We start from the raw sequence: 72,089 nt of genomic DNA on the forward strand, positions 1-72,089 counted from the left end.
GATAAGAGCTTGGAGGAAGAAGGAGATGAATGAAGGGAGAGGGAGAGAAGAGCACGAAATTTAGTGCTCAAAAGGAGCTCTGAAATCTGAAGTTAATATTCAAATGATCAAAGTTCAAAAAAATGCACACACATGACCTCTATTTATAGCCTAAGTGTCACACAAAATTGGAGGGAAATTCAAATTTCACTTGAATTTGAAATTGAATTTGTGGAGCCAAACTTTGGAGCCAAAATTTCACTAATTATGATTAGTGAATTTTAGTTATGGTTCAGCCCACTAATCCAAGATCAATTCCAAGATTCTCCACTAAGTGTGCTTAGGTGTCATGAGGCATGAAAAGCATGAAGGACATGCACAAAGTGTGACTATATGATGTGGCAATGGGGTGTAGTAAGCAAATGCTCACCTCCCCCTCTAAAATTTAATTGGATTGGGCTTCTACCAATTCAATTAAATTTATTTCCAACCACACACATCAAATATCCACTTAGTGCATGTGAAATTACAAAACTACCCCTAATACAAAAACTAGTCTAGGTGCCCTAAAATACAAGGGCTGAAAAATCCTATATTTCTAGGGTACCCTACCTACATTATGGAGCCCTAAATACAAGGCCCAAAAATAATGAAACCTTAATCTAATATTTACAAAGATAAGTGGGCTCATACTTAGCCCATGGGCCCGAAATCTACCCTAAGGCTCATAAGAACCCTAGGGCCTTCTCTTGCATCTTTGGCCCAATCTACTTGGAGTTTTCTATCCAATGCCCTTGCGGGGTAGGATTGCATCACAAACGGTCCAACGGTTGGGATATGTCTTAGGAACCTACCTTCATAATTTTAAGATGATCCAATGCTTAACGAATCTATGATGATGATTTTACTAGAATAGGTTTAGGTAAAATTTGAAATCTCATAATTTCAATTTAGGTCAACAAAACTCCACATAACTCAACATCCACATCAAGAAAAACACACATCACTAATTCACACCATACCTAAACTCATTCAAGTCAATCATATAATCAAATAACACAATAAATACAATTAAACATCGATTTATGATTAGGGATATTTTAGGGTGTTATATGTAACGACCCGCCTCGTCGCTACGATATCAACACTCTAATATGCGATAATTTCAATTTTTATAAAAAAGGACTCCCTTAATTTGCTTATGAAAATAGAAGTAATTTTGTCACAACATACATTCACCCAACAACACGCCATTACTTAAGTGAATATACATAATTACATAGGAACAGTAACTCGGTACACGTCATACACATAATGGAAATTAAATCTGTTCATAAATATAATTAAAATCCAAGTTTTACATCTTTAACTCAACAAAGTAAAACTTGAAAGCCAACTACGGAGGAGTTGATTACAAAACACAACTCTCTCCCAAAATAATGCCAACGTCATCACGTCGGCTCCTCACCAAAATCTTACACCCTGCACCCTGCTACTGTCATTCTGCTCCCACGAACAATGTTCGCGATCATCACAGGTATCAACCACACGATACAAAATTGCAAGGGTGAGTTCATTATAAAAAGAACTAATACCAAATCCAAATAACCACAATTAGCAAGAAACATAGGCAAACATTATGAGCTTACACAACATTCATTATTCAACACTCACATCCAACAATTATTCGTCATCCATATTCAACAATTACTCATCATCCATATTCAACAATTTCTCATCATCCATATTCAATAATTTCTCATCATCCATCCATGGATCCAATGAAGACTGCACAGAATGATGCATGCACCTGACTCAACTCTCAGATGCAATGTGGTACGTACCAACAACCAAATCCCAGGAAATAGCCTAAGTGTGTCCACACGACACTCTCACTTAGGAAACCATGCAAAGTTTGTCGAGACCACCCGATTGTGCACGTAACTGCCCCCCCCCCCCCCACCATAGGTGATCAGTTTGGGGCCCAAAGGAGTTCCCTACCAGGTGACGCGCCCCCTCAATACAAAGTACACTCTGCCACAGTTATTCTATTTCCTGTGTCGTATGAGGTATGAACGTGGCCAAAAGCAAGTGCCAAAAACCATGGACAAATTAAAGCGCCTAAGCATCCCCTCAGGAATGCTTAGATTCTTTAACCACGCTTGTCCCCCACGAATGGGCCATCCGACAAGGTCAGTGCACTTCCCCCCCCCCATGAACATACACTACATACGACGTATGAATGTGGCCCAAAGCAAGTGCCAAAGACCATGGACCAATTAAAGCGCCTAAGCATCCCCTCAGAAATGCTTAGATTCTTTAACCATGTTTGTCCCCCACGAATGGGTCATCCGACAAGGTCAATGCACTTTGCCCCCCACGAACATACACAACATCCAACGTATCAAACATGGGCACCATCAAGTGCAATGACCATGGACAAATTAAAGCGCCTAAGCATCCCCGCAGCGAATGCTTAGATTCTTTAACCACTCTAGTCCCCCATGAATGGGTCGTCCGACAAGGTCAATGCACCCCCCATGAACATACACAACATGCACATGCCAATGCATTTCCAACATAAATCAACATTCCATTTTCATATCATTCTCAACATAGACATCATCTCGTCTGAATGACGTTATCAACAACAACAACAACCTCATTTCATATTCACATAATCGTCAACAATAACATCAATTTGTGTTGACATGGTCTTTATTAACAACGTCATCTCAAATCAATATCATCATAATTATCAATATCACCATATATCAATTAAAATCCTCAATAGTGACATCAATAATAAATCGCATTCCACACATATATATTTCTTTCATGTCTGAGATTTACACTCCCCGGGTCTTCAAACAACACAAATCAAATAAAGACATCAATTTCATTAATTTCATTCATCACAATATATATATATATATATATATATATATATATATATATATATATATATCGCATCCCATTTGTCAAAACATAGTTTTTCCTAAAAACCAGCATGCAACATCAACATCAAATGTATCGCATCCCATTAGTTAAAAACATTATTTCTCTTGGAAAAACCCGCATGCACATCAAGGACAATTATATTGCATCTCATTAGTTAAAAACATCATTTTCTATAAAGGAAAAATCAGCATGCAATAGGGACAGGCAGTTATTCTCATAGCTAAGTTCCTTGACCTTAACTATGGTGCTAAAATGGTAAATTTTATAATAAACTCCTCTAACCTATTGTGAGCTACCTGCGGGTCCCTCATCACGTCACTTGGAGATTTCTTTTATGTCCCTACTCGTCGGTTCCATGCAAGCCTCTACCATACCAAAACGAAGGAGACTTAATATGGATTTTAGAAAACAAAGCTAATAACAATGCTCTAGGTCAAACACCCACATCACTACATGAAAGGGCTGAGAGCATTTTGGGTTTTACAAAGGGACATCATTTTGAAATTCCAATCACGCCAATGTGACCGGGGTTCAGTGTAGGTCACGAAAATAACACCCATTTCATGAAGAAATAGCATTTTACAAAGTCTCTTTGCTCTAGGGTTTTTCAAAAAATGCGTAAAACATGCAATGGCAGTTTCCAAACTCAGAAATGATGCAAAGGTAAGATGAAACTAACAAGAAACAAGCGTAGAACCATGGTTTCCTCGAAGGAAAACGAATGGTCAAATTAGGACTTCGTTCTCTATCGAAACCGCGAGGCAACTTGGAAGATTCCGCTTCAGTTGAAGGGTTCCTCTAGGTGTGGGGTTTCAACGGAGAACAATGGCGGTTTGTGGTGGTTACTGGTGGCTGTGGGTGATGGAGAAAGTTCTTGGGACGTTGGAAATGGTTTTGGAAGAAAGAAGGAGAAGAAATGACGTTTTTCCAAAGCTACTTGGACTACAAAGCTCAAAACGCACAAGTGACTAATGTTCTCGAAAACGGAAACGTGGCACACACTCCAGACATCTTGTCACAGATCCCAACGGTCAGATCGTGGACAAGTGTTCTGTGAAGCTCCAGACCAAATTTTGAGAAGATCCGACGGTTAACGAAGGCTAGGAAGTGTTTTTACCGAGACAACTTCGTGTAGCTTCCTTGAGAAGCTTCATTAAGAGGCTTCCTCGAGAAGCTTCCTCGTGGCTTCCTTGAGAAACTAGATTCTTATCTACCCACACCCCCCTATTAACTAAATTAACCTCCTTAAAAATAGTTACGGATAAAATAGCACAACAAATATAATCAAACATCAAACATAATTACTAATAATATATAGATATATATTAGGGTGTTACATTATAAGAGTGACCAAGTTGGATATTCCTGGAGGCAGAAATAAAGCGGTTAAAGAATTTTAAGCATCCCTAGAGATTTCTTAGAATCTTTATTTATCCACGATTAATGCATTGATGGTGTCCATGTTTCATACTTTATATTGCATGGAAATAGTATAAACTTTGTTAGTAGTTTTTCATGAGGAAAAATATTTGTACTTGGGGGCATGCCACTCGGTTTGAAACTTCCTTGAGACTCAAGCTAATCACCATAGGGGGGGAAGTTGCCTATTGATGTGTCATTATTTTCTCCTATTTCTTACCCCTTTCTGTCACCATTTTAATTACTGATTAACCTTAATTGTCAAATTAATTATGCAGTTTTATCATTTGGACCTACTTGACTAATTTTGTGTTTTAATTTAATTTCAAGAGAATTATAAGCAATTGGGCTTGGATCCAGAATTGGGCTGAACCGGCTTGGACTTGAAAAGAGCAAACAATTTTATTTGTCGTCCAGTTTTATTTTATTTTATTTTTGGGTTGTATTTGTAAATCATGAAGATTTTGATGATGTCAAGAAGAATTAAGAATTTTCTTGAGAAAGGGGGAGAATGTAAATCATGCAAGCTTTGATGGTGTTGAGAAGAAATCACATGTTTGTCATCATCAAAAAGGGAGAGAATGTGAATGTATGTATACATGATTTTGATGATGTCAAAGAAGAATCTAACAAGGCTGCTTCAAATGATAAGCATTTGCTTCAAGAATAATTCAAGATTGCTTCAACAAACAAAGCCTTGTTTCAAGATTCACTAAAGACCAAGCCTTGCCTTAAAACAAAGTGCTTTCAAGACATGCAAGGCTCTGGTAATCGATTACCAGGAAGTGTAATCGATTACCCGAAGACAGGGTTGAGAAATAGCTGTTGAAAAAGGTTTTGAATTTGAATTTTCAACATGTAATCGATTACCATATGTCTATAATCGATTACCAGCAACGAAACTTTGGAAATTCAAATTCAAAAGTCATAACCCTTCAAATTATAACTGTGTAATCGATTACACAAACATTGTAATCGATTACAAGTGGAAAGTTTTCAGAAAATCTGCCAACAGTCACATCTTTTCATTAGATTTGTGAATGGTCATCAAAGGCCTATAAATAGGTGACTTGGGCACGAATTTTAGACAGAGAGTTTTGCTTAGCAAAAATGTCTTATCCTCTCAAAAGACAATGAGAGAGATTCCAAAAGAACTTCATTGTCAAATGCTCTCTCAAGAAATCCTTGATCAAACACTTGCAAAATCTATAAGGATTCTTACATGATCTTCATTGTAATATTCTTCTCTTGAAGAGAGAATTCTTCTTTCATTCTTCTTATTCAATGAGATTGGTTAAGAGACTGTGAGTCTCTTGTTGTAAAGGATTCCTGAACACAAGGGATGGGTTGTCCCTGTGTGGTTCAGACTTTGTAATGGATTTTACAAAGATAGTGGAAATCTCAAGTGGGTTGCTTGAGTACTGGACGTAGGTACGGGTTGTGGCCGAACCAGTATAAAACTGTGTTTGCATTCTCTCTTCCCTTATCTCATTTATGTTATTGCAATCAATTTTGCCTTGCATGTTTATAGAACATTATTAAATTGATTATTGTTGCTTCTTCTGCATTCTAAGCCTATCCCTCTTAAGATTATTGAGGCCACAAGGTCTAACAGTATTTTTGTAATTGGGCCACCAGACCTTATTGGGCCCAATAATCAGATTTTTAAGCTTTGGGGCCTAGTGACCTTGAGGGAGCCAGCTGCTAGGGTTTTAGATGGCCGGTTACTGTTCACGTAGGGGGAGATATTGTAGGGTTTCATTTTTCAATTTTTGTTGGTGTTACTATTCACATAGCAAATTCCTGTTTCATTTTCTGTTTTAAATTCTAGTTTCGTTTTCTGCTTTTAATTCCAGTTTCGTTTTCATTTCTGTCTTCTAATTTCAGTTCATTTTCTACCTTTGATTACCTATTCATTTCTGCATTTCGTTTCCAATTGCAATTTCATTTTCGGTTTCTGTTTGTAGATTCATTTTCGTTTCTGTGTTGCAATTAGTTTCCCGTTGTTGTATTTCGTTTCTATTTCCAGTTTTGTTTCTGCTGTTAATGGAAGGCTGAATCTCTAGTGTTGTTTTCTCTTGAGGATTAAGCATAGCTCTCTTTGAGGTTTTGTTATTAATATTAAATTTTGATCAGTTTTTCCCCTTCACCAATTATTTTGTATTTGTTGCTGATATTAATCCATGCATGGTTAATGCTTGATTAATTGTCTCTTGCTTAATTAACGTTCATGCTTAGTGGACATGTGAGAGGAATTAATTGGTGTATGTGTTGCTTAATCACATGATGATAGCCTTGTGTTAATTTTCGCTTAGTAAATTAATTTCGGGTTGGATTAAGTGGTTGAATTGATTAAGGATAAGTTCTCGTAACCTAGGATAAGAGACTTGCTTTTGAATCAACGGTAAACAACATGTTTTAGTTATGTTATCTTTTTAATTCAAGTTTGCTTGCCGTTTAAATTACAAAAACAAACAACCCCTCCCCCCTATTTCATTACTGTTTTATTATTTTATGTTATGAACATTTGTTTGATCATTGCTCACTGGGAGACGACCTAGGATCACTTCCTAGATACTGCATTTTAATGTTTATTTGATTCGGGTACGGCCCCGATCACCTGTGCACGATAGGGTGACCTCGATACTTGTTTTCTGGTTTTCCTAAGTAAGAGTATTGCGTGGACTTGCTTAGGCTATTTCCTGACGAATGGTACCATATTACATTTAAGAGTTAAGTCAGATGCATGCATCATTCTGAGCATGATTAATTTAAATTGTGGAAACGTTGATGACTAGTTTGTTAAGTGTATGTTAAACTGATGGATTGTTGAGAATGATTATGGTTATTGTTATTGTTTTCTTGCTAATCGTTGTCATCTGATGCTTGTTGATTGTTTTTATAATAAACTCATCCTTGCAATTTTGTACCATGTGGTTGGTACCTGTGATGATCGCAAACCTTCATTTGTGGGAGCAGATGAATAGTAGTAGATGATGTGGAGGGGGATTCTTTTGTTGGAGCCGCCAAGCTGACGTGATGACGTTGGGATTATTTTGGGAGAGAGTTGTCTTTTGTTATCAACTCCTTCGTAGCTAGTTCCTTGATTCTTTTTGATTTGATCATATAAATCTCAGGATTAGATACACATATAAATTAAATTACTTTTTGTCATGTGAATGAGGTATAATGGTTTAATATATATGTGTCTGTGTGTGTGTGTGTGTGTGAATTTATTTAATTATTTGTGTGTTGTTTGGTGAATGTATATCGCGAAAAAAATTTACCCCCGATTTTCATAATCAAATTAATGGAGTTTTCACTTAAAAACTGAAATGTCACGTTTGAGTTAGTGATATCATAACAATGAGGCAGGTCATTACAATTATCCATAAACATTATTTAGTAACATAATCTGTTCAAAATATATAAGTTGATTTTTCAAATATAACTAATAGGATTTTTCGTAAAAAAGAAAACATATATAGCAATTTTTTTATAAATTCATGAACATTCTTGGTGACATGAAATTGAGGATTGTCATTTATAACTTTGGGTTTTTAAAAAAATGTTTAATATCTTCTATGTATATGGATTTTCTATTATATGTTCTTAGATCATTTTAAAAACACATAACTAATTTATATGACTTTTAATGTTTATATATTTATTGGATTTTGGTTCTCCAGTAATTAAATCTTGGGCCTACTTCTATAAATAGGTGCTACTTTGTTTCAACCCTAGGAGGATCCCAAAAGAGTGGAAAAAGCCTCAAAATAGATGAAATCATACTTTAAAGCTTGAACACACGTCCATGCTTAAAGAAGCACACTCATGCTTTAAGAGTCAATTTTTGTCAAACTTAGGTTCGAAGCATCACCATTACCTTTGCGGCACTAGAGACCCAACTTAGTTAGAAAGCCCATCAAGCATATAAATAGAAAAATAACATGTTTTATCCTTGATTTTTGTGGACAAGTTCATATCTATGTCTTTTGTGTACAATCCCAATTTTTGTGTTGAGGTTTTGTTATGTCGGTGAGATTCTACTCGGACAATTTGTGTATGTGCAATAGTTGTTCAAAAGTTGCACTTTGACAAAATAAGGGAACAAGGACAAGTTGTGTTTGGGAGAAACGAGGCATGGTGTCTGAATAAAGTGGAGCACCATTGTAAGTAACAATGGATGATAAAAAAAATGAGGGATAAAGATAAATTGATAAAGAGAAATCAAGAAATAGAAAAGAAAAAATCACATTATCTAATTTAAAATTAGGATAAATAGTCACTTTTGCCCCTAAATGTATAATTCGTTGACAAATGCGTCCTTGAAAGATGAAAATACAAAATTTAGTCTCCAAAAATGTAAAAAGTGCAATCAATATATCTGGTCGTTAACTTCCGTTGGTCGTCATTAATAAAATAATCTACGTGACACAGAGCGACAAATTTGTCACTGAAATGATTGTCAACATGATCATCTCTAATTATCAACATAGGGGTATATTTGTCATATAATATTTTCCTAACCTCGTCTTCCCACTCCACTAACAAATGCGTCCCTGAAAGATGAAAATACAAAATTTAGTTATCGAAAGTGCGGCAAATATATCCGAACATTAACTTTCATCTGTCACCATTAATAAAATAGACAAGATTCGAAAAAGCGAAACATGAGATATATATATCTTTTATAATAATTGGTACAGTGTTACAATGTTTATTTTGGTAAATTGGTACAATGTATATTTTCGATAATTTCTATTGTGACAAATAAATTATGATTGATAATCAATATTATCATTATTATTATGTTTGTTTTAAATTATGTTTGCCAATATATTTTTTTAAGTGATTATTGTAATGTTATGTTTGTAACAATAAAAATGGCAAAAATTTACCCTTAAGTGAAATGAAAATTTGGGTCTAACAAATTACTCCAATAGAAACATACTAATATTTAGGTTCAATAAAAAATTACTGACATTTTCATCCAATAATGGTAACTTATTGACATTTTGATCCAATGGAATGTATTAACATTTAGGTTCAAAATAAATTATTGACATTTTTCTCTAATAAAAAATATTGACATTTTTCGTCCAACAAAAAATAACTGGCATTTACGTCCAAAAATGGTATCTCAGTGACATTTTCATGCAATCTAGTTAACATGATCATATTAGCAATTATTTCAATAACAAATTCGTCCCTCTGTGCCATGTAGGATATTTTATTAATAGTGACAAACGAAAGTTAATGACCTCATATATTTATCGTACCTTTTACGCTTTCGGAGATTAAATTTTATATTTTTATCTTTTAGAAATATATTTATAAAAAATTACACATTTAAGAACAAAAAAAATTATTATTTATCCTTAAAACTAATATATTATAGGATTGGTGTCACTTTCATACTTTACGTTTGCTTCGCACTTTGAGACCATTGAAAAAAAAAAAGACACTCACCTACTCTAGGTCTATTTTAAGTATGTTTTATTATTGATTCGATGCTCAAAAATTGAATTAATTCACTTGCTTTATTTATTTTAAAGGTTTTTAAAATTTGGATTCATGATTGAACCGATAAAGGCAGTTTAAAGTTTACTAGTTTAACCATGTTTAATTGCGGAAATTAGTTATAATTAAATGAAATTATTTTAATTTTTTTTCTTCTGAAAATCCATGTTGGGTGCTCCACCTCAGCTTAGACTTTCTAATATTCACAGCACAACAGTCCTAGCCCACTGTGGCTGTCATGACTCATGTGGCCGCAAGTGGCGACAAGCTCAATTATTCCACAACAAACCACAATCTTATCCGATATAATATAATATAATATAATTATTTTATATGATATATTTTCGTACATGCTCAATTATGAATGATCCCATGGACCTGGGAAACCAAACCACAATTTTCATCTTTATTCGATACATATATAATATAATTAGACGAGAAAAAATATAGAATAATTTTATATTATCCCATTATAGAATAAATCTATTCCTTTTATAATAATTATTTTAAAAATTACATAATAATAAATTTTTATGTAAATGATACTAAAATAATTGTATACTATCATTATAATTATTAAATTATAGTTGAGGAGAATTACTGTCACATTTTTTAAAACACTCATCCTTTTGAATATATTTTATTATTAATTAAAATGTATAAAAAGTTATAAATCAATTAAGAGAGTCATTAAATTAAATATTATGTAAGATTTAAATTTTGTGATTTTTAATAAATTTTAAATCCCACAAAAGAGTATAAGGATAATATTGGACGCAAGTGATAACAGATAGGTTTAGGTCGTCTAATCATTTAGAATTTAAATCTTAATTAATCAAACTTATAAATTAAATCGTGTTAAAATGAAAATATTTATTTTATTTGTGGGTGAACGATATTAGACAAATTATATATTATAGAGGGGTCATTGCTAGCTGATTGCGCGACTCTTCTTCCACTGACGAACACAAGAAGCACATGTGTGAATCTCTTTCCCATATAGACCCCGTAGGCGATTGTCATGACATCTCTGCCACTGCTTCAACCTGGTTCGTTCGTTCTCGACCATTTCTTTGTAAATTTCACTTTTAATTTATTACCAGTCTTAACAGTCACTTGAAGAGTTCTTTTAATTTATTACCATTTCTTTCTAACCACTCAGAAATAATATGCAGATGCAGAAATGAGTTCCTGTTGTTGCATTATAAGAGGCTTCATTATCAAACTAGGATGAAAATTGGTAGACATCTTCACTCTAGTTGACACTTAGAGAGATCAAGATAGAAAAAATGATAAGTGATGTGATATGATAGAAAGAAAGAAATCCAAAGAAATTACAAGTGCAAATGAAGTGTTTAGAAGAAAGGACAAAACATAGATAAAGTTTCTTGAGTGTACTGTTGTTGGTGGTGTTGTTTTTTTAATCAGAATTGTAGTTTTACTTCAATAATCTGCATAATAAAGGTATACAAGGGATTACGAAGATAAAACTCCAATTCTGATTAGAGAGCAACACCAATAACACTTAAAGAATTATCTCACCTCTTGGTTTTAGTTTTGTTTTTGGGAAAATGGAGTATTCACAAATCACTGCCCTTCAAACTATCTCACCTTTTGTTTTTTTTTCCTTTAGCCAGATTAGGGGTTGTTATTGGGACATCAATGCACATTCTCTATTTTATCCCTACTCACCCTAACAATTAGTATGCCCTGCTGGTTCACTTCTGATATATTTCCTTATCAATGTGATTTTAGATTTTCCTTCATTTTTAATTAGTACATGTTTGATAATCCCAGGAAGTTAAAAAATGTAGATTATAATTTGCTTTAAGCTTTTACTCAGTCAAGTTTTTTGTTTACTACATCAAAGGGTCAGAAAAAAAAATCTGCTGATTTGGTTTTGATGTCAAGGAGTGATGCTCAAGAGGTTAAGGCTAGATAATCCTGTGTGAGCAGGAAAACTGCACACAGCTGTTGGTTAATTGCTCAATCCTCAACAGTATTGGTCTGAACTATTGAATCTTAAGTTATCTCATTTAGATATTCAACTAATTGTTCCATGGATGAAACTTATGTCTATCTGTAACTTAGAAAGAATTGCTTATTTCCAAAGTATGACAACTTTAAGCCACTGGTGAGAGATTTAGGTTGTTACCATTACAGCAAAAAAGCACCTCAGATGTTCTGAGAGCAATTAGGCAATGTTTGATTTTCAGTTAGGTCCGATCGTAAACTGAGTTTTGCCTCAATTTTGCCTTGAAACTTAATTTGAAAAGGAAGTAAAAGGAGAGTCGTTTTTGCCAACTCAAATTGCAAAATGAAGTTCATTCAAACTTACGTTAGCAAACTTTAATCACTGAGTTCTTTTTGATGATATTGTAGAAATTATGGAGGCAGAACCATCAATTCCCTCAGATTCGCTCCGGAGTCAGATTTCCAAATTTTCTACCATGCTCACTAAAGCATACAAAAGAAAGTCAATCCATTATTGGATTCTTCTTGCTCTCAGCATCTTGGCAATGCTTGTGGCATTTCCTGCTTCCAGCATTCTGTCTCGTGTTTATTATGATAACGGTGGCCAGAGCAAGTGGATCATTTCATGGGTAGCTGTTGCTGGATGGCCCCTAACTGCCTTAATATTGTTTCCTGTATACTTCATCAGTAAAACCTTTCCCACCTCTCTGAACTTAAAACTGAGTCTGTCTTATATTGTTTTGGGTTTCCTAAGTGCTGCTGATAACCTCATGTATGCTTATGCCTATGCTTACCTCCCTGCATCCACCGCCTCACTCGTGGCTTCATCATCCCTTGTGTTTTCTGCACTCTTTGGATACTTTCTTGTGAAAAACAAAGTGAATGCTTCGATAGTGAATTCCGTTTTCATCATAACCATTGCATTGACCATCATTGCACTGGACTCGAGTTCAGACAGATATGCCAACATCAGTGACAGTGAGTACATCATGGGATTTGTGTGGGATGTTTTAGGATCTGCTCTTCACGGGCTTATATTCGCTCTCTCGGAGCTTGTCTTTGTGAAGTTGCTTGAAAGAAGATCCTTCATCGTTGTTCTGGAGCAGCAAGTCATGGTTTCTCTGTTTGCATTTCTGTTTACCACTGTAGGGATGATTATGAGTGGTGATTTCCAAGGGATGGCACATGAGGCTACCACTTTCAAAGGTGGTAGAAGTGCTTATTATCTTGTTATCATTTGGGGTGCAATCACTTTTCAGCTGGGGGTTCTGGGGGGCACTGCTGTAATTTTCTTGGGCTCTACTGTGCTAGCAGGTGTGCTTAATGCAGTAAGAACACCCATAACAAGCATTGCAGCTGTTATACTGCTAAAGGACCCTATGAGTGGTTTCAAGATCCTCTCCCTAGTGATCACCTTTTGGGGATTTGGCTCATATATTTATGGAAGTTCTAAAATATGGCCATAGACTCCAGTTCTTAAGATGCTCTCTTTAGAAATTCTAAGGAGGTGATTGTTGTAAGATGTATGATTAAATATCCGTACATAAATATTGGTAATGTTGTTGTTTGGTAAATCACAAATATGATTCTTTATATTTAATGCTTTAAAAATATACTTTTTGTCATAAATTGCACATTGTCTGTCTTGATAGTTTGATGCAAAACTTGTTAGATAACTTTATTTTATACTATGATTTTAAGATGGAATGTAACATGATGATGTCAAAATTTGGCATAAATTTTCAAATTCCTTCTTGAAAGTGTGGAAAATATAAATTTAGTCTCTGAATGTGCAAAAAGTATGACAAATTAATCTTGCAAACAATTTAATGATACATTGGTTTCTAAACTTTGCAACTTATTGTTAAATTGGTCTTGGACATTATAACTTAATGACAAAATGATCTCTCAAATTTAATGATAGGACTAAGTTGTCACATTTTTAACACATTCAATAATTAAATTTGTATTTTTCATTTTTCAGGACTAATTTGTTAACACATCAAACTTTCATGAATAAATTTGACTATTTACCTAGATTCTATGTAAGTCAATTTCCATTGTTTTTGTGGTTTGTGGAGATCGGATGGGATCTCCATCAATTTTGTAGTTTCAGTTGTCTATTGCCTAGTGCGACAAGTGGTTTGTGGAGGCGATCTTCATTGTGACTACCTGAATTATGATCTAACATCTTAAAATTTATTTAGTTTAAGAATTAAAAAAACCTATGGATGAAAAATGTGGTAGCAATTAATGATTGGTTAATTTGGAGAATAACCTTGTCATGAAAGAGATAGTTGTTGCATCATACTTTTTAAAATAGTTTTTGATAATATACTCTCAAATAGTCAGTGAAAAACTTATGTGGCTATTCGGATTTAATCATTTCACTCTCATATAAAATATTTTTTCTTATAAGATATATCATCTCTCTACATTATTTAATTATTTATAATTTTAAAAATATAAGTTAATTTGTTTAATTGTTGATTAATTTTAATTATAGTAATCATTAAATAACTAACTTAAGAGTATACATTTAATTTAAAAATATAACCTTTTTGTTATTTATTATTTTTACAGATTGTTTGAATTAAAATATAATTAATAATTTAATTTATAACTTATTTAAAAATGTATAAGTAAATTAAAATTATAAAAAATAGTGAAACGGATTATATGTAAAAAAAAAATTAATCAGATAAAATCAAACATGGATAAGGGTCTTTTGCAAGGATGGGATAGGTCATCCCATTGTCATGCCTGGATTATTAAATATTACTTCCTTTGTTTATGATCTTTGGTTATTTTGGCATTTTTTTATTTTTGTTTCAATATATACTTTTATAATTTCAATATGTAACTATGTATGTTTTTTTTTCTCAATTATATTCTCGCTTACAGTAGAATAATTAGAATTATTAGTTAGTGGAGTATTAATAATTAACTTATTTTTTCAAATACTTACAGTGGAGCATTAATACTTTTCCTAAGTGGAATTTGCAACGAAAAGGAATGATATTTTATCAAAGGGGTGTATAGAAATATTATTTATAGAAATTTATAAAATAATAAATAAGAATATTTTAATCTAAATTTTATATAAATTAAATATTTCAGTGTGTAAAAATCATAAATAACCAAAGAATATAAATTAGAAATGAAGTATGTGAGACACATCATTTAGTTAGATTTAACTAATTTTACCCTATCAAAAAAAATTTAGGGTAAATAGTCACTTGTCCCAAAATATGTAATTCGCTCACAAATGCAACCCTGAAGAATGAAAATATAAAATTTAATCTCTGAAAGTATAAAAAGTGCAATAAATATATCTGATCGCTAATTTCCCTCCATCACCGTTAATAAGATATCCTACATGACACAGAGGCATGAATTTGTTACTGAAATGATTGGTAACGTGACTATATTTACTAGATTGGATGAAAATGTCAATAAGATATTATTTTTGGACGTAAATGTCACTAATTTTTCGTTGGACGAAAAATGTCAATATTTTTTATGGGAGAAAAATGTCAGTAATTTATTTTGAACCTAAATGTCAGTATGTTTCATTAGACCAAAATGTCAATAAGTTATCATTATTGGACGACGAAAATGTTAGCAATTTTTTGTTGGACATAAATATTAATATGTTTCTATTGGACTAATTTGTTAGACTTGAAATTTCATTTCATTTAAGGGTAAAATATAATATTAGGGTAAATTTTTGTCTTTTTTTATCATTACAAACATAATATTACAATAATCAATTAAAAAAATATATTGACAAACATAATTTAAAACAAACATAATTTAAAATAAACTTAATAATAACAATAATATTAATCATCAACCATAATTTGTTTGTCACAGTAGAAATTATCCAAAATAAACATTGTATCAATTTACCAAAATTTCAAATTATAATAATTAGTCACAATCTACTATAAATAAAAGATAAATATATCTCATATTTCACTTCTTCGAATCTTGATTATTTTATTAACGGCGACGGATGAAAGTTAATGTCCGAATATATTTATCGCGCTTTCAGGGACTAAATTATATATTTTCATCTTTCAGGTCATTTGTCAACAGAGTGGGAAGACAAGAAGTCAATAAAATATTATATAATAAATGCGTCCCTATGTTGACAATTAAAGATGATGTTGATAATAATTTCAGTGACAAATTTGTTCCTTAATGTCGTATAGACTATTTTATTAACGACGACGAACTTAAATTAACACGGTCAGATATATTCATCGCATTTTTTATATTTTTAGAAACTAAATTTTAAATTAGACAAATAAAAGTGACTATTTATCCAAAAATTTATTTGAGAATGTGTAGATCTTTTCATAGAGGTAAAAGCAAGCGAAACATATATTCCTTTCTCGTAAAGCAACATACTTAAGAAAGCTTCTACTAACTACCAAGTATCAGAACGTCATCAATTGACATTTCTATATATATATATATATATATATATATATATATATATATATATATATATATATATATATAAGCATGCCACACCTTTAAGAAATACTATTCATCAAAATCAACGTGTAGGTATTCACGTTTCTCAGTAAGAGATTACTGAGGTTGGAAATTTCATTAAGAGTAGTTATAATTTGTTAGAAATAAACTCTAAAAAGAGCATTTCTAAAAAAATAAAAAACCTCTAAAAAGAACACTTGCAGTCTTTCATTGCATTTTTTTTATCCTTTTGAATAATTACAATATTGTGTGATCACATAAAATAATATCATTTATAGACTTGCATCTCCTGCCAAAAATCTAATAATGCTCACATAATACTGGAAAAAATTTACATCATAACAATATTCAACGCTTACAAAGTCATCATTTATAGAGGATTAAAATCAGCTCTAAGGATTAATGTTAATATTTTTCATGTTTGTAGCATTATTACACTACCGAAGTTAATATTTTACTTCTTTAAAAGAAAGTTAATATTTTACTTTATTTACTGTATGTTTTTTAATAAAAACAAAAAGGTGAAAGTTCATATATATGCTGGCCAGCATATGTAGGCACCTCTTGTCTGCAACTTTTAAATTTCTTTAGTGATACAAAGGAGACTATTCTAGATTGAAATTTGCAACCATCATTCTTCGCGTGGTAAAATTATATCATTTGTGCGTGACACTATGATGAGGTGAGATGGCTTCTTTGAAGTATTGTGCACTACACTTTCAAATCTTTATTCAATATTTAATTATTTTTTTTAAAAAATAATCTGCGACTGCAATCTCCATAAAGGTTTTTGGAAACTCCTCAATCTGGACCGCAATTGGGGTTAGATAGACCACATTTGTCCACGTACAATTTTGCTAGTATCAAATATCACAACGTAATAGTAATCACATTTGTTTGCAATTTCCCTAGAATCAAAGATCACAACAAAATAGCAACCAGATTTTAAAACGTACCATGTCTAACCAAAGGGTTGGTATAGCGGTGTAAGATCCCACTATGTTCACATGTTATAAGAATAATCTATTTAGTGAGAGAATTCATGTTTGATTCTTATTGTATGCAAAAATTTCTTATACCAAATGTAACCACGAATTGCGAGTGAAATTAGTCTTTAATTCAGTGAGTTGAGGGACACAAGTAATTTCTAACCCAGGAAAAAAACAAACCTAGTATGTCCCCCTCTAACCCTATTAGCAATCACAAAAGCAATTGGTTGAGTCCCGTCAATCTTTTACTTGCAGACATTTTTGTTACCTTACAATTTGTATGTTTTTTACACCCACCAGCTTAATGCTACTTGAATGATGAAGAATCACTGAATCAGTACTATTTTTGTTCTTATGAAAACATTCATATGGAAATAATGCAACAACAGTTCTTAATGTTGCTCATAGTGCAGCCTTTCCAATTACATCACAACTTCTATTGCCTCAAGAAAGCTTCAAAACTCAATCATTTCTCAAGGGACACCACAAAGGTCTTAAAGGAAACAAAGAATGTAGAGGCTGAAGACCACATTCTACCGACCTCATTAGGAGCACAAGCTTTACAGACTCAATTCCCGTGGCATGCTTTTGTTTGTCATAAATGAAATGATCAAAATTCAAAAGGAAAGGAAAGTGGATCAAAGAGAAAGAGCCTTACTAGTATAACATGTTAGTTCAAAAGATCAAATTCTGGTGAATATATATTCAACAAAAAAAAATCACCTACTAGAGATTGAGAGTAGAATGATAAGACATCATGATAAAACATGAAAAACAGACTTTTAGTAATTCAACTGCTTTACATTTGCTTCATGGTTGCATGGGAGCCTCATCCAGTGGCAAGAAAAAAAGGTGATAAATATAAAAGAAACAACAACATTTCGTTATCATCATGCTAATTAGCAGAAGGTTTAATATCTTTAAGAAGTCCAACTATTTGCTGCATGCTCGGTCGCTTGGAAGGAAGGTCAGCAGTGCAAAGATAACCAATTTTAAGGGCCTCCTCCATCTGCACTTCTGCTCCAGTATCGCGAATTTTTGGATCGATAGCCCTTGAAGCTTTGTTCTTTCTCACTAGTCCTCTGACCCAACTAACCAAAGAGGCTTCTTTCTCATCAGGATAATCATCTCCAACCGGCTTCTTCCCGGTTAGTAGCTCAAAGAGAACAACCCCAAAACAGTACACATCGGATTTTGGAACTGAGGCATCGAATTCTGGTTGAGAAAACTCTGGTGGAGCATAACCAGGTGAACAAAGTGCAATCTCCTCATCCAAGCCACTCCCGAAAATCTTAGCCAGTCCAAAATCTGACAATCTTGGCTCCAAGTTATAATCCAAATAAACACTGCTGGCCTTAACATCTCTGTGAATGATCGGTGGGGAGCATCCATGATGCAGAAATGCCAATGCTCGGGCAGTCCCGAGTGCGATTTTATGGCGAAATCTCCAAGTTGTGAGCACTCTTTCCGATCCTGCATTCCGAATCCCGTTACTGTCATCTTCTTCTTCCCATGTATCTGTGCTCCAATCATCTGGCCTTTGTAGTACTCCAAGTGGCAAGTCATAAAGCAAATTTTGCAAGTTTCCATTCTCCATGTAGTCATATATGGCAATCCTCTGATCCCCAGCTACACAGTATCCAGTTAGAGGAACAAGATTGGGGTGCTTGATTCTACCAAGATACTCAAGCTCTCTTGCAGCTTCTTTATCTGTCAGAGTAGATCCAACTACCAGAACTTTAACTGCTACTTGAATACCACCAGGTAGAAAACCTCTATAAACAGGCCCAAATTTTCCTTCAGCCAAAAGGGTACCCCTATCAAAATTTGAAGTTGCAGCCAATAGATCTGCGAATGTAATATTTAACAGTGGCTTGTCGAAGATTACTACTGGGACAGATGTCGCTTGCTTAACGTCAGCCACCCAAGTGGTTGAATCAGTGTGGAATGAAAATGGACCTGACATGTTGTGTTCTTCTTTGTATGAAGTTTGCTTAACAGGCCACGGTTTTGTCTTCTTAAGGCAACCAAATGCTAGAAGCAAAAGCCCAGCAACCAAGCATATCATTGAGAGGGTCAACGCCAGAGCTAGCTTCATTCCCTTATCTTGAGTGGCTCTTTTTTTGAGAAGACTTGGGTTTGCAGCAATTGGGCAACTGTTCACTGATCCATGGAATGCTGTTAGGAGGATAGCTGGTTTGATTTCCAAAGCACAGAAGGTTAAGTTATTATAAGAGAAGTTGTATTTCTCCATTAAAGGAAGTTTTTCTATGACTGATGAAGGGACATCTCCACTCAAATTGTTGTTTGAAAGGTCAAGAACTTGGAGGTTTTTATTGCTTAGTAAAGGGATTTTCCCTATAAGATGATTCATAGAAACATCAAGTGCACTCAAATTACTAAGTTTTGAGATTTCAGCAGGAATGTAACCAATCAGACTAGTTTTGGACAAGTTCAGATATTCCAATCTCGAGAGCATTTCAATCTTGGGGAATTTCTGTCTGCTAAATCTATTGTGAGCAAGATTAAGGTGCTTTAGATTCTTGGATTCATTCAAATTTTGGAAAATCTCCCCAACCAGCTGATTCTCTGACAAATCCAAATAAACTAAATGAGACCAATTGTAGTTAGAGATGGAGTGTACCTGAGAAATGTGACCTTCAAATTGGTTTCTGCTAAGGTCCATGACCTCAAGCCTTCCATGAAACATACTCATCACAGAACCATTAAAGGAATTGCCTGATATGTTGAGACTCACAATGGACTTCAACCCAGAAACATCTAAATCACTGCCATTAATACTATTCCCAGAAAGGTTCAAGGAAATGAGATTAGGAAAAGCATCACCAAAACCATCTGGAACTGCCCCACTTAGTTGATTTGAAGAAAGGTCAATGGAAACTAGAGAGTGACACTTGAGAATCCCAGAAGGTATTCTTTGCTGGAACCTGTTGTGGTCAAGTTTGAGGACTTTCAGACTCATCAGTGAACTAATAGCTTCAGGAATTTGCCCAGAGAAATTGTTGCTGGACAAGTCAAACACTTGTAGCAAACCAAAGTTTCCAATGTTGTTAGTCAATGAACCAGAAATCTGATTGGAGGAGAGGTTAAGGCTCTTGAGCAAGCCAAAACTCCAGAAATCAGAAGGCAAGTCCGTGATTTTGTTGTGGCTAAGGTCCAAAGCTTGAAGCTTGCTGAGCTTTCCTATGGTAGTATCTGGAACAGGACCAGAAATTCCCATGCCAGAAAAGACTAACCCAACAACATGTTCTCTCTTGGCATCACATGAAACCCCATGCCATGAACAAACAGAAGCTGAAGAAAAGTTGTAGACCTGGGAGGATGCTAAATCCATCTTCTTCAAGAACTCTGACACAAAGAAATCATCAGTGTTTGGTTGCTGAGATGCCAAGTGCTTCAAGAAGAGTGTCAGAACTAGAACAGAACCAAACACTTCCAAACCCATCAGTGAGTGACTGAGTGATATCAAAAACTGAGAAAAATGTTGCAAAAAACTATACCACCTTGAAAAATGCTCTTCTCAGAACTTTAACACCACAACTTGAAGAGAAACCAATGCTTTTCTACCTTCCAAATTTATCTCGCACGATCTTTTGTATCCAAAGGAAAATACTGATAAAAAAAGAGAAAACGAAAGAAAGAAACCATGCACTGCAAAAAGGAAACTATTAGTGTCTTTGTCTTGATCTCAAAGCTAAGGTGCATTATCTATATAACAGAACCCTTTAGTAGGGGCTCAGCTAGATCTCTATGAATCAAAAACAAAAGAAAAAAAAAAGTTATCCTTGTATAACACTCAAAATCTAATTCATGAGTTTAAGAAAAATAATTAATTTAATAGATAAAAATAAATTTATTTTAAATTTATAATTTTTTTAAAAATTATTATTGTCATTAATATTTCTCTCATCCAATAATTTATTAATTTTTTGTTTGTTTTAGTAAGGAATATTTTTAATATAAAAATAATTAATACAAAAATATTATATATTAAGTGTTATAAAAATAAATAAATATAATTTTAAATTTAAATCTTATAAATAAGAAGAAAAGAATATATTTTTTTTCACTGAGTGAATGAATTTGGCTGAGACTGTAATAATATGCAGGCCAGTATGAACCAGTAAGGGAAAAAAGTAAAGAGCAAGGTGGGGTCTGGTTGGGTTGAGCTTCATAAATGAGAGGGAATTGAATGGGAATGGCGTTGAGGATGTGGTTGGTGAATGTATGAAGGAATTGTTGGTGGGAATTCAATGATTCTTCATTGGGTGTATTTATCACCTTTTTTGGGTCCATTTAGCTGTTACTTTTTCTTTTATGGTTCAAAGTAAGATAATTAAAAAGTTATAAAGGAAGCCCTTCCTCTTGAAGAAAGGCCATAATAGCAATTTATTTTCCTATGAAAGCTCAAGGAAAAGAAAATTTAAGAAGTTAAAAATTAAAAATAAAATACAATAGATTGTCTCTATCAAATTTAACATTATTAATGTACAGCAATTACAATATTCAAAACTATTAAAATACCAGATATGAGTAATACAGCCGAATTATTTCTGATATTAGATGGGAGAACTTTTATTCAGAAAAAGAAAAAGATGGGAGAACTCTTAAAAGAAATTAAGACACATAAGTTGATTGTGTCGTATAATTTTTTTTATTCATTTTAGGTTTTATTTTATTTTCTTATATTTTTTTATTCAAATTAAACTAAATTGTTGTGTACATTGACTTTTTGGTTAAAAAATATTTGTAGTTTTTTTATTCAATTTTGCTTTTCTATTCCCGCAACCCTCTTTCAAACACCAGTAACAGTGCAAAAATCTGTACATTGTCACAACCCACGTCACCATGGACAAAAATATTTAAAATGAATTGTCATTAATATTTTTATCTTAAGGAAAAATATGGAAAAATATTTTTTTAATAAACCAAAAAATAGGTTCCATAATCAATTAGAAGTAGGAAAGATATTAGTATGCTATATAATATTCATTAAAAAATGGTATCTATAATTAATTGCCATCACGTAATTTTATAAATATTTACTTTATTTTAAGAAAATATTTTTTTATTTTTATTATTTTATAAAAAGAACACTCTTATTTATTTATTTTTATCAAAAAATAAGTTTCATGCACAAAAGTTTTAGATAACACATTATTATTCTATGAACTTTTATAGTTTAAGTTACATTAAACATAAAATTACAATTAATAATTAATGTGACAAACCATTACATGAGTTAAAAGAATTATTTTTATTTGAAACAACAATATGAATGAGTTAAACTCATGAAACAATTTTTTTTTGACCTTTTTCATTATTATTTTTATTTAAAAAAAAACTATAAATAGTTCTATATATTGATTAGGCAACCTATTGTCTCAAATTTTATTCTAAAATAAGAAGAAACGGGAGATACAAGAAAAACAAATATTCACATTTTTATTGAATCTAAAGCCACTCCTTTTTTATTTTCCTTATTATTATTAGAAAAAACAAACAGGCTAAAAAAACTGAATATTAAAAGCTGTTTTTTTCTTCAAGGATCCTAATTTTCTAATCCTATGTAAAAACACGTTGGCATCTATCTCATAAAACAAAAACAAAAAGGCTAGAAAATGTAATGAAAGAAAAAAAAAGTAACTCATGAAGATGTCAAAGATGTGACTGATGACTTGGCTTTAGAATATACTCGTAAACCCTTCTCGTTAGCCATAATACAGGAGCACGAATGCCACTCACTCAGCAGTCGTTCGGTTGGGCAAATAAGTTGTTAATATATTTGAATTTTAATGATAATATTGTTATCATCTTTTCAATTTGTAGATACTCTGCTTATCTAGTAGCCACAAATTATCTATAGTGATGTTACGCTACTGTAACAATCCCGACAATCAAGGACCCGAGGCTCACATCCAACTTTATAAATACTAGGTTGTACCTTCCCTTTCCATTCATTCCTAACTCACTCACTCACTCACTTACTTACTTGAGCGTTAGAGTCCCTTTTGCAGGTACTCTCTCTCTCTCTCTCTCTCTCTCTCGTTCAGAGGATGCCTGCGACTTCGACGTGGGAGATCTTGGAGTTCACCTTGATACAGGTCAGCCTTGACATCAGTAAACTCTAGATTTGGGTAAGTACATTTGGTGCTCATCTTGGGACCGCGACAAAACTCTCCCCATGGCCACCTGTACAATGGTTAGTATGCGATCCGGTCTCAAGCGAGAGCCACCTCCAAAAAGTTCCAATCTCCTCCTAACTACCATGACAAACAATGACACTCTCTGCCAACTCCAACCCATATTGCAGAGATGGAGTGTAACGACCCGCCTCGTCGCTACGATATCACTTACTATAAAATGTGACATTTCAATTTTTAAGTGAAAGCTCCATTAATTTGATTGTGAAAACGATGGTAAATTTTTCGCGATGTACATTCATCAAACAAACTCACAAACACATGAACAAATACATACTTTTATATATATATATATATATATATATATATATATATATATATATATATATATATATGATGGAAGCTTGCTTGTGGGGCTTCTATGGAGGCTGGATCTTTGAGCTTCAATGGGGGTCCTTTAATGGTGATTTTCCACCATGGAGATGCAGCGGAAGACAAAGGAAAGGAGGTGAGAGGAGGCACCATCCATTAAGGAATAAGCCATGGAAGAAGGAGCTTCACCACCAAGATGAGCCTTGGATAAGAAGCTTGGAGAGGATGCTTCAATGGAGGAAAAGAAAGAGGGAGAGAAAGAGGGAGGGGGGAGCACGAAATTGAAGGAAGAAAAAGGGAGAGAAGTTGAACTTTGAGTTGTGTCTCACAAGACTCTCATTCATCAAAGTTACAACAAGTATTACACATGCTTCTATTTATAGAATAGGTAGCTTCCTTGAGAAGCTTTCTTGAGAAAACTTCCTTGAGAAGCTTCTTTGAGAAAACTTCCTTGAGAAGCTAGAGCTTAGCTACACACACCCCTCTCATAACTAAGCTCACTTCCTTGAGAAGCTTCCTTAAGAAGATTCCTGAAGAAGCTAGAGCTTAGCTACACATACCTCTCTAATAGCTAAGCTCACCTCCTTGAGATGAGAAGCTAGAGCTTAGCTACACACCCCCTATAATAGCTAAGCTCACCCCCATGACAAAAAACATGAAAATAACAAAAAAAAAGTCCTTATTACAAAGACAACTCAAAATGCCCCGAAATACAAGGCTAAAACCCTATACTACAAGAATGGCCAAAATACAAGGCCTAGACGAAGGAATAACCTATTCTAATATTTACAAAGATAAGCAGGCTCATACTTAGCCCATGGGCTCGAAATCTACCCTAAGGCTCATGAGAACCCTAGGGTCTTTCCTTGGATCTCTAGCCCAATCTACTTGGAGTCTTCTAGCCAATGCCCTTGCGGGGTAGGATTGCATCATTCCCTCCACCTTGGAAAGGATTTGACCTCAAATCCCGAGTTTCATCATACTCTGGGCTCCTTCCCTCAACACCTGTAAAAAGAACAAAAACACATGTATTAGTTGTGTTTGGTATGTTGAAGTAAGGTAAGGTCTGAAAACCCATTTCCTGGGCATCTTCCCATGAAGGAACATGGTTTCTCACCAACTCAATGAGTGGTGCTACAAGTATAGAAAAATATGGGACAAACCTTTTGTAAAAGTTTGTTAAGTCATGGAAGCCCCAAATTTTTCTTATACTTGGTGGAGTGAGCCACTCAGGAATGACCTTTATTCTCTTAGGGTTCATGGGAACCCGTTGATCACTATTTGAAAAATTAAGAAAAGTAACGGAATAAAACATACCTTTTTATGTATTTTCATATTGATTATTCCTACCAAAAAGTATGACAAACCTAAGGTGTCCCATATGAGTACCTAAGTTTGTATTGAAACTAAAAATAAGAACAAACCTACCTAATGGGTCCCTATGTACACACACCATGAAGATGTTAGGTGTACGAGTGATTTTACAAAAGAGGGTTGCACCACTCAAAACATTCATCATACCACCTATTTTAGGGACTTGGTGCCTAATAATACCTATTTTGGGCACCAAAAAAGCACAAGGATTTAAGCTCTTGCGAACCAAACCCTCATCCAACAACTTCTTTACTTGAGGAATAAACTCAAGCCCAAGAGGTGTGGCAATGCTAGCAAGTATCTTTTTACAAAAGAGAAAATGTGGAGGTTGTCTAAGAGGGAAAGTTTCTTTAATGTTTGTCTTTATTGTAAAATGAGTTTCCTTCTTAGCTAACCTCTTGGAGGAGACACTTACCTCCTTACACTTCTCTTTAACCACTAATGTTTGTCCATCTTCTTGGGGGTAGATTTCTTCACTAGATTCTTCCCCTTTTGCTTCTTCACTTTCACTAGAGGAAGGTGAAGTTGTAGCCTCATCTTGGCTACTATAAATGTCTTGGCCCCTCATAATCATGGTTTTTGTGGTGGGGCATTGAGAAGTAATGTGTCCTCTTCCAAGACATTTAAAGCACTTTATAGAGCTAGTTTTCTCTTGCATACTAGCCTTAGGGGCTTGCTTTTCTATTGCCTTCCCCTTATCATCTTTGGGCTTAGAAGGTGTCACCCCTAAGATGCCTTGACCTTGGTCTTTCTTTGGATAAGAGTGAGAGCCATAAGATTTTGAAGTAGACTTCTTTTTAAGTTGTTGCTCTACCCTTATTTCCCAATCTAAGTTAGCCTCTACATTGTCCTTCCCATGGAAGTATGAGAGGTTAATGTTAGCCTCTTGAGGCTTTCTTTCCTTTTCTCTTCTATGGGAGTGAGTTCTAAGATGTGACCTATGCCTTCCTTCGTAATAGTCACGAAGTTCTTCACTTAGGCTCTTGCAAGAGTTATGACTACTATAGGAGGCATATTTTTCTCTTTTCATTTCTTTCATTATTTTTCTTCTTTCTTCCTCTCTTATTTTCTTTCTTTCATCTTGACTTATTTCTTCCAATCTTTTTTTTCCTTTTTCTTTTCTCTCTTGTTTTTCTTTCCATAACTTGAGGGAACTCAACTCATCTAAGATTCTAGATAAAGGGTCTTTATGACTAGTACCCTCGCCATTAACACTAGATGAATGATGACTCATGTTGGTTCCTAAGTTGTGGTTCTTTCTTGTTGGAGGTTTGAAAACAAAAGGTAAAAGAAACTATGGTTGAAACTAGCCAAATAAACACTTAAAGAGGTGTGAAAGATAAGGTAAAAACTAATTGGTAAAAGGAAGGCTATCTAGGTGGTTTGACAATGGAAGGTAAAGGAAATAAGCTATGAAAGTAAGCAAGAAATGTAAACTAGGTGAATCCTAAGAGTGTTTGGATGACCACATTCAAGGTTCCCAACAAAACACTTACTATCCTAAGTAAAAATTGCCTAAAATTATTACACACAAATGGAAGTTTGGTAACCTATTGGAGGCTCCCAACACACTTCCAATGAAAGGCCTTTTTGTTACAAAAACTTGAAAGCAATGAAGGTAAGTAAATTGCAAATTACAAAATTACAAAACGGTCCTCAATTTTGGTGGTTGTTCTCTCTTTGGTGATTCACTCAATTTGGAGTGCTTCTTAGTCCAATAGCTCTTAAGGCGGTTGGCCCCTTGCTTCTGGACTCAAATTCTTCAAGGGATGGCACCAATCCTCCTTCCAATTCCCTATATGGCAACCCACAAACAAGGAAACAAAGAGACAAGCAATAACCAAAGACCAAAAAAAATGAAATGAAAGCTAAACCAATGGAGTTTTAACAAGACAATTTTTCAAGAATTATTCAACAATTAAAGCAATGAAAAGGACATAGAAGCAAGCTAGGACTCAAAGAGAAACTTAGAATGGCTCTAGAGTAGAGTAAAAAAAACTGAAAAAAAAAGACTCAACAAAACTCTAGCTTTGGCACTTGTCTTCACACTAATTTTGAATTGAAATTTCCAATTATAGAATAAATTTTGAGCCAAAACAACAAGCACCCTTCCTTTTCACCTTTTTTTTTTCTGGATACTGATTTTCCTGCCAACTTGTGCGATTTTTCGTATTTTTTCCTTTTATCCAAATCACTTGTTTATTTTTTTATAACTTTTTTCCAGATGTCTAGAAAATTCAGTAAAAATTTCAGCTCAAAATTCGAAGTAACCAATTCTCAGTAATTTTTACAAGTTTGTATGTCCAAGCTGCCAGCACCAGCGATTTGTTTCTTTAAGCATGGTATATTGATTGCCTTGGGCTTACTTTCAACCTTCCTATGTATGTTGAACTCACTAGGATTGTTTACCACAGTTTTCGGAGTTCAATATTCACTTAGGATCAACATTTCAGCCCGCAATTCAATCACCAAAACTCAAATTCACAATAGACACAATCATAAAGAAACCTAAAAGTTCAAGAAAAGGTTCACAATCAAAGACTCTCTAAGAATCTTGCATGAACATGTTAAGGACTAATTAACATGAAAGATTTGACTCAAATCAAATAATAGGCTAAAAGAATTTCATACACTCATGAAAAAATGAGTTAGACAAAGAAACAAGAAAATAATGTTCAGCACAACATAAGAAATCTTATGTGACAAGTTTCATGACTAGACATGACTTCTATTACAAAACTACAATAGGTGAACAAGTCACTCTAGATTTTTGAGGTTTTCTTCTACTTTAATATTTTTGTAAGAATTTTATGGTTTAGGTTTCAGCCACAAAAAATAACAAGACAAAACTCAAAGGAACCTAAACTCAACACAATTCATGGTTAAAGAACAAGAACAAGAAATTTGAACCATAGAAAATCAAATCTAACTTCTATAGCAAGTTTAATCAGTGGAAACTCTAAAGAATCATGTTAACAACATTTAGAACAAGACATGTGAGGAGATACATGGAGAAAAATGAAGAAACAAAAATGGAAGAGAAGGTAAAGAAAAAAAATTAATGGAGGTTTAAGGAGCACCTACTTGAAGCTCTTGTGCTCTGATTACCACTTGATGGAAGCTTGCTTGTGGGGCTTCTATGGAGGCTGGATCTTTGAGCTTCAATGGGGTCCTTTAATGGTGATTTTCCACCATGGAGATGCAGCGGAAGACAAAGGAAAGGAGGTGAGAGGAGGCGCCATCCATTAAGGAATAAGCCATGGAAGAAGGAGCTTCACCACCAAGATGAGCCTTGGATAAGAAGCTTGGAGAGGATGCTTCAATGGAGGAAAAGAAAGAGGGAGAGAAAGAGGGAGGGGGGAGCACGAAATTGAAGGAAGAAAAAGGGAGAGAAGTTGAACTTTGAGTTGTGTCTCACAAGACTCTCATTCATCAAAGTTACAACAAGTGTTACACATGCTTCTATTTATAGACTAGGTAGCTTCCTTGAGAAGCTTTCTTGAGAAAAATTCCTTGAGAAGCTTCTTTGAGAAAACTTCCTTGAAAAGCTAGAGCTTAGCTACACACACCCCTCTCATAACTAAGCTCACTTCCTTGAGAAGCTTCCTTAAGAAGATTCCTTAAGAAGCTAGAGCTTAGCTACACATACCTCTCTAATAGCTAAGCTCACCTCCTTGAGATGAGAAGCTAGAGCTTAGCTACACACCCCCTATAATAGCTAAGCTCACCCCCATGACAAAAAACATGAAAATAACAAAAAAAAGTCCTTATTACAAAGACAACTCAAAATGCCCCGAAATACAAGGCTAAAACCCTATACTACTAGAATGGCCAAAATACAAGGCCTAGACGAAGGAATAACCTATTCTAATATTTACAAAGATAAGCGGGCTCATACTTAGCCCATGGGCTCGAAATCTACCCTAAGGCTCATGAGAACCCTAGGGCCTTTCCTTGGATCTCTAGCCCAATCTACTTGGAGTCTTCTAGCCAATGCCCTTGCAGGGTAGGATTTCATCAATATATATATATATATATATATATATATATATATATATATATATATATATATATATATATATATATATATATATATTATACACCACTACACATCTTTCAAATGTCATAACATAATTTAGATTTTTTTACATATATCTAAACTTGGGACTTATATGCCCAATCAAAAAGATTCAAGGAACCAACTAAGGAAGAGTTCATAACAAAACACAACTCTCCCCCAAAATAAATTCCAACGTTATCACGTCGACTTGGCGACTCCAACAAAAGACTTTCCTCCAAGTCACTGTTCGGGCTTCCGACAAGTACACTGGATCGCACAAGTAGTATAAAACGGTAAGAACCGAGTATCAAACACTCGGGGAACTTGTGTTATTTGGTAAGCTATTTCAGCAAATAGGCGTCCATTGTGTAAAAGTAAGTGTGAATCTGAACAAGTGTATAAACTATTTGTGCTAAAAGAAAGAAAATCACGCGAGAGAAATGATGTGTAAAAACAAGTAGAGAACACGTTGGTCTTCCTAATAGGTGCCTGATGCTAAAAAGATATTCTCTATCTAACAATGCTCATGTGTTCTTATGGTGTCTCCTGAAATACTAAACCCTGATTTCTCATGATAGCTTAGCCTAATCCTAATCAAGCATCATCCGCAGATTCCTCTTGTAAGACTTAACTCAACCAGGACCGCATTAAGACACACATACTCAACTGACTTATCGCACCCCGATTCCTCGTGAAAGCATGACAACTCAGCCCTGCACTATCAAGGACTTCAGAGTCAGACCAGTTTCCACTATTGAATGACCCTAACAAAGCATGCATCTACGTGATCAAGGTAAAGACATACTAGAATGAAAAGCAGATAGCACAGAGAACACACAAAACATCATTGAATAGATAAAAATATATTTACATCAGGTACCTATAGGGAAGATCCAACAGAGGATTTAGTTTTCCATACCAGGAAGCCTTCTTAACAACAAAGAGAAAAACAAGATGAAAGATTGCAAAACTACAAGTGGCGAGGATGTCTCCTTCACCTCTAGGATCTCACAATCACTCACAAACTCATCTCAAGCTCTTAAATCGGCTCCTGCTTTGAGCTCTGGTCTCTGCAGATCTTCACACAACAAAATCTCTTAAAACTCTCTCGAACTTGGACCTTTCTCTCTCTAGAAACCCTAGACATGCAAAGCTCTGAATCCCAATCCAAACTCCTTTCACAAAATCTGATTTCAGGCTTAAATAGGTGGCCTTGTTTGTGCTCGTGCGCTTAGCGCACGCATGGACCGCTTAGCGCACGTTAGTGATTTTTGGCTTAGCGCGCCTTTCTCGCTTAGCGAATGGACTGAAGCGGTGCGCTTAGAGAGATGAAGTAGTGCGCTTAGCGAACCTGTTATTTGAGGTCGTACCCGAATCAAATAAACATTAGAATGCAGTAACTAGGAAGTGATCCTAGGTCGTTTCCCAACGAGCAATGACTAACCAAATGTTCATAATTTGCTTCGTTATAACAGTAACAATCGGGGTGGGTGTTTGTTTTGTGAATTTAAGAACAAGCAGATTGGAATATGAAATTAGTAGTATTAAAAACGTGTTGTTTCCTTTGATTCAGAAGTCATTCTCTTATCCTAGGTTATGAGGATTTCACCCCTGGCAGTTAACCACTTAATCCAACCCTAATTTAATTTACTATGCGAAAATCAATTTAGGGTTGTCAATATGTGATTAAGCAACACATACACCAATTAACCCCTTGTTCATTAAGCACGAACGTAAATTAAGCACAGAGGCAATTAATCAAACACGAAGCGTGCACAGATTAACATAACGCATGTGGGTTAATTGGTGAAGGGAAAACCGATAGAAAAGCAACATTAAAAATAAATCCTCAAAGAGAGTTACGCTTCATCCTCAGAGGGAAACAACACTAGAAATTTAGCCTTCCATAAGTTCAACAAAAGCAGAAAACGTAAATGAAACTAGAAGCAAAAATGTAAATGAAGCTAAAGGCAGAAAACGTAAATGAAGCTAAAAGCATAAGAAGGAACAAAAACAAAATCGCAATTGAAGGCAGAAAATGGAAAAATGCATTCACGTGAACAGTAATACAAAGCTAAAAACATAAAACCCTAAAACTCCATGCACTCAGCTTGGGTATTTTCTCCTGAATAATCGAATAGCCTTTACACGAATCCCAAGGCTGCTATTTATAAGGGTCACTCAAAGTCACTGGGCCCTATTACATTATTTTGGCCTAAAACAAAATAAAAATAACTGAACGCAATAAAAAATGAAATTAGACGAAATCTAATAAAATTGTCTGCTCTCTTAAAGTCCAATCTGGCTCAGCCCAATAGCTTATAATTATCCTGAAATTGAATTAAAAATACCAAATTAGTCAAATGGGCCCAATTGATAAAACTGAATAATAAATTTAACAATTAGAGTAAATTAGTAATTAAATTGGTGACAAAAAAGGTTAAGAAATAGGAGAAAATAATGGCACATCACCTGTACAGCTCATCTTCTTCTGGGTTCTTCCTCGTGCTTAGCCCAGGAATGTTGCGCTTAGCGGATGCTCGCTAAGCCAGCAGATTGGCTTAGTGAGAAGGTGAAAACAGCCTTTTCCAAAGCTTATCTAATTAATCTGAAATTGAGAGAAAATGATTATTAAACACACAAAATGTAAATACTAAGTATTTATTACCTATACTTAACAGAAAATACTTATAACATTACAAAATAACCATAAATTGGGAGAGTTTGATACAATTTATACAAGTTTTATACACAAAAGTTAGTTGTTTTCACCGACTAACAACTCCCCCAAATTTACAGTTTTGCTTGTCCTCAAGCAAAAAGAGAATAACTTACTTTTCCTCAAGTGACAATGACATGTAGTGACTATGTACAAAGGTGTATGCTACAAAGTGACTAATTTCATGATAAGAGAATGGAGTAAAATGCCCTCATCACTTGTCTTTCACAAGGTATGCAGTTATCCAAAGAGAAGAATAAAATGTAACCTGAACAGATAGATGAAGTTAGGCATAAGATAAATATCAAGGAAAGTAGCTTAAACCACAGTCTCATGGCTACTGTTTCACTCAAGCACAAGTGTTTAAGCTATTCATTAATGACAACTAGCAAGAGATCCAATCTTTGAATTTCATCTCATGCCATAAAGTCAAAAATGTATAAATAGAATCATAAGGACTTTCTGAGGTTTGTAGTGAGGCTTGGCTACAAAAATTCATTGGTTTTTCTAGGATTCAAAGGCTTAGATTCTAAGAGAGAACAAATCCTTGACTTATCCCAATGGTCTTGTATTATACCAGTAGCTTTCTCACTATCTTTTCCTCTCAAGTTGCTTTTGACCTTATTGTAACAACACAATTTATTCTTTCCTTTCTCTTTTTTTTAACATACAACTTATTTGTTATGTGTGTTGATGCTTAACCTTTTTCTTTTCATTCCAATTGACTTCCCTCCCCCAAATTTAGAGTAAATTTGCCTTGAACCATATGCTCTCCTAAAATCTAAACAAGGTATCAGGAGGTAATTATTTAAGTTTAGGGTTCAAATTTTTTGACAATATCATTCAGCTCAAAAAAGGAGCAAAGGATGCAATTATCATTCAAGGTAAGTTGTTTGGTCAAAAGAGCTTGTGTATGTACAATTGTGGCCTTTATCATGTCCTCATTTATACATTTCATTCTAAAATTCAGAGATTCATGCAAAGATTATCACTCACAGCTAGTCGTTCACTCACAGTTTAAGGTCACACTCTCACCGGTTTTGGTTCAAGCTTTTCTTTCACAATCAATATGTCTACTGACTAACAATTCTAATTGCAAGTTCACATTCTTGTTCTTTCTTTGTCTAACATGCACACTTGCTCAAACTCATGAAAGGAAACACAAACTCCATCACAATCATGCATTCAATTCAAAATAAAGTCATACACCTATTTTTCACAAAAAGATAAAAGTGTTTCACTGCCATGTCATCTAAAATAAGTTAAACTATTCAGAATGCTTCAGGATAAGCATACTAACTATTCATAGATAAAACTAGCAGTATATATAGACATAAAGGAAATACTGTACGAAAACCAAAATTATAATAATAATAAATCAAAAAGCAAAAAACATCATCAGGAATCAAAATTCCTATGACTGATCCTGTGTGTCCTGTGTCTGACCATCCTCCTCATCTGTCAGTTGAAGAACTGGAGTAGTGGGAGGAGAAGTGTCCACAACTATAACTGGTGTAGTTGGATCCTCTGGAATATGTAGAAGAGGAGTGGAGGGGTGTGCTACAGGCTGAGGTGAGGGTAGGTTTACCACTGGTGCAAAAGGCTCTGAAGTAGCCTCAAGGGATCGCTCAGGAGTAGTAGCAGCTACCTTTCTCACCTGTGTCTCCTCTGTCTCTTCTCCTATATCAAATGGCTCTGGGATGGTGGCCTTAGATGACTCATCCTCCATATGCTGAGGTACCTGGGCTGTGGGACCTTCGTCTTCCTTATGAAGAGAAGGTTGGGTCCCAGGCCAAGCTACCATCTCATTAAACTGTTTAACAGAACGAATAGAGTCTGGAGGTGCTATCATCTGAAAACTCTGTAGTAAACTAATTTGTCCTTGATGAATGCTTTGGAGCATGGCTTCAAAGTGCTGAGAATTTGTCTGAGCTGGGACAGAGGGGGCTACTGAAGTGGATGCTGGAGTAGGAGCTGCAGAAGTAGAAGGAAGGTCGGCTGGCCTTGCCCTCGTCCTCCTAGCCCCTCGGATAGAGACTGTTAGATCCTCGGGGTTCCAATAGTTCTTCCTGATGTAGGCCAAGTTAATAACCGGGCTCAGGCGCTCGAAGGTAAGGCTGTCAGATACAACCCCTCTGGCTCTACATAATGCGGTGATTAAAGCAGGGAACCCAAGTCTAGAGGTGTTAGACTGGGCTATATAAGTCATTTAGCTAGAAATCAGTGCTCCTATGTTAATATCCAAGTGAGAGACTAGGCCAAAGATCAGCCTAGCTCTGTCCACTGTCAGATCAGAGGTATGTGATGTGGGGGCTAAGTTGGAGTATGAGAGGACACTCCACACTTGAGCTAGTGTAGTCAAATCCTTCCTGAGAATCCTCCCAGGATGGCCCTCAGAGTTCAAGATGAACCCTCGGCCAGGTATGCATAAAGCAACCTTTATCTCTCTGAAGTCTGTAGGCAACCTGCAATATCTAGAGTATGCGGGTAGAGTCTCTCCCTCAGCTAATACTGTAATATCCCATTTTTTTATAAATAAATTTAAAAAGTTTTTTAGTAAAAATAATAAAAATAAATAAATAGAGTAAATAATAGGTCATAAATACCCCTAGCTATAAATAGCAACATGCTAGGTTTTTCAGACTGACTCCTTAGCCTCATCTGCCTCTCATTTTCGTTTTTCCCCTTCTCCTCTCAAAACCTTTCTTTTTCCCGCAGCTCACTAAACCTGTCTTAGAAAAACGACGATCTCGGACTCATTCACCGTTGGATCATCGTAAAATTTAAACACCAGGTTTACAACCCAATTACTAGCATTCTCACCGTTGGGAATTTCAAATCATGTCTAAGCTTATAGGAAAACCATTCGCATTGTTGCCTTTTAATTTCCCGCAGAAACCCAAAACTGTCTCGGTAAAACTATGATCCTGGTTTTGTTAACCGTTGGATTTTCATGAAATTTGGATATGTTGTTCGAAATTCAATTGGGCACACCGTTGGGATTTGCGAGATAATATTCTTGGAGGGAGAAAAAGGAATCTCATGAAGACAATACAAGTGGAGGTTTCAATCTCTTCTCCGTCTCTCTGACGTTTGGGAATTCTATTGGAGCAGTAGGAGGAATAACTGAAGGAATCTCAGGGAACCGCTAGAGATGCTGCTATCCCTGGCTGAAGACACGTGAGTCCGCTCAGAGGTAAGGGATGAGTTATTCACAATTGGGAATTAGTGAGAACATGTGTAGGGATCCTTAGAGATATCAATTGGAATGAGTTTTGGGGTGTTTTTGCAATTTTCATTTTATCCTTATAATTATTACAGTGAATTATATATGTTTGACAGACTAATTTTTGTGAAATTTATATGCTATTGTGTTGAGCGTGAACCCTATAAATCGAGTACTTTTTCTAATTAATATGAATTGATGAAATAAAGTAAGGAGAAATTTAGAGAGAGATATTGATTTTGTATTTTCTCTTTTTCTTGCTTTTTTTTAGGTTTTTATATATAATTTAAAAAATTAATATCATAATTGAAATTGACCAAAGTGTTCATATAATTATTTAGAATTTGTGCATTGAAAGCTTACTTTGATATTTGTGATTCAATATGATGTATGCTAGCTTATATATATAGAGGTAGTTATTTATATTAATAATTTATGTAAATAATATTGTAGAGTGTTATAGTATGATTCCAAAAATTATTAAGTGTTGGAGTTTGAGAATATTATGGTTAAATTTGATGAACATGTGTGTGTTGTACCTTATGAATATCATTAGGAATTTTATGAGATGGTTGATGTGATGTTATGAGATGTTAAAGTGTGGACATGATATTCGATTGTGAATAAGCGGATGTGTTTAACACTTGATTTTACATTAATTATATTGTGAGCTATGAATTATACAATAACCCGACCAGTGTTTATGCGCAGTGTTAAAGGGAAAGTGTAGGTTCCTAGTTAGGAACCAATGTTAAATTGTAGCGCAATTGTGTTAAGCATGTTTGAAACATGAGTATGAGGTCATGGTATTGTATAATTCATGAGCAGTGTTTATAAATGAAATATGTGATGAATTATGGAATAATATGTTGCCTTGAGATTATAATATTGTTATTGAGATTGAGTAAAAGTGTAAAGTAGAACATGTGTTGAATTGTGAGATACGTGAAAACATGTGATGGTGGATTGTGACATTATGAGATGTGAAATTGTGAATGAGTTTTGGTTGTAAATAAGTGTGTGATTAACTCTTGATGTGACATTATTTGTGTTGTAAGCTGTGAATTGTACAATAACCCGACCAGTGTTATCTTGAGAAAAGTGTAAATGCGCAGTGTTAAAGAGAAAGTGTAGGTTTCCTATTTAGGAACCAGTGTTAAATTGTAGCGCAATATTTTGTACGTGTTTAACACACGAGTGTGAGGTCATGAGTATTGTATAATTCACGAGCAGTGTCTGTGTGCTAAAATGATTTTAGGGGTTGGACCTGAATCAGGAGGGAGAGGCCTTGACGGACTCTTCGGAGTTTAGGCCTTGGGGGTCACCAGGTTTGAGTGCTCCTTTAAGCCTATGCTGATCCCATATGGTTGGAACATTCTCGCAAAACATCGTGAACCTGACTGGTCTCCCTATGATCTTACTTAGTGAGAGTGACCTGACAAACCCATTGTGTGGTGTGTCTTGTTATGTACTCCTAAGCGCCCCAGGGTGGTTTTTCACTGACATGGTACCACATTGCATATAGGCTTGAGTCTTAGCATAACTGTCTCATGCGCTTGCTAATTGTTTATTATGAAATTGATGTGTTATTATGTCTTGATCAGAGCGTGTGATTCTTGTGTAATGTGATTGATGATTGAAAAGTGAACTTTGAATGACAAAGTGGTGGAATTACGTGAATTACGTGTAACTAAGTTTTATTTGGTTTATATGATATGTATATCTAGTTGCCTTGTTTCTCTATTAGTTAGGAATGTGATAACTCACTCCCCGTGTGTTGTTTGTGTTTGGATCCTGTGATGATCTTGAACTTTGTGTTCGGGGGAGCAGATGACTAGGTGAATTACTTTAAGGAACCATGTGCTGAAGGATGTCGGGACACAACGCTCTGATAGGATGTGGCATTGGGGTATAGGGTTTTATAGACGACCTTGTTTGAGCCGCAGTGAATTTATTATTTATTTAGAAAATTTTTATGATGATGTTAGAAAGGTGAATGTGAGTCTGCTACCCTCTTGAAAGGCTTGTATTTAAATGTTTTAAAAACTTGAATTAAGTTTAATTTGTTTTTAATTATTTGTTTTATTATTAGTACATATATGTGTGGGGTAGAGGGTGTCACAAATACCACAGGTGTCTCCAGGAATGCGTTTGAGATTGTCAGCATCAATCTTCACCAAATGACCTCTGACTCTGGACTGCTTTGGTGGACGATCCTCAGAACTGTATAAATTTGCATAGAACTCTTTCACCAAAGCCAGGTCTATGCTCTCATCGGCTAAATTGGTGAGGCGTTTATGGAAATTACGCCTCTCCAGCTCAGCCTTAAAGTTATCTAGCTTAGTGTGATACAACTCTACTTTCCTCTCAGGTAAAATGTTTCTTCCCATAACATTATCAGTGTATCTGGTCCAAGCATCTAATGAAGAGAATCTCCTTGTGTCATACTAAGATGTGGGCCTTGTACCAATGCTCTTTCTCTTTCTAGAAGCCATCTGTAGACAGAGAAACCAAACAATTAATCAAGACACAGTTTTTCAAATTTTAAAAACTGAAAAAGACACTGGCTGCTTAGCGAGACATGGTCCGCTTAGCTGGCCTTTGTAAAAAAAATAGTATCACTTAGCGACATGTGGAGCCGCTTAGCGGAAGTTGCAAAATTTTTAGATTATGCAGAATTGGCTTAGCGAAAAAGCGCCCGCTAAGCTGAACATGTGCCGCAAGGATTTTGCACTAAGCTCCTTGAAGGCTGTGATTAGCGACACCAACTCTTAAAAAATTTCACTAAGTGTTGGGAGCTTAGCGAGTGAAGCTCGCTTAGCTCACGGATGCCACAACCAATTGCACTTAGCTCAGGAACGCTTGGCTTAGCGCGTGACTATCATAAAAAAAATTGGTTAAGTTACCTGGGCTTAGTGATTCAGCCTCGCTTAGCCACAGGTAGTTCAGCAAGAGGATGAGTGTGCATCCTCAAAGGATGAACTTGCTTAGCGCGGTAAGCGCGCTTAGCGAGTTCTTCAGATAATGCTTACATACAATGAGTCTTGATGAACTCGCTTAGCGTAGCATGCTCGCTTAGTGAGTTCATCGCGTTTTCCAGAAAACACAGAAAACGTAGCTCATTTCCTCGCACTTTTCAAGCCTCTAAAAGGCATATCAGACATGCAATGTGTGCATCATACTCAATTCAGTATACAAGCGTACATAGCCCTAATCTTAAACTAATTCTAACAAAACATAAAAACCCTAAAAATCTAAAGCTACAGTTGAAGTCTTCTACCTTAAAGTTAAGACATGAAAAAGAGAAAAAGAATCAAGGAACTTACTTGGATGGTGTATAATTGATGCTTCCAAGTCGAAAATGCACAAAGAAAGTACAAATGCAAAATGTGCAAATTTTTGGAGAGAGAGAATGTAGAGACAAGGTTTCTATAATCTAGCAAATGTGAGTGTAACTGCTGTTACACTTACATAAGCAGTTTTTTGATACTTTCGCTTAACGGACAGTTGCGTTAAGCGAGCAAAAGAGACGTTTGGTTTCTCAACCAAGCTCACTTAGCGAACACGTGCGCTTAGCCGATGTTTCAAATTCAAAATCATATTTTTTTTAACACAAACTCGGCTTAGTGCGAGGGTACGTCCGCTTAGCGAGACATGCAGATTAGAAAAGCTGCAACTCTCGCTAAGCCTGACCCTGGCCAGCTTAGCTAAAATATGCATGTTAAGTACAGAGGAGCACATGCTTAGCTGAGATGTACTCGCTTAGCGCTCATATTGCCGCAATGAATCTTGCTTAGTTGCCATGGCTGGCGCTCAGCATCATGGACCTCAATTAAGGCCGTAAGGAATTGCGCTTGGCGACAATAGGTCCCACTTAGCCATGGATAAGTTGTCGTTTAGCGATCAGGCTTAAGCTTAGCTGAATTCAGATCGAATCGAAGTTAGCTTAGCTCAACCTTGGCCAAATTTGTGGACCAAATCAGCCTCAGATGCAAGGGTTGGGCGCTAAGCGCTTAAGACTCGCAGCTTAGCGCATGAAAAAAGATGCGCTAAGCGTGAGGCTTGCGCTTAGCGAAAGGACTATTTTTTAGAAAATATTTTCTAAGTTATTTTTCAGTCCTTTTTCCATGAAATTGAAACCCTTATGTTAAGCATTCAAAGATTGACTGATATACTCCTATGTACAGATTACATAGCAAGTTCCAAATGATTTAAATGCATAAAACAAAACAAAAATAACAGAATTTAAAACTGGGTTGCCTCCCAGGAAGTGCTTCTTTAACGTCATTAGCTTAACGCCTTTACCTCCTACCTTCAAAACCTCTTGACCTCCTTCCATTACCTGTAAGCAAACATTGTGTTATGGAGCAGGCTTGTCTTCAACAAACAAATCAAAATCAATTTTCTGATCTTCAAAACCTAGCTCTAGCTTCCTCTTCCCCATATCAACTATGCAGCTTGCGGTCAACATGAATGGCCTTCCCAATATTACAGGGATGTCAGTATCTTCAGAGATATCCATTACCACAAAGTCAGCTGGGAAGATAAAATGTTTTACTCTGACCAAAATATCTTCAATTACTCCATATGGCCTGGTAATGGAGCGGTCAACTAATTGTAAAGTCATTCGAGTGGACATTATTTCCAACTCTCCAAATCTTCTACACATGGAGAGTGACATCAAATTGATACTGGCTCCCAGGTCAATAAGAGCTTTTCCCACATTGACTTCTCCAATTGAACAAGGAATCGTTACTCTCCCAAGATCTTTATGCTTGGGTGGAAGGATCTTCTAGATCACAGCACTGCAATTTCCTTCCACTATGATGTTTTCCTGATGAATGTAATTGTGCTTCCTTGTTAAAATATCTTTCAAAAATTTAGAGTAGAGTGGCATATGCTGCAATGCTTCTTCGAAGGGCATGGTTATTTCTAGTTTCCTGAAAATATCTAAAAATCTCGCCAGATGACGATCTTTTTCTTTCTTGGAAGGTACCACAGGATACGGTACTTCCACACCTTCATCCACAACTTTTTCACTCCTACTCTTCTTTGCAGTCATACTATTTTTTTCTTCTTTTTCAATTTTTTCATTTTCTATTTCTTTTTCTTTTTCTTGGTCCTTCAATTCTTTATTCTTGACCATTATTTGTTCCTCTTTTTCTTGATTACTTTCACCTCTTACCTCATTTTTCTTGTCATCAGTACTTTTCTTGTCAGCAGTTTTCTTCTTATGTACAATACTATCATCATCCTTAACTTCCACAAACCTTTTACTCCTTGTCATCACAGTTTTGCATTCCTCCTTGGGATTCTGTTCAGTATTTGCCATTGGCCAGTTGTCCTACCTGGACTTCAAGGTTCTTCAGTGCTGACTTACTGCTTTTATGATTTGACATTGTTACTTGCATAAACTAAGCCAAGGTCTCCTCCAGCTTAGTAGTTCTCTGGAATATGTTAGGCCCTTGTTGAATTGGCCTGTTTGAAGGCCCACTCTGGTCTTTGTTGAATTTATTGCCAGCGTGGGTCCTCCACTGTCCTTGTTGATTATATGGACCCTGTTGGAAGCCTGAAAATCCTCCTTGAGTATACCCTTGTCGCTGTTGATTTCCCATATAATGAATTTCTTGAGTGTTTTCTTCAGTGGGAGTACATTGGCCTGTTTCATGAACCTCACCACAGATGGTACAACCTATGACCTGCAAAACAAAAGAGTGTGTAGGTTGACCCATAGACAACTTAGTTGGCAGCTTACCAAGTCTTTCTGTTAAAATTTCCAGTTGCTTAGAAAGCAACTTGTTTTGTGCCAATAATGCATCATATGATGATAGCTCTATCAAGATTTTCTTCGTGGGTTGGTGGGATTTGTCTCGTAGAATTGCATGATCACTGGCTGACATATTCTCAATTAGCTCTGTTTCTTCTTCCGGGGTCTTCAATTTTATCTTTCCCCCTGCAGAAGCATCTAACAATTGCTTGGTTTGTGGTCTCAGCCCATCTATAAACATATTCAATTGAATTGGCTCGGAAAATCCATGAGTGGGAGTTTTTCTTAACAAGCCTCTAAATCTCTCCAATGCTTCACTCAGAGATTCGTTAGGAAACTGATGAAATGAAGAGATTGCAGCTTTCCCTTCTGCAGTCTTGGACTCTGGGAAGTATTTCTTTAGGAACTTTTCAACAACTTCTTCCTAGGTTTTCAGACTGTTGTCCTTGAATGAGTGGAGCCACCTCTTGGCTTCTCCTGCCAATGAGAATGAGAAAAGGCTGAGCCTAATAGCTTCATCTGGTACACTGACAACCTTTTGTTTACTTTTTTTTTTGTTTTTTCCGTTTATTATTTTTTGTTTTCTCTATTTGTTGTTTTTTGTTTCTTTATTTTGTTTTAGTTTCTGTTTACTGTATCTGTTTTTTGTTTTCAACAATTGTTTGTGGTTTCTGTCTGTTTTGCGTATTTGTTTTCTATTCCTGTTTTTGTTGCTATTTATGTTTTTTGTCTATTTTTCTATTTTTACTATTTTTACACATAAAATTAAAAAAATGAAGATTTTGAAGTTTCTATTTTTTCTATTCTGATGTTTTTTTTTGTTGAATTTAGGCACTTTTGATTGTTTATTATAGGATTTATATCTCATATAAATTGTGAGAGATGTACCATTTTTAGTTGAAAGGTTTCATGCTTGACGTGAAGCATTGTTGCAATTGTTGAAGTGATAAGTAGGATTGGAAAATAAAATTTAAGGTGGATCATGTTTGATAAAATTATGCCTTATGAGTTTTTGGGCTTTTGCAGATGGATTGCACTATTCCATTCATGTTCTTTCATGTGTGATTTCACCCTTGTGCTAGATTACTCTAGGTTTTTCCTTTGCTCTCTTGTTATTCCCTGCTACCCATCCATTAATTGAGATGATTTACACCTTTCTTTTAGCTACTAGTCAGATAAACCTACCTTGCAATTATATCCATTGTCACCCTTTTTGAGCCTTTAACCCTTTTTTTCATTTTGTAGCTCATTACAAGCCAAAAAGTGGAAAACCATGTTTGTTCTAAACTTTAGGGAGAAAAAGGGCCTTGGAATTATTTTGGGAGTGGGTTTCAAATAAGTGTGGGGGATTTGTATTTTGCTTTTCAAGAATGTTCCTCTATTTTTGTCATTTCATTTTCTTTTGATTTGTTGAAAAAGCAAAACAAAAAGAAAAAGAAAAATAAAAGAAAAAAAGTGTATAAAAAGCAAAAGTTCAAAGACAAAAAAAGTGTACAAAACAAAGAAGAAAAAAAGGCAATAAAGGTGTGTTATGATTCACTTTCATTCTTATGAGTTCTTTTTATTTTAATTTTATTGTTCTCCACTTTGTTTTTTTACCCTTCTTTTTTCTTTTTTGCTTACTCCCCATTGTCCCTCTTTTCTCTTAGTTTTAGCCTAAATATCCCTCTCATATACACCCTTACCTAAGACATACATTACAACCCAATAAAAGCCCTTTTAATCTTTTGATGCATGTGTAGTTTAAGTTGAATGGATTAGAGTCTTGTCAAAATTTCGATATGCTAGTTGCATTTGGTGCTTGAGTGAAAACACAAACCCATACACATTTGGTGAGGTTGAGTGTTGTTCTTTGAGAGATTTCTATCACCTTGGTGCATTCTTAAATTTGACTTGACTACTTTTATACTTTACATTTTGTGATAATGTGTTCATGGATTGCTTGTTACCTTGATATAATTCCTCCATTTTCCATCTTTCTCACTTTTGTGCATTTTTAGGATCCATTGAAAAATATGTGTGCCTTGTTCATACCTTTCTTTTAGTTTGTGGTTTTACTTTAGTTTGATCTTTCCTAGTCTTTCTTTTAGTTTTGCCTCGGAGTGCAAAAGACAAGTGTGGGGGAATTTGATAGATCCTTTTTAGTTTATTATGTTACCATTCTTCATAGCTTATCTAACCTTTCTATAACTCTTATTGTTTTAGATTAACTCAGTTTTGCTCTTAGGAAAATAATTGTGCTTAATTGATAATTGTTTCTTATTTTAGATTTTGTGCTTACTTGACTTATTTGCCTTGTACAAGACCTATAGGGCGCTACAGAACTCTAAATGGAGAATATGAATAGTCCCTAGAAGGATAAGGAAAAAATATACAATTATGGCAAAGATGAGCTTGGGCCAATTTTGTCGTTTTGAGGTCCATTTTGAGCTTGGAAGTCAAAACCTCTACACTTGGATTTTGGGCTGCGGATTTTGGGCCTTTGCATTGTGTAATTAGCTTAATTAGAGAGATTAGTTGGGTCTAATCAAGGCCCATCCATTACTTCTTATTAGTTAGAGTATATATTAGTTTACTTAGTGTATTTTCAGAGTTAGTTAGTTAGTTAGGGTCATTTTGTACAAAGCAAATTTTTAGAAACTTCTAGTGCAAGTTTTAGATCAAACTCTTCTTTCTCTTTTTCTATCACTGGTTCTACACATTTCTTAATCTCTTCATCTTTATTCTTCTCTTCTCTTGTTCAATTTTTTTTGTTCTACAATTGATGATGACTATGGAAGCCTAAACAACTACCAATCTAAGGATCCAATTCAAGCAATGACGAATTTGAGTTTTGGCTAAGTATTTTGAATTTTGTTGGGAATGTTCATCCTCTTCTCCCATTCTATTTTTGAATTCATGATTCTGAATGTATTTAGGATTGGAAATGAATTAGGTAATTGATTAATTTCTGAATTCAAATCTGATAATGACTATCGAATCGCTCCAACACAAATAAAACTAGGAAATTCTGTAATATAGGATTAACCTAGGTCAACTCAGAGATACAATTCATTTTAGTTCCAACTTCATTTCACTTATAAGAAGCAAGGGGAATATCAACAAATAGTTTGTAGGAGAATGTAAAGGAATGTGGAAACACAAAAAATAGAGATGAAGAAATAAAACACAACAAAATATAATATAATTCAAGTTTAATAGCATTAATCCAATTCACCAAACCAATGCAAATCGAATTATCATACTTACTATGAATGATGTTCAGAGTTTGAAAGTTCAGTCAAATGCATTAGAGATAATTCAATTGAATTAGGTTGGAAAATCATTCTAACAATCTGTGATTGAATTTTGAAATTAGGAAATGAATCCATAACCTAATCCGTTTTCAATCCTAAGCATAATCATAATCATGAAAATAAAAAATAGGATTGAAGAAAAAGATGAGCATTCATAGAGATTAGAAATACTAAATCAGAACTCAAATTCACCCTTGCTTGGAGTGGATCCTTGGATTGATTAATTGTTTAGCCTTCCATGATCATCACCAATGGAAAAGCCACGAAATTTGTGCAAGAGAAAGGAAGAACAAAAGTGAAAAAGAGGAAGAAGAATGAAGAACAATTGAGAGAAAAAGAGAGAAAATAATAGAAATGGCCCAAGCTTATTTGTGCCAAACTTAAGATCTATTTCTTAGCTTTCCAGTGACTACTCACACGCTTCATTTGGAGTTTTGTAGTGTCCTATAGGACTTGCACAAGGCAAATAGGTCAAGTAAGCACAAAAATCCAAAAATAAACCACAATTATCAATTAAGCTCAATCATTTGCCTAAGACCAAAACTAAGTTAACGTGAGAAAATAAGGGTCAAAGAGATGTTAATTGAGATGAGAATAATAGAAAAAAATATTAAACTACAAATGCTGAATCAAATTCCCCCATAGTTTGTCTTTTGCACTCCTGGGCAAAACTAAAAGAATGATTAAGAAAAAGAAATCAAACTAAAAATAACCACAACTAAAAGAAAGGTATGAACAAGGCACACATATTTTTCAATGGATCCTATCAATGCACAAAATTGAGAGAGATGGAAAATGGAAGAATGGTCTCAAGTTAACAAGCAATCCATGAACACATAATCACAAAATGCAAAGTGGACAAGTAATCAAGTCAAAATTAAGAATGTAACATGGTGATAGAAATATCTCAAAGAACAACACTCAACCTTACCAAATGTGTATGGGTTTGCATTTACACTCAAGCACCACATGTAACTAGCACATCCAAATTTTGACAAGATTCTAATCAATTCAACTTGAAATACACATGCATCAGAGGATCAAAAGGAATTTTATTGGTTTGTAATGTATGACTAAGGTAAGGGTGGATATGAGAAGGATATTTAGGGTAAAACTAAGGGAAAAGGGGGACAATGAGGAGTAAGTACACAATTAAAAAGAGGGTTAGAAATAAAGAAACAAAGTTGAGAAGCCAAAAAAATTAAAATAAAAGAAGTTACAAGAATGAAAATGGACCACAACATATTTTTTCTTTTTGAACTTTTGTTTTTTATACTCCCATTTTTTCTCTCTTTTTTTCTTTTCAACAAGTCATAAGAAAATGAAATAACGAAAACAAAGGAACTTTCATAAAACAAAATACAATTCCCCCACACTTGTTTGAAAATCACTCCCAAAATAATTCCAAGGCCACTCTTCTCCCTAAAGTTTAGGACAACATGATTTTCCACTTTTTGGCTTGTAATGAGCTACATAATGAAAGAAGGGGTTAAAGGCTCAAAGAGGGTGACAATGGATATCAATGCAAGGTAGGTCTATTTGGCTAGTGGCTAAAAGAAAGAAGTCCTAAATCATCTCAATCAACGCATGTGCAACAAGGAATGAAAAAAGAGGCAAGGCAAAACCTAGCACAAGGGTGAAGTCACACATGAAAGAGCATGAATGGAACAATGCAATCCATCCACAAAATCCCGAAACTCACAAGGCATCATTCTATCACACATGATTCACCTCAAATTTTTTAAGCCTACTTATCCCTTCCACAATTGCAACAATAGTTCACATCAAGCATGAAATCTCTCAACTAAAAATGATGCATCTCTCACAATTTATACAAGTTAGAAATCCTATGAGAAACATGAAAATGTGCCTAAATTTAACAAAAACATTAGAAAACAGCAACTACAAAATCTATATTTTTTATTTTTCTATATGTAAAAACAGAAAAAACAGTAAAACAACAAAACAAAACAAATACAGCAAAATAGAAAATAGAAAATACCAACAAAACAGAATCAGCATACAGAAACAAAAAACAGACAAAATATAATACAGCTAAATAGAAACAGAAAATAGATAGACACAAAAACTAAAATAAAATACAAAAATAGAAATAACAACAGAAACAATAAAAACAAAAAACAAAAAACAAACGTATTTAATGAAATGCACATTGTTCTCAATGTGAGTATTTAATGAAATGCAATCAAAGAGACAACGTATAAAAGAAAAGGGAAGGAAACTCCTCAAGTGTCATTCCAAACACATCATCATATAAAATTGGCAAGACCAAAGAGAGGTTTGTCACAAATTCTTCCTCCACTTGGGGGCTCTCATGAAAAAGCTTGAGTTGATGACCGTTCACTTTGAAGACTTTGCCGATAACTTCATTTTTAATCTCAACTGCACCATGGGAAAAAACATTAGTAATAACAAAAGGACCATCCCATCTAGACCAAATTTTACCGAAAATAAGCTTTAGGCGAGAGTTAAACAAGAACACTTTTTGGCCAATATGGAACTCCTTCCTAAGAATCCTAGAGTCATGAATCCTCTTCACTTTCTCTTTGTAGATCTTGGATTTCTCATAGGCTTCTAAGCGAATCTCTTCAAGTTCTTGCAATTGAAGCTTCCTTTCCATACCCGCTTCATCAAATGCCATGTTACAACCCTTCACCGCCCAATAAGTGCAGTACTCAATCTCCACCGGAAGATGGCATGCCTTACCAAAAACCACCATATAGGGAGACATCCCCAAAGGTGTTAGGTAAGCTATCTTGTGGGCCCATAAAGCATCCAAAAGTAGCTTGCTCCAATCCTTCCTATTAGGATGCACTACCTTCTACAACACTTGCTTGATCTCTCTATTAAAAACCTCCACTTGCCCATTAGTTTGGGGATGATAAGCTATAGCAACTCTATGCATAACCCCATACTTCCGAAGCAAGGATGCTAATGACTTGTTATAGAAGTGGCTCCCCTAGTCATCGATAATGGTTCTAGGCACACCAAACCTACAAAAAATGTTAGATCTCACCAAATCCACAACAACTTTAGAATCATTAGTTCTGGTGGCCTTAGCTTCAACCCACATGGAAACATAATCAACAACAAGTACGATATATGAAAAACCATGAGAAACAGGAAAAGGACCCATAAAATCAATACCCGAACATAAAAATCTCACAGAAAATAATGGGTTGTTCTAGCATCTCATGCCTATGTGTAATGGTCCCTCCCACTCTTCTAACACTGCTAACGGGTGGTGGAAAAATGATGAGCATCTCTAAAAATGGTGGCCTGATAGAACCCACAATGTAACATCCTCTTAGCGATCTATTGAGGACAAAAATGACCGCCGGTAAGTGTGCCAAGACAAAACTGTGGAATAGAATGAATGTCATGATCGGGCACACACCTACAGATCACTTGGTCACTACCCAACCTCCACAAGTAAGGATCATCCCACACATAATATTTGGCATCACTCTTAAGTTTATCTATTTGAGTCCTAGATGCATGCGGTGGGACAATAGATGCAACAATGAAATTTACAATGTTAGCAAACCAAGGTGTGACATGTGATGAATGCAACTGCATCAAATGCTCATCAGGGAAGTTATCCCTAATATGGAGTGAATCAATAGGTCCCTCCATCTTGCTCAAATGATCAGCCACCACATTTTCTGCACCACTCTTGTCTTTGATCTTAATAGAAAACTCCTAAAGAAGAAGCATTCACCTTATTAATCTAGGTTTAGCATTAGGCTTCATCAATAGGTACCTCAAAGTTGCATGGTCAGTAGAGACAGTAATATGGGAGCAAAGGAAATAAGATCTGAATTTATCTAATGCAAAAACAATAACTAAAAGCTTCCTCCTCAGCTTGGGCTGCATCTAGAGTGCGTGAGGCATAAGCAATGACATGTCACAATGTATCAACTCTTTGCAACAAAAAAACCCCAAGTGCCTTAATTGGAGGCATCACACATGAGCTCAAATGGAACCTCCCAATCCACATGATGGTAGAGGTGGTAAGCCTCCTCCTCAGCTCCTAAAATGCTTCTCCCAAGGCTGGTCAAGCACAAAATCTATGAAAATAACGTACTGTATGTCCAAGAAAATAACATACTTCCCTCACAGAGGTGGGGTAAGGAAGAGAAGTAATAACATTGATGTTGGCCTTATCTCCTCAATACCTCTACTAGAGACCAAATGCACTAAGACTATACCTTCATGGACCATAAAATGACATTTTTCAAAGTTAAGAACAAGGTTAGTCTTAATGCATAGGTCAGTAACTCTAGAAAAGTTATCCAAAATGCATAAAAGGAAGAAATCATCAATAAACACCTCTATGCAACTCTCTAATAAATAAAAAAGATACTCACCATGCACCTTTGGAAGGTGTCAGGAGCGTTGCATAGGCGAAAAGGCATCCTGGTGTAGGCAAATGTATCGAATGGACAGGTGAATATGGTCTTGCAATGGTCCTTCGATGCAATATGAATCTGCATGTAACCTGAAAAACCATCAAGAAAGCAATAATGTGATTTCCTGCCAACCTCTCTAGAACCTGATCAATGAATGAGAGAGGGAAGTGATCCCTGCGAGTTGCTTGGTTCAGTCTCCTATAATCAATGCAAACTTGCCAACTATTGTCCATTCTAGTAGGGATCAACTCATTATCCTGGTTCTTCACAATAGTGATTCTCGACTTCTTAGGGACCACTTGGATAGGTGAAATCCAAGTGCTATCTAAATTGGGATAAATGATCCCTGCAGTTAGCGACTTCATCACCTCCTTCTTCACCATATCAAGAATGGTGGGATTCAACCTCCTTTGTAGCTGCCTTATAGGCCTGGAATCATCCTCCAAAAGTATCCGATGCTTGCATATGGAAGGAATTATTCTAGGAACGCCAACAAGTGTCTACCCAATGGCCTTTTTGTGGCCACTCAAAACATGCAACAACTTATCCTCATGCTCAAGTGAAAGGCTTCTAGATATGATGACTGGAAGCTTCTAAGCATCACCTAAATAGGCATACATAAGGTGCTCAAGTAATGGTTTCAGCTCCAAGGAAGGTGGCTGAATGGTGGAAGAGAAATAGAAGGATCAGAACTTGCACCTGCATCATAATCAGAGTGAATTGCAGAGGAAATCTCTACACAAATACTACATACAATAGCAGACTCATTAGAATCATTATAGGTAGAGTCAAAAGGACCAAGATCAAAGTCATAAAAGTTAGAAAAATTAGAAAACAAATCTATAAAAATATCTATACTATCTACCACATCATCAATGATATCTACAAGGAAAACAAAATGCTCATTTGCAGGATGTCTCATAGCCACAAAAATGTTGGAATGCATAACATCATCACCAAACTCCTTGGGGAAAGAGTTCCTGCATGCACATCAATTTTGGTCTTGGTTGTCATAAAAAATGGTCTCCTTAGGCTCAATTTGGACCCATGGCTCGAAGACTCATTCTCCATTTCCAAAATGTAAAAATCTGCTAGAAAAATCATATCCTTAACTCACATAAGCACTCCTTCAATGACTCCAAGTGGAATCGAACACTCTAGTTGGCTAGATGGATGACAACACTAGTGGGTTTTAAATCAGCCAGATGTAATGATCTATAAACTGATGAGGGCATGATATTAGTTGAGGCTCCAAGGTCAACCATGGCATTTGTAAAAGTACAATCTCTAATGGTACAAGGAACAATAAAAGTGCCAAGATCTTTGCACTTCTGTGGCAAGGTGGATAATGGAATGGCAGCAACACTTTTAGTCTTTATAAGTGCAGAAACATTTCTGCCTATCTTCACTTGCTTATTTTGTAGAAGCAAATATGATATGAAGTTTTGATGATGCCAAAGATAAGCGTTTCTTACGTTTGATCCAAGTCAAGAATCCAGAAATTCAAGATAATTGATTAACTTAGTTCCTAGAATCTAAGGAAGAGTTTCTTAATTGATGATGCACAAGTTTGGCCAAAGGATATTTTTCAAAAAGTTTTGAGATTTCATAAATATGATATTTACTTTCTAGTAATCGATTACCAGAGGTTGTAATCGATTACCAGTGGCCAAAATAATTTTTGAAATGCTCTTACAAAATTTGAATTTAAATTTTAAGCCTGTAATCGATTACACAAGGCTTGTAATCGATTACTAGAAGTTTTAAACGTTTTATAACAGCCTTTAGAAATTTGAATTTAATTTTAAAGCCTATAATTGATTACAACTTGTGTGTAATCGATTACCAGACATGAAAATTCAAATTTCAAATCTGAAGAGTCACAACTCTTCAAAAACTAACTATGTAATCGATTACAACAGTTATGTAATTGATTACCAGTAAGGAATTTTAAAAAATAACTCCCAAGAGTCATAACTATTCAAGAAGTTTTTGGGATGGCATCTGTCGCAACCTACCCTTCAGCGGGAGGGCGACGCGGGGTTCATGGGTGCGTCTTCCAGGGGAGAAAAATGCGCGGAGTCGCCACCAACGTTTATTCGAGGAAAACGTCGGAAAAACCGGAAAGGTGTGGTCTACGAACTTTAATTGTGAAAGGTTCAGGAGTTGTTTTTACGCACGGGGAAGGTATTAGCACCCCACGCATTCGTCACAAGGGACGACAACCTTTAATCAAGTGTACAAATATGACTTCAAGATGTTTTCCCTTTTTTATGTCTTTTTGTGTCTTTTTATGCCTTTCTTATTTTTTATATTTTTGTGGTCGACAAGGGTGTTTCCCTTGCTCCTACGTATTCCTCAATTATGATAAGGGAATCAGATCTACGTAGTTCTTTTAGAACTAAACGTTGGTTAAGTTGTTTTGATCTTTTTCCGCAAGATTGATTTTAACCGCACAAAAGTCGTTTAAGGTGTTGGACCATTTAAACGATCTTTTGATTCTTTTGAAAGGAGAGAAACGTTAAGGTGTTGGACCATTAACGATCTCTTGGTTTTTGAAAGGAGAGAAACGTTAAGGCGTTGGACCATTAACGATCTCTTGGGGTGGTCGACAAAAGCGGGGCTTTTGCTCCTACGTATCCTCAATTGCGATGAGGAAATCAAACCAACGTAGTTCTTGCAAAAGCGGTAATGTTACATGTCGATTTCATGCTTTTGAACGGTCCATGTTAACCGATAAAAGCAAAGAGGACCATTTAAGGCGTTGGACCTTAAAACGGTTTTTAGTGATTTTTGTGAACAAAGCTTGATTTGTAAGTTGATTTTAGCCTTAGTTTCACTTTGGTTATTAGTCAATTGATCCAAGGAAACTTCCAAAGAAAAATGTCCGATTGATTTTTTTGATTATTTTATTCAAAGATATTTTGATTATTATTTTTTCAAGATATTTTGATTATTTTATTATTATTTTGCCCTTTTTGGTTTAATCGTGGTTATAGTGTGAACGATCGGTTAGATTATGTTTTAACAGTGATTAAACGAGATTACAATGCAAATGATTGGTTGAAATTCATTTTATCATTTATTAGGCGAGATAACGACTTAAACGATCGGTTAAAGCTCGTTAAAAATGGAAGAAAAGAAAACCGAAAATGAACGAAATGAAGATGAAAGCTAAAAAAAACAAGAAATGAATTGAAAGTCTCAGATTTGAAAACTTACCCATTGAAGAACGAAGAACAAACGAAGAACGGATGAAGAACGGTGAAGAACAATGGAAAAGCTTCACGGATTTGCTCACAGAAACGTCTCGGAAGCGTTACGGAAGCACATCGGCTTGGATTTTCTTCACGGAAACAATTTTTTCACCCAAAACAGCTGAAATGCATAGCCAAGGGGGTTAGGAATATTTGGAACAGCCTCCCTTCGCCTATTTATAGGAAAAGGGGGGAGGAGGTTGCCGCTCAGCTCGTCAAGGCGAATTGGGTTGCTTCCTTCATAAGCAACCCCCTTCGAAAATATTTTGGAAGGGCCTTGATTCAAAAATATGAAAATTGCTATTTGCACCCCCATCTTGATAAGTTCACCCCCTTCTTTCGTAATTTATGGAAGCCTTACGGAAGCATATAGGACTTGACTCTCTTCTTTTTTTCTATTCCTTCTCACCCTTATTAGGTGAAATATTCTTATTTAGGGTTATATGAATTTTATGGAAGCATTATGGAAGCCTTACAGAAGCATATAGGACTTGATTTCCCTCTTTTTCCTCTTCTCTTTCACCAATATTAAGTGAAATAGGCTTACTCAAAGTTTTTAGGAATTTTACGGAAGCATTACGAAAGCCGCGGAAACCATTTTCCAACAAAATGTGGAGGATCTTGATAAGTTCACCTCCCCCCTTTGCTAAATACACTCCCTTTTATTTTTTTTGCTGATTCCTTTTTCGTAATGTTATAGAACTTTATGGATTACGTAATGACACTTATTTTCTTTCCAGAATGTCGCGAAACTTTACGGATTATGCAAAAATCCCCTTTTTGACTTCTGGAATGTTGCGGAACTTTACGGATTATGCAACAATGCTTCCTTTTGACTTCCGGCATGTCGCGGAACTTCACGGATTGCCTAACGATGGGTGTTAAGTACCTCAAAGCGGTGAAGCAAAGGTTGCATGCCACCAAACAATGGTCCCCGGACAAAATTAGGGTATGACAGTTGCCCCTCTTTACTTATCTTTTATTGGAGATAAAAGCAAAGTAAAGATAATACACTAATTTCGTCCGTGCGGAACATCATTCGGCCGGTCAATATCCCTACCAGCGGAACTTGTCATTCAGAAAGAATAGAAAAGGCATCAGAAGCGCCAACAAACTTCAGTGTCTTGAAAGCGACAAAGTTGGACAACCACGACACTTCCATTCGCCATTGCACTCGATCATCCCTGCCTAGCAGAGAAGAATCTCGTGCGTCGCCAGGCTTGATTGTTTCTAGATGACGAGAGTAAAACCTGCAAAATTTTTGAAAATAATCAGAACCTAATGACCAACATCATCCTGATGTCATCGAATTCGTTCCCCTCGGTTGATGAAAGGTGCGGATGACCATAAGGTATCTCCGCCTGTCACTTTACTCGCTGTCCCTGGATGACAAAAGGTGCAAAAGACGATGTTAGTCTCTGCGTGTCAATGGGCTCGTTTGCCCCTGGTTGACGAAAGGTGTGGGTAACCATACGGTAACCCCGCATGTCACCTGACTTCACGGGTTAGGACGACAAAAGGTGCAGAAGGCGATGTTAGTTTCTGCACGTCAACGAGCTTGTTCGCCCCTGGTTGACGAAAGGTGGGGATAACCATAAGGTACCCCCGCATGTCACCTGACTCCATGGGTCGAGATGACAAAAAGTGCAGAAGACGATGTTAGTCTTTGCGCGTTAACAGGCTCATTTGCCCCTGGTTGACGAAAGGTGCGGATAACCATAAGGTATTCCCCACCTGTCACCTGACTTCACGGGTCGGGATGACAAAAGGTGCAGAAGACGATGTTAGTCTCTGCGCGTCAACGGGCTCGTTTGCCCCTGGTTGACGAAAGGTGCAGATAACCATAAGGTATTCCCCGCCTGTCACCTGACTTCACGGGTCGGGATGACAAAAGGTGCAGAAGACGATGTTAGTCTCTGCTTTGCCCCTGGTTGACAAAAGGTGCGGATAACCATACGGTACCCCACATGTCACCTGACTTCACGGGTCTGGATGACAAAAGGTGCAGAAGACAATGTTAGTCTCGGCACGTCAACAGGCTCATTTTCCCCTGGTTGAGGAAAGGTGCGGATAACCATACAGTACCCCTGCATGTCACCTAACTTCACGGGTCAGGATGACAAAAGGTGCAGAAGACGATGTTAGTCTCTGCGCGTCAACGGGCTCGTTTGCCCCTGGTTGACGAAAGGTGCGGATAACCATACGGTACTACCGCATGTCACCTGACTTCACGGGTCAGGATGACAAAAGGTGTAGAAGACGATGTTAGTCTCTGCTTGCTATTGTCCCTTGAGTCTTACAGATAGCAAAAGAATGTTTATACGGATAACCACTTGGATATCTCCACTTGCCCCCTAACTTCACGGGTTAGTATTGACAGAAATTGTCTGTGTACGGATAACACACGGGGTATCTCCGTACGTCACCTGACTTCACAGGTCAGGATGACAGAAAGCATGGAAGACGACATAAATCACCGCGTGTCAATGGGCTCGTTGGCCGCGATTGACAAAGGGTGCAAAAGACGATGTTAGTCTCTGCATGCTATCGTGCTTTTACGGATAGCGAAAAAGTGTTTATACGGATAACCACTTGGGTATCTCCGCCTACCCCCTAACTTCACGGGTTAGTATTGATAGAAATTGTCTGTGTACGGATAACACTCGGGGTATCTCTGTATGTCACCTGACTTTATGGGTCAGGATGACAGAAAGCGCGAAAGATGACTTAAATCTCCGCGTGTCAACGGGCTCGTTGGCCACGATTGACAAAGGGTGCAGAAGACGACGTTAGTCTTTGCATGCTATTGTTCTTTGAGTCTTACGGATAGCGAAAGAGTGTTTATATGGATAACCACTTGGGTATCTCCGCCTGCCCCCTAACTTCACGGGTTAGTATTGACAGAAATTGTTGATGCGGATAGCCACTTGGGTATATCCGCATGCTACCAGACTTTTGGGTCATGATAGCAAAAGGTGGGGTGGTCGACAAAAGCAAGGCTTTTGCTCCTACGTATCCTCAATTCATGATGTGGAACTCAGACCAACGTAGTTCTTGCTTTTGTGATGTGCGAGACTAAAATAGTCTCTACCGGGAGATGTTGACATCTCCGGAAAGGGTGCCGATGACCACATTGGCCTCTACTTGTCAATCGAACTTGGGGTCTCCGAATGATGAGGTGTGAATAATCGGAAGGTGTCTCCGCATGTTACCAGACTCTTGGGTCATGATAGCACAAGGTGGGGTGGTCGACAAAAGCGAGGCTTTTGCTCCTATGTATCCTCAATTTGTGATGAGGAACTTTGACATACGTAGTTCTTTCAAAAGTGAGACTAAAATAGTCTTGGTGTTCTCTCACTAAAATGCGAACATGCTTTAGTGAAGAAAAAAACCTCCAACTGATCAGAGCAACATATAATTTCTGGTGAAAAACAATGTGTCTATTGGGGAAGGAGAGCATGTTGATAAAATTTTCTCATAACCATAAATGAGATTTTGGATGTTAGTGTTTCGTTTCTAAACGACCATTTAGAGGAAACACTGGGTCCAACAAAATAGAAGAAAATCACTCAAAGTGTATCAATCTCGCACAGGTAAGTGTTTTATCCTAATTCCGAACCATAGATATGTCATAACTTGATTTTGCAAATCATTTCCTATCAAATCAAAGATTACGTGCGTGATCATGGATCAATAGGACTTTTTCTCTGGAATGGTGTTTTTTTTTGGTGGGAAATTTGGCTTTGAGTGTTTTGGCCTTTTCCTTTTCTGTTTTTGTTTAGTGCAGGGCGAAAAAGTCATCGACGCATAGAATTTTGGTTGGCAATCAAAGGGAGAGGACCACTTCAAGTTGTGGTTTCCTTTCTTTTCTTATTTGCTTGTGACAATTCTGTATTGTTCAGATATTGTCTGGTCCAAAAGACCTTTCTGCATATTTCTTTTGTTTTCTTCCGATCTTTGATCGAGAATTTTCTTTTTTTTTGCTTTCTCCCAATCTTTGATTAGGAATTTTCTTCTTTTTCTTTCTTCCAATCTTTGATCGGGAACTTTCTTTTTTGCTTTCTTTTGAGGGCAAGGATGGGCATTCTCACCCTGGGTCAAGGTTTATGGTGAGTTGGGATTTTGGCTCAAGGCTTGTAGAACGGCTGGACATGATATATGTCAAGGTGTTGGTTTGGCCGGCGGTTCAGGGATAAAGGAGATGTCCCACATTATTTCCATGATATACATGCAATAATGATGATTAGGAAATTTTATGCAAAACTGGTCATGCATGCACCTATGTGGACACTCAAGCATCAAGTTTTTATGGTCATGTGACACTAGGGCTCAGGATTCATTTTCCCTATTTAAGTCAACCCAATGTTTCCAAAATATGCTCCTTCATCAATTCATGCATTCATCCGAGTCCATTTTGGGTATTTCAGGAAATTTTCACAGCATTCACCCTTTAGGTGCATACACATTTTTTTTCAAAAACTGGTGTTTATGATTAGTGAATCTTTTTCAAAAAAAAAAGCTAGAAGTTATTTCTTTTCAAAAGCGTGTTGGCTTTTCAGTCGAAAGATATATTTTTTGTTCTTGTTTGTTTTTGTTTTTTTGCTACCTAAACATATGTATATTTTTGTGAGGTATTTTTGCTATATACATGCATATCCAAGGTATCTTGCTACCTAAACATACACACACACACACACACACACACACACACACACACACAAACATATATATATATATATATATATATATATATATATATATATATTGTGAGGTATTTTTTCTATATACATGCATATCTAAGGTATTTTCACTACCTAAATAGACATACATATATTTTGTGAGGTATTTTTTGCTACATACATGCATATCTAAGGTATTTTCACTACCTAAACACACATACATATATTTTGTGAGGTATTTTTTGCTACATACATGCATATCCAAGGTATCTTGCTACCTAAACATACATACATACATACATACATACATACATACATATATATATATATATATATATATATATATTGTGAGGTATGACTACCTTTCGAGTTTGTGCTTGTTTTATTTAAATTCCTAGGATCATGAGCAACTAGGTGTGTCCTACTATGACTTGAGAAACAAAAGGTGATCAAATAACAAGTACAAATTTAAAGGGTGCTAGGTTGCCTACCTTTGGCTTTGGACACGTGATGACTTGTTGGTCACGGACCTAGTATTTTTGCTTACATTTGGCTTTGGACTTGGTCGCTTGCTGGTTAGCCATGGGTTGTAGGCAACGCTCCAGCCTTTATAGATGAGCTGAGGGGCTCTGGAGGTGGCGACAGTGCGTCTGTTGCCTATTGCCGATCATCCCCTGGTTGTTGTGGTGTTTCGCCCTGTGCTTGCCTGGGGGCACAATACTTCTTGATGAAAGCTCGGTTAGTAGGGGGTCTGATGACCTTGTTGGGGGCGACGAACACTCCATAGAATTGACAAAGGCCCGTAATCAGAGCTAGAAACCCTAGGACCTTGTTGGGCTCCTCCAGGTCCACTGGGTGTCTTGTGGGCGCGATCCCTACAAACAATAGATGACATCAGAAATCAGTTGAGCCACATGCATACTTACCTATGTCATGACGGGACAGACCAACTGATACTTCAGTTGAGCCACATGCATACTTACCTATGTCATGATCGGCATTGTGGTCGCTAGGCAGAATGTTGCTAAGTAGCAACGTCATCCATATCTGTGTAAGAGTGGTCATGTTGGTGCGCATGATCCGCACTCGTCTCTTTGCAGCGACACAGGTGAAATCTTGCCCCGGTATGTATAGTAGTTGTGGGATAGCCTCCTCCTCTGGTTGTGCTCAAACAGTTGGCACTCCTCTAGGATCAGAGGGTGCCCACGAAAAGGAACTGATAAAAGGAAACTACTGGCCCCTTAACCGGGAGCGCAAGTCTCGGTTAAGCATTAAGGGCAGAAGACCTTAAATTCTCGTAAGGTGCGGATGTGGAGCCCACTGAAAGTGAGGACGCGTAGCCCTCTAAAGGCGAGGGCGTGTAGCCCTCTGAAGTCGAGGAAGTGTCACCTTTTGAAGGCGAGGGCGTGCAGCCCACGGAAAGTGAGGGCGTGCAGCCCTCTGAAGGCGAGGGCGTGTAGCCCTCTGAAGGCGAAGATGTGCAACCCTCTAACGGCGAGGGCATTCAGCCCTCTGAAGGTGAGGGCGTGTAGCCCTCAAAAGGTGAGGACGTGTAGCCCTCTGAAAGTGAGAAAGAGCAGCCCTCCGAAGGTGAGGACGTGTAGTCCTTTGAAGGTGAAGGCGTGCAGCTCTCTGAAGGCGAGGGTGTGTAGCCCTCTGAAGGCGAGAGCGTGCAGCCCTTTGAAGGTGAGAAAGTGTAGTCCTCTGAAGGCGAGGGCGTGCAGCCCTCTAAAGGTAAGGACATGTAGTCCTCTGATGGCGAGGACTTGTAGTCCTTTGAAGGTGAGGACGTGTAGTCCTCTGAAGGCGAGGGCATGTGGCCCTCTGAAGGCAAGGACGAGTAACCCTTTGAAGGCGAGGGCGTGTAGCCCTCTCAAGCCGAGGACACGTAGTCCTCTGAAGGCGAGGGCGTGTAGCCCTCTAAAGGTAAGGATGTGTAGTTCTCTAACGGCGAGGGCGTGTAGCCCTCTGAATGTGAGGACGTGAAGTCCTCTGAATGTGAGGGCGTGTAGCCCTCTACAGGTGAAGCCGTGTAGTCCTCTAAAGGCGAGGGCGTCCAGCCCTCTAAAGGTGAGGGTATGGAGCCCTCTAAAGGCGAGGGCGTGCAGCCCTCTGAAGGCGAGGGCATGCAGCTCTCTAAAGGTGAGGACGTGTAGTCCTCTGAAGGTGAGGGCGTTTTGTCCTCCGAAGGTGAGGACTTGCAGCCCTCTGAAAGTGAGGACATGCAGCCCTCTGAAGGCGAGGACGTGTAGCCCTCTGAAGACGAGGACGTTTAGCCCTCTGAAGGCGAGGATGTGTAGTTCTCTGAAGGTGAGGGTGTACAGCCCTCTGAAGGCAAAGACATATAGCCCTCTAAAGGCGAGGGCGTGCAGCCCTTTGAAGGCGAGGGCGTGTGGCCCTCTAAAGGTGAGGACATGTAGTCCTTTAAAGGCGAGAGCGTGTAGCCCTGTGAAGGTGAGGACGTGTAGTCCTCTGAAGGCGAGGACATGTAGTCCTCTAAAGGCGAGGACGCGTAGTCCTCTGAAGGTGAGTGCGTGTAGTCCTCTGAAGGCGAGGGCGTGTAGCCCTCTGAAGGTGAGAGTACGGAGCCCTCTGAAAGTGAGGGCGTGCAGCCCTCTGAAGGCGAGGGCATGCAGCCCTCTAAAGGTGAGGACGTGTAGTCCTCTTTAGGTGATGGCGTTTTGTCCTCCGATGGCGAAGACGTGCAGCCCTCTGAAGGCGAGGACTTGCAACCCTCTGAAGGCGAGGACGTGCTGCCCTGTCATGGCGAGGACGTGTAGCCCACTAAAGACGAGGATGTGTAGCCCTCATAAGGCGAGAACGTGTAGTTCTCTGAAGGTTACGGTGTGTAGCCCTCTGAAGGCGAAGACGTGTAGCTCTCTGAAGGCGAAGGCGTGCAGCCCTCTAAAGCGAGGGTGTGTAGCCCTCTAAAGGTGAGGACATCTAGTCCTCTGAAGGCGAGAGCGTGTAGCCTTCTAAAGGTGAGGACGTGTAGTCCTCTGAAGGCGAGGACGTGTAGTCCTCTGAAGGCGAGGACGTTTAGCCCTCTGAAGACTAGGACATGTAGTCCTCTAAAGGCGAGGATGTGTAGTCCTCTAAAGGTGAGGACTTGTAGTCCTCTAAAGGCGAGGGCGTGTAGCCCTCTAAAGGTGAGGGTACAGAGCCCTCTAAAAGTGAGGGCGTGCAACCCTCTGAAGGCGAGGGCATGCAGCCCTCTAAAGGTGAGGACATGTAGTCCTCTTTAGGTGAGGGCGTTTTGTCCTCCGATGCCAAGGACGTGGAGCCCTCTGAAGGTGAGGACTTGCAACCCTCTCAAGGCAAGGACGTTCAGCCCTGTCATGGCGAGGACGTGTAGCCCTCTGAAGACGAGGATGTGTAGCCCTCTCAAGGCGAGAACGTGTAGTTCTCTGAAGGTTAGGGTGTGTAGCCCTCTGAAGGTGAAGGCGTGCAGCCCTCAGAAGGCGAGGGCGTGTAGCCCTCTAAAGGTTAGGACATCTAGTCCTTTGAAGGCGAGAATGAGTAGCCCTCTGAAGGTGAGGACGTGTAGTCCTCTGAAGGCGAGGACATGTAGTCCTCTAAAGGCGAGGACGTGTAGTCCTCTGAATGTGAGGACCTGTAGTCCTCTGAACGCTAGGGCATGTACCCCTCTGAAGGTGAAGGTACGGAGCCCTCTGAAGGTGAGGGCGTGCAGCCCTCTGAAGGTGAGGGCATGCAGCCCTCTAAAGGTGAGGACGTTTTGTCCTACGAAGGCGAGGATGTCCAGCCTTCTGAAGGCGAGCACTTGCAGCCCCCTGAAGGCGAGGGCGTGAAGCCCTCTGAAGGCGATGAGGTGTAGCCCTCTGAAGACGAGGACGTGTAGCCCTCTCAAGGCGAGGACGTGTAGTCCTCTGAAGGTGAGGGCGTGTAGCCCTCTGAAGACGAAGATGTGTAGCCCTCTAAAGGCGAGGGCATGCAACCCTTTGAAGGTGAGGGCTTGTTGCCCTCTAAAGGTGAGGATGTGTAGTCCTCTGAAGCTGAGAGCGTGTAGCCCTCTGAAGGAGAGGACGTGTAGTCCTCTGAAGGCGAGGACATGTAGTCCTCTGAAGGCGAGGACGTGTAGTCCTCTGTAGGTGAGGATGTGTAGTCCTCTGTAGGCGAGGGCGTGTAGCCCTCTGAAGGCGAAGACATGTAGCCCTCTAAAAGTAAGGGTACAGAGCCCTTTAAAGGTGAGGGCGTGCAGACCTCTGAAGGCGAGGGCATGCAGCCCTCTAAAGGCAAGGGCGTGTAGCCCTCTGAAGGCGAGGGCATGTACCCCTCTGAAGGTGAGGACGTGCAATCCTCTAAAGGCGAGGGCATGTAGCCCTCTGAAGGCGAGGACTTGCAGCCCTCTGAAGGCGAGGATGTGTAGTCCTCTAATGGCGAGGGCGTGTAGCCCTCTGAAGGTGAGGACGTGTAGTCCTCTGATGGTGAGGACGTGTAGTCCTCTAATGGCGAGGGCATGTAGCCCTCTGAAGGCGAGGACGTTTAGTCCTCTGATGGGGAGGACATGTAGTCCTCTGAAGGTGAGGGTACGCTACGCTCTGAAGGTGAGGACGTGTAGTCGTCTGAAGTTGAGGACGTGTAGTCCTCTGAAGTCGAGGGCGTGCAGCAAGAGATTGACTCATCGAGAGGGCCGGTCATCCCAAATTCACAAGATTGGACATTAAAAGTAGGAAATCTATGCAGTTAACATGATTTTTAGGTATGTAGATGCATGCAACCTTTGTCTTGAAATGCGGTAAATGCGGACTTCGTATACAACAATGCAATGTAATGGAAAGTCGTACAATGTTAATGACATTCTTTCCTTATTTTATGATTTTGATTTTGATTTGATTGTTTCAGAAAACACAAATTGATTGTCCTTTTGAAAGAGGTGATAATTCATGCAACCTTATCCTATCTTTTGCAAATCTCTTCGGGAACTCCCTTAGAGTGTATGTTCTATTTGATTTAGTCACTTGACCATTTTGGAGTGACGGCAATGAAGTCGTTCAACGTTTAATCAATCCATTGAAATTCCAGGATTTGTCCCCCCCTTTTTTATTTAAAAACATCGACGGGTGAAAACTTTTGATCTGCCCCTAGGTTCACTTGAGGTTTATGCATGGTGCCTTTCATTGCCACAGTGTAGGGCTCTGAGGTAACCATCGTTGTTTTGTTTCCACAACCTTGTAGCAAGGAAGAATGAAAGAAGCGGTTGATTCTTGCAAAAAGAATTTTCCAAGGACAAGAAATAGTTGAAGGATTTTTCAGTTGACGGATTAAGTCAAATGACTCATATTCTTGATAGCTCACTTCTCTCTAAAAAAGACAAACTTTCCGGAATGATAAAATGAGGTCACATGAACTTCTATATTTTACTTGAAAACACAGTCAATCAAATGCTTTTTTCCTTTTCTTTTTGAACTTTTCTGCTTTACTTGTTGTTTACGGCATCCTCACCAAATGTGTAGCATGAGTAATTTCTGATTGAACGGTCTTGGAAGTCCAAACTCAGGAGCGCATGTCGCTTGAGCAAACAAACCAATGGCTTGCACCCACATTCCAGTGGAAGCAAAGATGTAATTACAAGGGGATGAGGGACAAAGATGTCAAATTTATCCATTTTATTTAGCATTGTAACTGTGGTTTACAATAATGGCATAAACTTGAAAATCCTGATGAGTCATTAGAGACATCTAACAGCAGCTTTCAAAGTTGCCCTATGTGTGGTGTCATTTGTCAATGTTAGGATTCACAAGTGATTCTCCTCAAATTTCAGCCAGCCCGCATCAATTAGACTTTGCACCTTACGCTTCGAGGTCATACAGTGCTCAATGGAATGTCCCAAAACTCCTCCATGATATGCACATGTTGCGTTCGAGTCGTATCCTCAGAAAAATGGAGGTTAAGGAAACCTAGCAGGGGTTATGGCTACCATTGCATTATCAAGTAGATAAGGGAGCAAGTTAGCATAGGACACCAAAATTGGGGTGAATTCTACAGGCTTTTTGTTGCAAAATTCCTTCCTAAAGGTGGTGTTTAACATTGGTTGTGTGGTAGGTGGGTTTTGTGGTTGATTTAGGGATGACCTTTGTGGATAACTGGGTGGTGGGTAAGGAGAAGGGTTGTTATTGGCTGAGTAATGACCTTGTTGGGTTGGTAGGAAACTTGGCCGTATAGGAATGACAGACACAACATGGGTTTCTCCCTCATTCTCACCCTCTTCATTTGCCCCAGTTTTGTTTTTGCATTTATCAAAGCATGATGATTAGATTTGCCTCTTTTCAAACCCACTTCGATCATTTCGCCAGCGGAGACCAAATCCAGAAATCTTGAAGGTGTGTAACCCACCATTTTTCATAATAGAACACTGGTAACGTGTCTACTATCATTGTTATCATTTCTTTCTCCATCATTGAGGGAACCACTTGGGTTGCCAAATCCCTCCACCTTTGGGCATATTCTTTGAAAGATCCGTGCCCCCTCTTGCATATGCTCTGTAGTTGCATCCTATCTGGAGCCATATCAGAATTGTACTGATATTGCCTAACGAAGGCAACCATTAGGTCCTTCCAAGAATGGACTCGGGAAGGTTGCAAGTTAGTATACCAGGTGACAGCTGCCCTAGTAAGACTTTCTTGGAAGAAATGTATCAGCAGTTTCCCATCTTTTGCGTATGCCCCCATCTTCCGACAATACATCTTTAGATGGTTCTCGGGGCAAGTAGTCCCCTTGTACTTGTCAAAGTCCGACACCTTGAACTTGGGAATGACCATGTTTGGGTACTAGGAACAACTGTTCTACGTCAGTAAAGGCATAATCTCTGTCTCCTTCAACGACCTTGAGCCTTTCCTCTATGTGATCCAACTTTTCCCATTTCTTCCATAATAGGAGGGATTTTACCTGCTGTGGGATGCAAGGGTTGTGGTTGGGGGCGAAATTGATGGCCCTCCAAAGTGTTTTGCAGGAGTATACCACCAACTGCTTGCCCTTCAGTGGCATATTCGAGGCAAGGCTCGAAGTCGGCTAGATTGTGGTGGGGTATTTCATATGTCTCCCCCATGGGTTGAGAGACATGTGCATGATGAGGTTGTCAGCTCTCAATGAGTATGGGAGCGGAGTTATTGACATCCTCACTGGGAGTGTATGCCACATTGGGTGGTGTATAGTTGGGAGGCAAGCCATATAGCGGGAAGGCGTGCTTGTTTTGAATTTGCGCATAATGGGGACCGCCCGTACTTCCCAAATCTTTGCCTACCATATTTGAGGTTGGATGATTCATTTGCTTGAGGCCAGATGGGGGCATCGGGTTCACCTTAGCAACAGCGTTGGTAGCGACAACTGCAACCACATTGGCTTCCATTATCTTCTTCATGCTCATCATGGCCTCCATCATTGTGGCCATTTGCTCTTTCATGGCCTCCATGTCGGCCTTCATCTGCTTTTGCACCTCCTCTACTTCACCCATAACTCTAGCTCTAGCACGGGTTCGGTAAGGGCACCGTAAAACGCGTTCTTTTCTTTTTGATAACAATGATTAAGTTCATTTTTTTTCAAGGAAAGAATGCAATCAGCAATGCAACCAATGAAAAGCATGGATGTATGCGAATGATGCACAGTTGAAGTATTGCGAATTTGTACGTAGGACATGAGGTTGAATCAATTTAGATTTTCAACATGGTCCATGACATCTTTGTCTAGGTAAAACTGGAAGTAACAAGGACATCAACAATCCTAAATGTGTTTCGAAGTAGACGAAGCAGCAATGTAACTCGATTCATCTTTTGCCCTAATTTGCAAGTTGGTTACTTCCATTCTTGACCATGACTTGATGAACTTTTTCATAAAAGCATGAGCTTGGTTCAACCCTATAATCCAAGGAATGGCAATTCTGATCGCCAATACTTCGACAACATTTCATAGAGATGAAAGACTCGGGAATACGTCTGCTATGCATGGAAAGTGTAATTATGAAATTGAGATGCCTGAAGAAACATCTTTCTTAGTTAGCCATGCATTAGGTACCATGTTCAATCATTTTTGTTTTTTAAGAGAAATAGGTTTATGATCCCAACATGGTTAGCTCATGGTACCTAACACATGCAACTAAGAATGCAGTGTAAACTTTCATGCTTCCCTTTTTTTTGTTTTTTGTTTTGCAAAGGAAAATGCAAGGATCATGCATGAGTAAACATGAAAACAAATGGTTTGCAAAAAAACATGTTAGATGCAGATGCATGGTGATGAAATGACTTATGCATGAAATGATAAGTGACAAATGCAGGAACGATTTACGATGCCATGAAGATATGCTTATGCGATGCAATTGATCCAAGGAAACTTTCAAAGAAAAACGTCCGATTGATTTTTTAGATTATTTTATTCAAAGATATTTTGACTATTTTATTATTATTTTTTCAAGATATTTTGATTATTTTATTATTATTTTTCCCTTTTTTGGTTTAACCGTGGTTACAGTGTGAACGATCGGTTAGATTTTGTTTTAACAGTGATTAAACGAGATTACAACGCAAATGATTGGTTGAAATTCATTTTATCATTTATTAGGCGAGATAACGGCTTAAACGATCGGTTAAAGCTCGTTAAAAATGGAAGAAAAGAAAACTGAAGATGAACGAAATGAAGATGAAAGCAAAAAAAAACAAGAAATGAATTAAAAGTCTCAGATTCGAAAACTTACCCATTGAAGAACGAAAAAAGAACGAAGAACGGATGAAGAACGGTGAAGAACGATGGAAAACCTTCACAGATTTACTCACAAAAACATCTCGGAAGCGTTACAGATGCACCTCGGCTTGGATTTTCTTCACGAAAACAATTTTTTCTCCCAAAACAGCTGAAATGCATAGCCAAGGAGGTTAGGGATATTTGGAACAACCTCCCTTCGCCTATTTATAGGAAAAGGGGGGAGGAGGTTGCCGCCCAGCTCGCCCAGGCGAGCTGGGTTGCTTCCTTCATAAGCAACCCCCTTCGAAAATATTCTGGAAGGGTCCAGATTTGAAAATTTGAAAATTGCTATTTGCACCCCCATCTTGATAAGTTCACCCCGCTTCTTTCGTAATTTATGGAAATGTTACGGAAGCATATAGGACTTGACTTTATTCTTTTTTTCTATTCCTTCTCACCCATATTAGGTGAAATATTCTTATTTAGGGTTATGGGAATTTTACGGAAGCATTATGGAAGCCTTACGGAAGCATATAGGACTTGATTTCCCTCTTTTTCCTCTTCTCTTTCACCAATATTAAGTGAAATAGGCTTACTCAAAGTTTTTTGGAATTTTACAGAAGCATTACGAAAGCCCCAGAAGCCCCGGAAACCATTTTCCAACAAAACGTGGAGGATCTTGATAAGTTCACCTCCCCCCTTTGCTAAATACACTCCCTTTTATTTTTTTTTGCTGATTCCTTTTCCGTAATGTTACAGAACTTTATGGATTATATAATGACACTTATTTTCTTTCCAGAATGTTGCGAAACTTTACGGATTACGCAACAATCCCCTTTTTGACTTCTGGAATGTTGCGGAACTTTACGGATTGCGCAACAATTATTCCTTTCGACTTCCGGCATGTCGCGGAACTTCACGGATTGTCTAACGATGGGTGTTAAGTACCTCGAAGCTGTGAAGCGAAGGTTGCATGCCACCAAACAATGGTCCCCGGACTAAATTAGGGTATGACACCATCAAAGGCCTATAAATAGATGACTTGGAACACGAAATTCCTTAGAGAGTTTTCTTGAAAAAATTGTCTCATCCTCTCAATACCAAATTGTCTTATAACTCTCAAAAAGAATTCCTTGGCCAAAACACTTGCAAATTCAATAAGGAATCTTGAGTGATCTTCAATTGTAATATCTTTCTCTTAAAGAGAAAATTCTTCTTCTTCTTCTTATTCAAAGAGATTAATTAAGGGACCGAGGGTCTCTTAAGGTTTAAGGATTTCTGAACGCAAGGGAAGGGTTGTCCTTGTGTGGTTCAGACTTTGTAAAAGGCATTTTACAAGATAGTGGAAATCTCAAGTGGGTTGCTTGGGTACTCGACATAGGCATAGGGCATGGCCTAACCAGTATAAAAATTGAGTTTGCATTCTCTCTTCCCTTAAACTTCTTTTATTTATTATTGTTTATATTTTGCTTTAAAGAAGTTTGCTTTTGAATTGTTCTTAGAGTAATTCATAATAAGGGTTGCATTGTTAATCAAAAGAAAGTTAAATTTTAATTGGGGGATATCTTGTGTATCTTAATTCAACCCCCCTTCTTAAGATATCTGATGCCACTTGTCTAACATATTTCCCTTCAGCTTCCTCTTATGAGTGCACAAATCCTTCAAGAACTTTGAATATTTTAGAATCTATTTGATGGCATCCAAGAGGCAAATATTGACTTCCACCCTCCTGAAAGTCTCAAGAAGGTCAGAATTAAGCTCCATTTTCTTTGTAGGAATGGATCTAGAAGGAAAAGGTACAAGAATCTATTTTGCTGTAGAATCTGTTTTGGCACTATCATCAATTTTGGCACTAGCATCTTCCATTTTTGGAAGCTCTCTAACACTCCTTGATTGAGCATTTATAGTTTAATATTTTTCTATTCCTCTTAGCTTAATTGACATCTCTTTGACTCTTATTTTCTCACATTCACTCGATTTTAGTATAAGGCAAATGATTGAGCTTAATTGAGAATTGTAGCTAAATTTCAAATTTTGTGCTTACTTGACCTATCTGCCTTGTGCAAGGCCTAAAGGTCACTAAAGAACTCCAAATGGAATGTGTGAGTACTCTCTGGAAATATAAGGAAAAGATATTCAATTTTGTTACAAATAAGCTTTGGTCAATTCTGTCATCTCAAGGGTCAAATTGAACTTGGAAGTCAAAACCTCTGAACTTGAATAATTAAGTTGTGAGTTTGGGCTTTTGTTTTGTTTAATTAGTTTAATTAGGTAGTTAGTTAGTTAGTAACACTCTATATATTAGTTTAATTAGGTAGTTAGTTAGTTAGTTAGTGAACTGGACTTCACTTGAACTTCATTTTGTACAAAACTTGTTGTGCAAACTTTCTCTTTTCTCTCTTTTTTCTCTCAATTGTTCTTCATTCTTCTTCATCTTTTCACTTTTGTTCCACCATTTTATTGCAAAAAATTTCGTGGATTCTTCATTGGTGATGATCATGGAGGGCTAAATAATTAATCAATCCAAGGATCCACTCCAAGCAAGACTAAATTTGAGTTCTTGTTTGGTTTTTCTACTCTTTGTGAATGTTCTTCTTTCTCTTCAATCTTATTTTTGTTTTCATGTTTGTGATTATGTTTAGGATTGAAAATGGATTAGGTTGTGGATTCATTTTCTAATTTTATAAATTAATCATAGATTGTTTGGATGATTTTCCACTCTAATTTGCAATTTCAAAAAATTTAGAGATTGATTCGATTGAACTTTCTCTACTGCATTTGAGTGAACTTTCACATTGAACATCATTCATAATAACTATGATAATTCTATTTGCATTAGTTTAGATTGATTCTTTTAATCTTGAATTGTATTATGTTCTTATTCTGTTATGTTTCTTGAATTCTGTTTTTGTGTGTTTTCGCATTCCTTTATAGTCGCTTACAAACTGTTCAACAAAATTCCCCCATTTCTGTTTATAAGTGAATGAATGTAGGAACCATATTGAATCATATTTTTGAGTTCGACCTAGGTTAATCATGTGCTACAAAATTTCCTAGTTTTATTTGTTTTTGAACGATTTGGCATTCGTTATCTCTCCTCAAGGTAATAGCACTCACATTCCCTTGGATTGACAATTGGTCGTATAGGAATATTTTTAGAACCTTGTTGCTGCAACTGGTTGATATTTGTTGTTGACTGTCCAATCTGAGTCTTTAGGTCTTGGATGGTGGCACTCACATTCTGCTGAAATCGAATGTTGTTGATGTACATTTGCTTCATCAGCTCCTCCAAGGAAGGTCCAAAACTGCTATTTTGTATAGGTTGTGCAGGTGTAGGTGTAGACTGCTGGAATTGTTGTTGTATGAATGGAGGAGCTTGATATTTGCTGGTGGAGTGTTGAAAATGTTGCTATTAGAATCGTTGTTGTTGTTGTTGTTGTTGTTGTGTCTGCTGCTATTGTTGTAGACTAAGACCATACCTCAAGTTTGGATGATCTCTCCAACCAGGGTTATAGGTGTTGGGGGTAAGGATTATATTGTTATTGTTGTTGAGGTCTAAATGGTTGTCCATGTTGCATGGGAGAAACATCAGCAGCTTGTTTTGTTTCCTGGAGTGTGGAACATGCATTTGTTGGATGATCAGGAGCACAACATATACCACACAACCTTGGTTGATTGGCTACCATCACATTCTACTATTGACCAACGGCTAGCTACCTCACAAGGGATGTAAACTCTGTAAGTTTATCCTCCAGCCTCTGATTATCAACAACCATAGAATAAAAAAGTTCATTTGTAGCAGTACTGGATGGTGCAGCAACTCTGGCATCAAATTGCTGGTAATTTGCTTCCATGTTGGAAATCAATTGTCTAGCAGCAATAGGAGTTTTGTCCATGAAAGCGCATCCACTAGCTGCATCAATCATACTTCTATCCATTAATATCAACCCTTCATAAAAATACTAGATCAAAAATTGCTCACTGATTTGATAGTGAGGACATGTAGCACACACCTTGTTGAATCTTTCCTAGTACTCATATAATGTCTCTCAAGGTAGCACACACCAAATTGCCTTATGACACAAATTTCTTTCTGGATGAATGCTATTTTGGATGCAGGGAAGAATTTCTCTAAGAATCTTCTCTTCATAATTGTCCAGGTGTTGATAGAATATGGTTGAAGGTACGACCATTCCTTAACCACACCATTAAGAGAGAATGAAAATCAAGAGAGAATGAAAATGCCTTCATATTCACATAATTTTCATGAAAGTCAATCATGTGGTCGCATGGTGGAACGCACTACATGAAACTCCTTCAGATGCTTGTGTGGATCTTGTTGGGCAAGTGACCTCAATAACTTAAGAGGGGGGGGGGGGGTGAATTAAGTCTTACAAATTTTCCCACTAACAAACTTTTAACCCCCTTTTAAATGATAGGCTCAGAATGCAGAAGAAGAAGCAACAATCAATTTAATAATGTTCTTTAAATGTGAAAGACAAAAATGATTGCAATAAAATAAATAAGATAAGGGAAGAGGGAATTGCAAACTCGATTTATACTGGTTCGGCCACTTCCCGTGCCTACGTCCAGTCCTCAAGCAACCCACTTGAGATTTTTCACTATCTCTGTAAATCCTTTACAGACTTTGAACACACCTTGGGATCCCTCACCCTTGTGTTCAAGATTCTCCAAGATACAATCAGTCTCTTGATTACAACTGAGGTTCTGAGATGAACAGAAAGATTTCTCTCCTTTAGAGTAGATGATACAAATTGAAGATCCTAGAGAAATTTCTCTCTTTTAGAGATGATAATACAAATTGAAGTTCCTATATGAATTCTCAATAGATTTGCAAGTGTTTGCTCAATAGTTGTTGAGAGAGCATTTGACAATTAAGTTCTCTTAGAACATTTCTCTCTTACTTTTCGAAGTTAGACACACACACACACATATAGGCCCATTGTGCCTTTTCAAAATGGTTTGAAGAGATGTGTCTTTTCAAAAATCTTTTCTTAAATTTTCTCACTGGTAATCGATTTCACAGTTATATTTTGAAAAGTCATGATTTTTCAAAGGTTTTTTTAGAAATCTCTTCACTGGTAATCGATTACCAATGAGAAAATTTCCGAAAGGATTTTTGAAAAGACACATCTCTTCAAACCATTTTGAAAAGCTTTTATGAAGAGATATGTTTTTATTACAAAATCAACAATGAATTCAGTATGTACTATATTATTATCTAAAACTACATTGTCATGCACAACTACACTATCATGCATAACTACACTTCTACTCAACCTGTGAAATGTCTTATCTATCTCAAGATCATATGAATGCAAGTCACCTGATTTGGACCTAGTCATGAATAGATAAACTCATTAGTGATAGCACAGACAACTACTATACCAGGACATTATTCACAATAATTGTTGAAATGCTATAGAAAATGGAAAACTGTCCTAAAATATTTTTACAAAATTCCAAAACACAACAGTAAATGTCTAAAAATGATTTTTTATTTTTGGTGATTTTTAAAAATCATGAAAATAGAAAAAAGATTCCAAAAATGGTCCACATCAATGATTTTGGCAAAAATGACCCCCGATGCCCGTGTTCCTCCCTCATAGGGCACCTTGATATATGAATTTTTTCTACATTCTGAAAAAGTTTCAACCCATTATTAGATAGTAGCATATGAAATGACCAACATGCCCCTATCAATAAAACTCATATTTAGAGGAAAAATTTTCCAATTTTGACTCCAACCAAACCCTGAAGGGTTACTTTTGCTTAGAATAGGGGATAAACTTTGGACACCAAGTTGCACAGCCAAACTCCACAAGCAAGTTTACTTCTGCGACACATAATACACTACGCAATACTCTCTACACTACTACTTTGTTTTCTGCCTGTATGCTCTACTAATCAATGTAAAACACTCTACTACTCACACATATTCTACATAACAACATAAACAAGACCATTGCAATATGTCAAACACTTGGTGTATGAAGAAAGATAATGCACAATGTTGTAAAACTCAAAACATACAAAACATGCACAAATGTCTATTTTTTTCTTTTTCCAATAGACAGATGCAAACCTATACTACTATGCTAATGTCAGTTATGAGTGAATCAAGATTGGCACACAATAAATTGTATCCCCGTCAATGACGCTAGTTTTAATAACAACTGTGGAATTGCTCCAAAACAAATAAAACAAGGAAATTTTGTAACATAGGATTAACCTCCTAGATCGACTCAGAGATACAATTCATTTTGGTTCCTACTTCAATTTACTTATAAGTAGCAAGGGGAATAGTTTGTAGGCGAATGTAAATGAATGTGAAAACACAAAAAATAGAGATGAAGAAACAAAATAGAACAAAACAGAATATGAATCAAGTTTAATAGCATCAATCCAATTCACCAAACCAATGCAAATCGAATTATCACAGTTACTAGGAATAATGTTCAGAGTTTGAAAGTTCAGTCAAATGCATTAGAGATAATTCATTTGAATCAATCCCTAAATTGTTTGAGATCACAAATTAGGTTGGAAAATCATTCAAACAGTCTGTGATTGAATTTTGAAATTAGGAAATGAATCCATGACCTAATCCATTTTCAATCCTATGCATAATCATAATCATAAAAATTGAAAATAGGATTGAAGAAAAAATGAGCATTCATAG

General features: G+C 37.1%; 3 protein-coding genes and 1 non-coding gene across 5 annotated transcripts; 2 read left to right on the forward strand and 2 right to left on the reverse strand.

The window, feature by feature from the left end:
• Positions 1–10,670: 10,670 nt before the first annotated feature.
• Positions 10,671–13,430, forward strand: LOC100799952 (probable purine permease 5). Of its 2 annotated transcripts, XM_006582025.3 has the most exons (3): positions 10,802–10,931; positions 11,058–11,122; positions 12,265–13,430. In XM_006582025.3, exons 2-3 carry the CDS (start codon positions 11,113–11,115, stop codon positions 13,320–13,322), a joined length of 1,068 nt encoding a protein of 355 aa, XP_006582088.1. In that variant the 5' UTR covers positions 10,802–10,931; positions 11,058–11,112; the 3' UTR covers positions 13,323–13,430. The 2 variants fall into 2 exon arrangements, with proteins under 2 accessions (XP_003527168.1, XP_006582088.1); XM_003527120.4 differs by lacking the exon at positions 11,058–11,122 and having other exon boundaries at positions 10,671–10,931.
• MIR10422 (microRNA MIR10422) lies at positions 11,281–11,409 on the forward strand. The gene has a single exon (NR_161692.1). It is a non-coding gene; the product is annotated as a microRNA MIR10422 (primary transcript).
• Positions 13,431–18,131: 4,701 nt separating the features above from the next.
• Positions 18,132–21,086, reverse strand: LOC100807051 (probable LRR receptor-like serine/threonine-protein kinase At2g24230). Its single transcript, XM_003525869.5, has one exon. It carries the CDS (start codon positions 20,815–20,817, stop codon positions 18,247–18,249), a length of 2,571 nt encoding a protein of 856 aa, XP_003525917.1. The 5' UTR covers positions 20,818–21,086; the 3' UTR covers positions 18,132–18,246.
• Positions 21,087–46,535: 25,449 nt separating this feature from the next.
• On the reverse strand, positions 46,536–47,069 carry LOC100806514 (uncharacterized). Its single transcript, XM_006582548.1, has one exon. The coding sequence runs from the start codon at positions 47,067–47,069 to the stop codon at positions 46,536–46,538; it is 534 nt and encodes a 177-aa protein (XP_006582611.1).
• Between the last annotated feature and the right edge of the window lie 25,020 nt (positions 47,070–72,089).

The sequence above is a fragment of the Glycine max genome, chromosome 6, assembly GCF_000004515.6.
Source record: "Glycine max cultivar Williams 82 chromosome 6, Glycine_max_v4.0, whole genome shotgun sequence".
Taxonomy (NCBI): domain Eukaryota; kingdom Viridiplantae; phylum Streptophyta; class Magnoliopsida; order Fabales; family Fabaceae; genus Glycine; species Glycine max.

What these genes read in the sequence shown, in the direction of transcription:
- LOC100799952 (XM_003527120.4), top strand. Translation starts at nt 10,904, where the DNA reads ATGACATCTCTGCCACTGCTTCAACCTG. An exon ending in TCTGCCACTGCTTCAACCTG is followed by an intron (nt 10,932 to 12,264) that starts GTTCGTTCGTTC and finishes ATGATATTGTAG; the next exon opens with AAATTATGGAGGCAGAACCA.
- LOC100806514 (XM_006582548.1), bottom strand. Translation starts at nt 47,069, where the DNA reads ATGGTGGTTTTTGGTAAGGCATGCCATCTTCCGGTGGAGATTGAGTAC.
- LOC100807051 (XM_003525869.5), bottom strand. Translation starts at nt 20,817, where the DNA reads ATGGGTTTGGAAGTGTTTGGTTCTGTTCTAGTTCTGACACTCTTCTTG.